The 72,089-nt window shown below is 56.3% G+C and overlaps 1 protein-coding gene across 1 annotated transcript; it reads left to right on the plus strand.

Moving 5' to 3' along the window:
* The first annotated feature begins 2,810 nt into the window (after window positions 1-2,810).
* Window positions 2,811-27,854, plus strand: COA7 (cytochrome c oxidase assembly factor 7). Its single transcript, XM_072132307.1, has 3 exons — window positions 2,811-3,019; window positions 26,426-26,566; window positions 27,372-27,854. Exons 1-3 carry the CDS (start codon window positions 2,914-2,916, stop codon window positions 27,818-27,820), a joined length of 696 nt encoding a protein of 231 aa, XP_071988408.1. The 5' UTR covers window positions 2,811-2,913; the 3' UTR covers window positions 27,821-27,854.
* The last annotated feature ends 44,235 nt before the right edge of the window (window positions 27,855-72,089 follow it).

Raw genomic sequence — 72,089 nt, forward strand, 5'->3', positions numbered from 1 at the left:
CAGCATTAGTCCCAGGGGTTATTGTGCTCAGAGCCGGCTGGTACAGTATATGTAGTGTATATACAGTATATACTCTCAGCATTACACCCAGGGGTTATTGTGCTCAGAGCCGGCTGGTACAGTATATGTAGTGTATATACAGTATATACTCTCAGCATTAGACCCAGGGGTTATTGTGCTCAGAGCCGGCTGGTGCAGTATATGTAGTGTATATACAGTATATACTCTCAGCATTACACCCAGGGGTTATTGTGCTCAGAGCCGGCTGGTGCAGTATATGTAGTGTATATACAGTATATACTCTCAGCATTAGACCCAGGGGTTATTGTGCTCAGAGCCGGCTGGTACAGTATATGTAGTGTATATACAGTATATACTCTCTCAGCATTACACCCAGGGGTTATTGTGCTCAGAGCCGGCTGGTACAGTATATGTAGTGTATATACAGTATATACTCTCAGCATTACACCCAGGGGTTATTGTACTCAGAGCCGGCTGGTACAGTATATGTAGTGTATATACAGTATATACTCTCAGCATTAGACCCAGGAGTTATTGTGCTCAGAGCCGGCTGGTGCAGTATATGTAGTGTATATACAGTATATACTCTCAGCATTACACCCAGGGGTTATTGTGCTCAGAGCCGGCTGGTACAGTATATGTAGTGTATATACAGTATATACTCTCAGCATTACACCCAGGGGTTATTGTGCTCAGAGCCGGCTGGTACAGTATATGTAGTGTATATACAGTATATACTCTCAGCATTACACCCAGGGGTTATTGTGCTCAGAGCCGGCTGGTACAGTATATGTAGTGTATATACAGTATATACTCTCAGCATTACACCCAGGGGTTATTGTACTCAGAGCCGGCTGGTACAGTATATGTAGTGTATATACAGTATATACTCTCAGCATTAGACCCAGGAGTTATTGTGCTCAGAGCCGGCTGGTACAGTATATGTAGTGTATATACAGTATATACTCTCAGCATTACACCCAGGGGTTATTGTACTCAGAGCCGGCTGTACAGTATATGTAGTGTATATACAGTATATACTCTCAGCATTACACCCAGGGGTTATTGTGCTCAGAGCCGGCTGGTACAGTATATGTAGTGTATATACAGTATATACTCTCAGCATTAGTCCCAGGGGTTATTGTGCTCAGAGCCGGCTGGTACAGTATATGTAGTGTATATACAGTATATACTCTCAGCATTACACCCAGGGGTTATTGTGCTCAGAGCCGGCTGGTATAGTATATGTAGTGTATATACAGTATATACTCTCAGCATTAGACCCAGGGGTTATTGTGCTCAGAGCCGGCTGGTACAGTATATGTAGTGTATATACAGTATATACTCTCAGCATTAGACCCAGGGGTTATTGTGCTCAGAGCCGGCTGGTACAGTATATGTAGTGTATATACAGTATATACTCTCAGCATTACACCCAGGGGTTATTGTACTCAGAGCCGGCTGGTACAGTATATGTAGTGTATATACAGTATATACTCTCAGCATTACACCCAGGGGTTATTGTGCTCAGAGCCGGCTGGTACAGTATATGTAGTGTATATACAGTATATACTCTCAGCATTAGACCCAGGGGTTATTGTGCTCAGAGCCGGCTGGTACAGTATATGTAGTGTATATACAGTATATACTCTCAGCATTACACCCAGGGGTTATTGTGCTCAGAGTCGGCTGGTACAGTATATGTAGTGTATATACAGTATATACTCTCAGCATTAGACCCAGGAGTTATTGTGCTCAGAGCCGGCTGGTACAGTATATGTAGTGTATATACAGTATATACTCTCAGCATTAGACCCAGGAGTTATTGTGCTCAGAGCCGGCTGGTACAGTATATGTAGTGTATATACAGTATATACTCTCAGCATTAGACCCAGGGGTTATTGTACTCAGAGCCGGCTGGTACAGTATATGTAGTGTATATACAGTATATACTCTCAGCATTACACCCAGGGGTTATTGTGCTCAGAGCCGGCTGGTACAGTATATGTAGTGTATATACAGTATATACTCTCAGCATTAGTCCCAGGGGTTATTGTGCTCAGAGCCGGCTGGTACAGTATATGTAGTGTATATACAGTATATACTCTCAGCATTAGTCCCAGGGGTTATTGTGCTCAGAGCCGGCTGGTGCAGTATATGTAGTGTATATACAGTATATACTCTCAGCATTAGTCCCAGGGGTTATTGTGCTCAGAGCCGGCTGGTACAGTATATGTAGTGTATATACAGTATATACTCTCAGCATTAGACCCAGGGGTTATTGTGCTCAGAGCCGGCTGGTACAGTATATGTAGTGTATATACAGTATATACTCTCAGCATTAGACCCAGGGGTTATTGTGCTCGGAGCCGGCTGGTACAGTATATGTAGTGTATATACAGTATATACTCTCAGCATTAGACCCAGGGGTTATTGTGCTCAGAGCCGGCTGGTACAGTATATGTAGTGTATATACAGTATATACTCTCAGCATTAGTCCCAGGGGTTATTGTGCTCAGAGCCGGCTGGTACAGTATATGTAGTGTATATACAGTATATACTCTCAGCATTAGACCCAGGGGTTATTGTGCTCGGAGCCGGCTGGTACAGTATATGTAGTGTATATACAGTATATACTCTCAGCATTACACCCAGGGGTTATTGTGCTCAGAGCCGGCTGGTACAGTATATGTAGTGTATATACAGTATATACTGCCGGCAGATACAGGGCAATGGGTGACGGTCATTCCATAGACGCACAGCAGGGGGCGCACTGCGCTGTAGTTGTGACAGTTCCGTCTGACGTCATCACTCGGCGCCATGTCGGTGGCTCCTCCATCTGCGTACTTCCGGGTGTAGTGGGCGGGGCCGTGTGACCGCTACACGTGAGCTATGGCCGGGCTGGTGGATTTTAAGAATGAGGATGAAGTGAGGGAATTCCTGGATAATCTGGGCACCGAGTACTCGTATCAGTGTCACCGGGAGAAGGACCCGGATGGTGAGTCCCAGCATGCACCGGGAGCCTCACCGCAAGCGGCAGCAGATCTCAGTGTACGAACCTTTACATGCATCAAATATATATATGACCCCTACACACATACATACATACATACATGACCCCTACATACATACATACATGACCCCTACACACATACATACATGACCCCTACATACCTACATACATACATGACCCCTACACACATACATACATGACCCCTACATACCTACATACATACATGACCCCTACATACCTACATACATACATGACCCCTACATACCTACACACATACATACATACATGACCCCTACATACATACATGACCCCTACATACATACATACATGACCCCTACACACATACATACATACATGACCCCTACATACATACATGACCCCTACATACATACATACATGACCCCTACATACATGACCCCTTCATACCTACATACATGATGGATTGATGGGCAGATGAGGGACGTATATACAGATATAGAAGTTATAGGTAAATGTGTGTGAATCTCATGTGATGCGGCTCGGTGGCGCCTCCTGCTGTCCGTACATTTCCTGCTTGTACCTCGGATTCCTGGAGATTTTAGTTTTCGGTGGATTCTCCTCTTCCCATGAGAGAGAAGAGATTTGTCTCCTGATCCGCAGGAAGAAAGACCTGGTGACCCCCCAGAGCCCCTCTGTGCTGTGCTGCCCAGTACCTGGTGACCCCCCAGAGCCCCTCTGTGCTGTGCTGTCCAGTACCTGGTGACCCCCCAGAGCCCCTCTGTGCTGTGCTGTCCAGTACCTGGTGACCCCCCCAGAGCCCCTCTGTGCTGTGCTGTCCAGTACCTGGTGACCCCCCCCCAGAGCCCCTCTGTGCTGTGCTGTCCAGTACCTGGTGACCCCCCAGAGCCCCTCTGTGCTGTGCTGCCCAGTACCTGGTGACCCCCCCAGAGCCCCTCTGTGCTGTGCTGTCCAGTACCTGGTGACCCCCCCCCAGAGCCCCTCTGTGCTGTGCTGTCCAGTACCTGGTGACCCCCCAGAGCCCCTCTGTGCTGTGCTGTCCAGTACCTGGTGACCCCCCCCCCCCCCCCAGAGCCCCTCTGTGCTGTCCAGTACCTGGTGACCCCCCAGAGCCCCTCTGTGCTGTGCTGTCCAGTACCTGGTGACCCCCCCAGAGCCCCTCTGTGCTGTGCTGTCCAGTACCTGGTGACCCCCCCCCCAGAGCCCCTCTGTGCTGTGCTGTCCAGTACCTGGTGACCCCCCAGAGCCCCTCTGTGCTGTGCTGTCCAGTACCTGGTGACCCCCCCCAGAGCCCCTCTGTGCTGTGCTGTCCAGTACCTGGTGACCCCCCAGAGCCCCTCTGTGCTGTGCTGTCCAGTACCTGGTGACCCTCCCCAGAGCCCCTCTGTGCTGTGCTGTCCAGTACCTGGTGACCCCCCAGAGCCCCTCTGTGCTGTGCTGTCCAGTACCTGGTGACCCTCCCCAGAGCCCCTCTGTGCTGTGCTGTCCAGTACCTGGTGACCCCCCCCCCAGAGCCCCTCTGTGCTGTGCTGTCCAGTACCTGGTGACCCCCAGAGCCCCTCTGTGCTGTGCTGTCCAGTACCTGGTGACCCTCCCCAGAGCCCCTCTGTGCTGTGCTGTCCAGTACCTGGTGACCCCCCAGAGCCCCTCTGTGCTGTCCAGTACCTGGTGACCCCCCAGAGCCCCTCTGTGCTGTGCTGTCCAGTACCTGGTGACCCCCCCCCCCCCCAGAGCCCCTCTGTGCTGTGCTGTCCAGTACCTGGTGACCCCCCCCAGAGCCCCTCTGTGCTGTGCTGTCCAGTACCTGGTGACCCCCCAGAGCCCCTCTGTGCTGTGCTGTCCAGTACCTGGTGACCCCCCCAGAGCCCCTCTGTGCTGTGCTGTCCAGTACCTGGTGACCCCCCAGAGCCCCTCTGTGCTGTGCTGTCCAGTACCTGGTGACCCCCCCAGAGCCCCTCTGTGCTGTGCTGTCCAGTACCTGGTGACCCCCCCAGAGCCCCTCTGTGCTGTGCTGTCCAGTACCTGGTGACCCCCCAGAGCCTCTCTGTGCTGTGCTGTCCAGTACCTGGTGACCCCCCAGAGCCCCTCTGTGCTGTCCAGTACCTGGTGACCCCCCAGAGCCCCTCTGTGCTGTGCTGTCCAGTACCTGGTGACCCCCCCCCCCCAGAGCCCCTCTGTGCTGTGCTGTCCAGTACCTGGTGACCCCCCCCAGAGCCCCTCTGTGCTGTGCTGTCCAGTACCTGGTGACCCCCCCAGAGCCCCTCTGTGCTGCGCTGTCCAGTACCTGGTGACCCCCCCCCAGAGCCCCTCTGTGCTGTGCTGTACCTGGTGACCCCCCCCAGAGCCCTCTGTGCTGTGCTGTCCAGTACCTGGTGACCCCCCCAGAGCCCCTCTGTGCTGTGCTGTCCAGTACCTGGTGACCCCCCCCCAGAGCCCCTCTGTGCTGTGCTGTCCAGTACCTGGTGACCCCCCAGAGCCCCTCTGTGCTGTGCTGTCCAGTACCTGGTGACCCCCCCAGAGCCCCTCTGTGCTGTGCTGTCCAGTACCTGGTGACCCCCCCAGAGCCCCTCTGTGCTGTCCAGTACCTGGTGACCCCCCAGAGCCCCTCTGTGCTGTGCTGTCCAGTACCTGGTGACCCCCCAGAGCCCCTCTGTGCTGTGCTGTCCAGTACCTGGTGACCCCCCAGAGCCCCTCTGTGCTGTGCTGTCCAGTACCTGGTGACCCCCCAGAGCCCCTCTGTGCTGTGCTGCCCAGTACCTGGTGACCCCCCCCAGAGCCCCTCTGTGCTGTGCTGTCCAGTACCTGGTGACCCCCCAGAGCCCCTCTGTGCTGCGCTGTCCAGTACCTGGTGACCCTCCAGAGCCCCTCTGTGCTGTGCTGTCCAGTACCTGGTGACCCCCCAGAGCCCCTCTGTGCTGTGCTGTCCAGTACCTGGTGACCCCCCCCAGAGCCCCTCTGTGCTGTGCTGTCCAGTACCTGGTGACCCCCCCCCCAGAGCCCCTCTGTGCTGCGCTGTCCAGTACCTGGTGACCCCCCCCAGAGCCCCTCTGTGCTGTGCTGTCCAGTACCTGGTGACCCCCCAGAGCCCCTCTGTGCTGTGCTGTCCAGTACCTGGTGACCCCCCCAGAGCCCCTCTGTGCTGTGCTGTCCAGTACCTGGTGACCCCCCCCAGAGCCCCTCTGTGCTGTGCTGTCCAGTGCCTGGTGACCCCCCCAGAGCCCCTCTGTGCTGTGCTGTCCAGTACCTGGTGACCCCCCCCCCCAGAGCCCCTCTGTGCTGTCCAGTACCTGGTGACCCCCCCAGAGCCCCTCTGTGCTGCGCTGTCCAGTACCTGGTGACCCTCCAGAGCCCCTCTGTGCTGCGCTGTCCAGTACCTGGTGACCCCCCAGAGCCCCTCTGTGCTGTGCTGTCCAGTACCTGGTGACCCCCCAGAGCCCCTCTGTGCTGTGCTGTCCAGTACCTGGTGACCCCCCCCCAGAGCCCCTCTGTGCTGTGCTGTCCAGTACCTGGTGACCCCCCAGAGCCCCTCTGTGCTGTGCTGTCCAGTACCTGGTGACCCCCCCCAGAGCCCCTCTGTGCTGTGCTGTCCAGTACCTGGTGACCCCCCAGAGCCCCTCTGTGCTGTGCTGTCCAGTACCTGGTGACCCCCCCCCCCCCCCAGAGCCCCTCTGTGCTGTCCAGTACCTGGTGACCCCCCAGAGCCCCTCTGTGCTGTGCTGTCCAGTTCCTGGTGACCCCCCAGAGCCCCTCTGTGCTGTCCAGTACCTGGTGACCCCCCAGAGCCCCTCTGTGCTGCGCTGTCCATTACCTGGTGACCCCCCAGAGCCCCTCTGTGCTGTCCAGTACCTGGTGACCCCCCAGAGCCCCTCTGTGCTGTGCTGTCCAGTACCTGGTGACCCCCCCCCCCCCCAGAGCCCCTCTGTGCTGTGCTGTCCAGTACCTGGTGACCCCCCAGAGCCCCTCTGTGCTGTGCTGTCCAGTACCTGGTGACCCCCCCAGAGCCCCTCTGTGCTGTGCTGTCCAGTACCTGGTGACCCCCCAGAGCCCCTCTGTGCTGTGCTGTCCAGTACCTGGTGACCCTCCCCAGAGCCCCTCTGTGCTGTGCTGTCCAGTACCTGGTGAAACCCCCCCCCAGAGCCCTTCTGTGCTGTCCAGTACCTGGTGACCCCCCAGAGCCCCTCTGTGCTGCCCAGTACCTGGTGACCCCCCAGAGCCCCTCTGTGCTGTGCTGTCCAGTACCTGGTGACCCCCCCCAGAGCCCCTCTGTGCTGTGCTGTCCAGTACCTGGTGACCCCCCAGAGCCCCTCTGTGCTGTGCTGTCCAGTACCTGGTGACCCCCCCCCCAGAGCCCCTCTGTGCTGTGCTGTCCAGTACCTGGTGACCCCCCCCCAGAGCCCCTCTGTGCTGTGCTGTCCAGTACCTGGTGACCCCCCCCCAGAGCCCCTCTGTGCTGTGCTGTCCAGTACCTGGTGACCCCCCCCCAGAGCCCCTCTGTGCTGTGCTGTCCAGTACCTGGTGACCCCCCAGAGCCCCGCTGTGCTGTCCAGTACCTGGTGACCCCCCAGAGCCCCTCTGTGCTGTCCAGTACCTGGTGACCCCCCAGAGCCCCTCTGTGCTGTGCTGTCCAGTACCTGGTGACCCCCCAGAGCCCCTCTGTGCTGTGCTGTCCAGTACCTGGTGACCCCCCCAGAGCCCCTCTGTGCTGTGCTGTCCAGTACCTGGTGACCCCCCCCCCAGAGCCCCTCTGTGCTGTACCTGGTGACCCCCCCAGAGCCCCTCTGTGCTGTGCTGTCCAGTACCTGGTGACCCCCCCAGAGCCCCTCTGTGCTGTGCTGTCCAGTACCTGGTGACCCCCCCAGAGCCCCTCTGTGCTGTGCTGTCCCAGTACCTGGTGACCCCCAGAGCCCCTCTGTGCTGTGCTGTCCAGTACCTGGTGACCCCCCCCAGAGCCCCTCTGTGCTGTGCTGTCCAGTACCTGGTGACCCCCCGCAGAGCCCCTCTGTGCTGTGCTGTCCAGTACCTGGTGACCCCCCAGAGCCCCTCTGTGCTGTGCTGTCCAGTACCTGGTGACCCCCCCCCCCAGAGCCCCTCTGTGCTGTGCTGTCCAGTACCTGGTGACCCCCCAGAGCCCCTCTGTGCTGTGCTGTCCAGTACCTGGTGACCCCCAAGAGCCCCTCTGTGCTGTTCTGTCCAGTACCTGGTGACCCCCCAGAGCCCATCTGTGCTGTGCTGTCCAGTACCTGGTGACCCCCCCAGAGCCCCTCTGTGCTGTGCTGTCCAGTACCTGGTGACCCCCCAGAGCCCCTCTGTGCTGTGCTGTCCAGTACCTGGTCACCCCCCAGAGCCCCTCTGTGCTGTGCTGTCCAGTACCTGGTGACCCCCCCAGAGCCCCTCTGTGCTGTGCTGTCCAGTACCTGGTGACCCCCCGGAGCCCCTCTGTGCTGTGCTGTGCTGTGCTGTCCAGTACCTGGTGACCCCCCGGAGCCCCTCTGTGCTGTGCTGTCCAGTACCTGGTGACCCCCAGAGCCCCTCTGTGCTGTGCTGTCCAGTACCTGGTGACCCCCCCAGAGCCCCTCGTGTATGTGCTGCTGTCCAGTACCTGGTGACCCCCCAGAGCCCTCTGTGCTGTGCTGTCCAGTACCTGGTGACCCCCCAGAGCCCCTCTGTGCTGTGCTGTCCAGTACCTGGTGACCCCCCAGAGCCCCTCTGTGCTGTGCTGTCCAGTACCTGGTGACCCCCCAGAGCCCCCTCAGGTGATATGTGCTGTGCTGTCCAGTACCTGGTGACCCCCCAGAGCCCTCTGTGCTGTGCTGTCCAGTACCTGGTGACCCCCCAGAGCCCCTCTGTGCTGTGCTGTCCAGTACCTGGTGACCCCCCAGAGCCCCTCTGTGCTGTGCTGTCCAGTACCTGGTGACCCCCCAGAGCCCCTCTGTGCTGTGCTGTCCAGTACCTGGTGACCCCCCAGAGCCCCTCTGTGCTGTGCTGTCCAGTACCTGGTGACCCCCCAGAGCCCCTCTGTGCTGTGCTGTCCAGTACCTGGTGACCCCCCAGAGCCCCTCTGTGCTGTCCAGTACCTGGTGACCCCCCAGAGCCCCTCTGTGCTGTGCTGTCCAGTACCTGGTGACCCCCCAGAGCCCCTCTGTGCTGTGCTGTCCAGTACCTGGTGACCCCCCCCAGAGCCCCTCTGTGCTGTGCTGTCCAGTACCTGGTGACCCCCCAGAGCCCCTCTGTGCTGTGCTGTCCAGTACCTGGTGACCCCCCAGAGCCCCTCTGTGCTGTGCTGTCCAGTACCTGGTGACCCCCCCCAGAGCCCCTCTGTGCTGTGCTGTCCAGTACCTGGTGACCCCCCAGAGCCCCTCTGTGCTGTGCTGTCCAGTACCTGGTGACCCCCCCAGAGCCCCTCTGTGCTGTGCTGTCCAGTACCTGGTGACCCCCCAGAGCCCCTCTGTGCTGTGCTGTCCAGTACCTGGTGACCCCCCCCCAGAGCCCCTGCTGTGCTGTCCAGTACCTGGTGACCCCCCAGAGCCCCTCTGTGCTGTGCTGTCCAGTACCTGGTGACCCCCCAGAGCCCCTCTGTGCTGCGCTGTCCAGTACCTGGTGACCCCCCCCCCCAGAGCCCCTCTGTGCTGCCCAGTACCTGGTGACCCCCCAGAGCCCCGCTGTGCTGTCCAGTACCTGGTGACCCCCCAGAGCCCCTCTGTGCTGTCCAGTACCTGGTGACCCCCCAGAGCCCCTCTGTGCTGTGCTGTCCAGTACCTGGTGACCCCCCCCCCCCCAGAGCCCCTCTGTGCTGTACCTGGTGACCCCCCAGAGCCCCTCTGTGCTGTACCTGGTGACCCCCCCAGAGCCCCTCTGTGCTGTGCTGTCCAGTACCTGGTGACCCCCCCCCCCCCAGAGCCCCTCTGTGCTGTACCTGGTGAGCCCCTCTGTGCTGTGCTGTCCAGTACCTGGTGACCCCCCAGAGCCCCTCTGTGCTGTGCTGTCCAGTACCTGGTGACCCCCCCAGACCCCTCTGTGCTGTGCTGTCCAGTACCTGGTGACCCCCCCAGAGCCCCTCTGTGCTGTGCTGTCCAGTACCTGGTGACCCCCCCCCCAGAGCCCCTCTGTGCTGTGCTGTCCAGTACCTGGTGACCCCCCAGAGCCCCTCTGTGCTGTGCTGTCCAGTACCTGGTGACCCCCCCAGAGCCCCTCTGTGCTGTGCTGTCCAGTACCTGGTGACCCCCCAGAGCCCCTCTGTGCTGTGCTGTCCAGTACCTGGTGACCCCCCCCCCCCAGAGCCCCTCTGTGCTGTGCTGTCCAGTACCTGGTGACCCCCCAGAGCCCCTCTGTGCTGTGCTGTACAGTACCTGGTGACCCCCCAGAGCCCCTCTGTGCTGTGCTGTCCAGTACCTGGTGACCCCCCAGAGCCCATCTGTGCTGTGCTGTCCAGTACCTGGTGACCCCCCAGAGCCCCTCTGTGCTGTGCTGTCCAGTACCTGGTCACCCCCCAGAGCCCCTCTGTGCTGTGCTGTCCAGTACCTGGTGACCCCCCCAGAGCCCCTCTGTGCTGTGCTGTCCAGTACCTGGTGACCCCCCAGAGCCCCTCTGTGCTGTGCTGTCCAGTACCTGGTGACCCCCCCAGAGCCCCTCTGTGCTGTGCTGTCCAGTACCTGGTGACCCCCCAGAGCCCCTCTGTGCTGTGCTGTCCAGTACCTGGTGACCCCCCCCCCCCCCAGAGCCCCTCTGTGCTGTGCTGTCCAGTACCTGGTCACCCCCCAGAGCCCCTCTGTGCTGTGCTGTCCAGTACCTGGTGACCCCCCCCCCCAGAGCCTCTCTGTGCTGTGCTGTCCAGTACCTGGTGACCCCCCAGAGCCCCTCTGTGCTGCGCTGTCCAGTACCTGGTGACCCCCCAGAGCCCCTCTGTGCTGTGCTGTCCAGTACCTGGTGACCCCCCCAGAGCCCCTCTGTGCTGTGCTGTCCAGTACCTGGTGACCCCCCCAGAGCCCCTCTGTGCTGTGCTGTCCAGTACCTGGTGACCCCCAGAGCCCCTCTGTGCTGTGCTGTCCAGTACCTGGTGACCCCCCAGAGCCCCTCTGTGCTGTGCTGTCCAGTACCTGGTGACCCCCCAGAGCCCCTCTGTGCTGTGCTGTCCAGTACCTGGTGACCCCCCAGAGCCCCTCTGTGCTGTGCTGTCCAGTACCTGGTGACCCCCCAGAGCCCCTCTGTGCTGTCCAGTACCTGGTGACCCCCCAGAGCCCCTCTGTGCTGTGCTGTCCAGTACCTGGTGACCCCCCCCCAGACCCCCTCTGTGCTGTGCTGTCCAGTACCTGGTCACCCCCCAGAGCCCCTCTGTGCTGTGCTGTACAGTACCTGGTGACCCCCCAGAGCCCCTCTGTGCTGTGCTGTCCAGTACCTGGTGACCCCCCAGAGCCCCTCTGTGCTGTGCTGTCCAGTACCTGGTGACCCCCCAGAGCCCCTCTGTGCTGTGCTGTCCAGTACCTGGTGACCCCCCCAGAGCCCTCTGTGCTGTGCTGTCCAGTACCTGGTGACCCCCCCCCCAGAGCCCCTCTGTGCTGTGCTGTCCAGTACCTGGTGACCCCCCAGAGCCCCTCTGTGCTGTGCTGTCCAGTACCTGGTCACCCCCCAGAGCCCCTCTGTGCTGTCCAGTACCTGGTGACCCCCCAGAGCCCCTCTGTGCTGCGCTGTCCATTACCTGGTGACCCCCCAGAGCCCCTCTGTGCTGTCCAGTACCTGTGACCCCCCAGAGCCCCTCTGTGCTGTGCTGTCCAGTACCTGGTGACCCCCCCCCCCCCCCAGAGCCCCTCTGTGCTGTGCTGTCCAGTACCTGGTGACCCCCCAGAGCCCCTCTGTGCTGTGCTGTCCAGTACCTGGTGACCCCCCAGAGCCCCTCTGTGCTGTGCTGTCCAGTACCTGGTGACCCCCCCAGAGCCCCTCTGTGCTGTGCTGTCCAGTACCTGGTGACCCCTCCCCAGAGCCCCTCTGTGCTGTGCTGTCCAGTACCTGGTGACCCCCCCCCCAGAGCCCCTCTGTGCTGTCCAGTACCTGGTGACCCCCCAGAGCCCCTCTGTGCTGTGCTGTCCAGTACCTGGTGACCCCCCCAGAGCCCCTCTGTGCTGCGCTGTCCAGTACCTGGTGACCCCCCCCCCCCCAGAGCCCCTCTGTGCTGTCCAGTACCTGGTGACCCCCCAGAGCCCCTCTGTGCTGTGCTGTCCAGTACCTGGTGACCCCCCAGAGCCCCTCTGTGCTGTGCTGTCCAGTACCTGGTGACCCCCCCCCCCCCAGAGCCCCTCTGTGCTGTGCTGTCCAGTACCTGGTCACCCCCCAGAGCCCCTCTGTGCTGTGCTGTCCAGTACCTGGTGACCCCCCCCCCCCAGAGCCTCTCTGTGCTGTGCTGTCCAGTACCTGGTGACCCCCCAGAGCCCCTCTGTGCTGCGCTGTCCAGTACCTGGTGACCCCCCAGAGCCCCTCTGTGCTGTGCTGTCCAGTACCTGGTGACCCCCCCAGAGCCCCTCTGTGCTGTGCTGTCCAGTACCTGGTGACCCCCCAGAGCCCCTCTGTGCTGTGCTGTCCAGTACCTGGTGACCCCCCAGAGCCCCTCTGTGCTGTGCTGTCCAGTACCTGGTGACCCCCCAGAGCCCCTCTGTGCTGTGCTGTCCAGTACCTGGTGACCCCCCAGAGCCCCTCTGTGCTGTGCTGTCCAGTACCTGGTGACCCCCCAGAGCCCCTCTGTGCTGTGCTGTCCAGTACCTGGTGACCCCCCAGAGCCCCTCTGTGCTGTCCAGTACCTGGTGACCCCCCAGAGCCCCTCTGTGCTGTGCTGTCCAGTACCTGGTGACCCCCCCCCCCCCCCCCCCCAGAGCCCCTCTGTGCTGTCCAGTACCTGGTGACCCCCCCAGAGCCCCTCTGTGCTGTGCTGTCCAGTACCTGGTGACCCCCCCCAGAGCCCCTCTGTGCTGTGCTGTCCAGTACCTGGTGACCCCCCAGAGCCCCTCTGTGCTGTCCAGTACCTGGTGACCCCCAGAGCCCTCTGTGCTGTGCTGTCCAGTACCTGGTGACCCCCCAGAGCCCCTCTGTGCTGTGCTGTCCAGTACCTGGTGACCCCCCAGAGCCCCTCTGTGCTGTGCTGTCCAGTACCTGGTGACCCTCCCCAGAGCCCCTCTGTGCTGTGCTGTCCAGTACCTGGTGACCCCCCCCCCAGAGCCCCTCTGTGCTGTCCAGTACCTGGTGACCCCCCAGAGCCCCTCTGTGCTGTGCTGTCCAGTACCTGGTGACCCCCCCCCAGAGCCCCTCTGTGCTGCCCAGTACCTGGTGACCCCCCAGAGCCCCTCTGTGCTGTGCTGTCCAGTACCTGGTGACCCCCCCCAGAGCCCCTCTGTGCTGTGCTGTCCAGTACCTGGTGACCCCCCCCCAGAGCCCCTCTGTGCTGTGCTGTCCAGTACCTGGTGACCCCCCCCCAGAGCCCCTCTGTGCTGTGCTGTCCAGTACCTGGTGACCCCCCAGAGCCCCTCTGTGCTGTGCTGTCCAGTACCTGGTGACCCCCCCAGAGCCCTCTGTGCTGTGCTGTCCAGTACCTGGTGACCCCCCAGAGCCCCTCTGTGCTGTGCTGTCCAGTACCTGGTGACCCCCCAGAGCCCCTCTGTGCTGTGCTGTCCAGTACCTGGTGACCCCCCAGAGCCCCTCTGTGCTGTGCTGTCCAGTACCTGGTGACCCCCCAGAGCCCCTCTGTGCTGTGCTGTCCAGTACCTGGTGACCCCCAGAGCCCCTCTGTGCTGTGCTGTCCAGTACCTGGTGACCCCCAGAGCCCCTCTGTGCTGTCCAGTACCTGGTGACCCCCCAGAGCCCCTCTGTGCTGTGCTGTCCAGTACCTGGTGACCCCCCCCCCCAGAGCCCCTCTGTGCTGTCCAGTACCTGGTGACCCCCCAGAGCCCCTCTGTGCTGTGCTGTCCAGTACCTGGTGACCCCCCCCCCCAGAGCCCCTCTGTGCTGTGCTGTCCAGTACCTGGTGACCCCCCAGAGCCCCTCTGTGCTGTCCAGTACCTGGTGACCCCCCAGAGCCCCTCTGTGCTGTGCTGTCCAGTACCTGGTGACCCCCCCAGAGCCCCTCTGTGCTGTGCTGTCCAGTACCTGGTGACCCCCCAGAGCCCCTCTGTGCTGTGCTGTCCAGTACCTGGTGACCCTCCCCAGAGCCCCTCTGTGCTGTGCTGTCCAGTACCTGGTGACCCCCCCCCCCAGAGCCCCTCTGTGCTGTCCAGTACCTGGTGACCCCCAGAGCCCCTCTGTGCTGTGCTGTCCAGTACCTGGTGACCCCCCCCAGAGCCCCTCTGTGCTGCCCAGTACCTGGTGACCCCCCAGAGCCCCTCTGTGCTGTGCTGTCCAGTACCTGGTGACCCCCCCCAGAGCCCCTCTGTGCTGTGCTGTCCAGTACCTGGTGACCCCCCCCAGAGCCCCTCTGTGCTGTGCTGTCCAGTACCTGGTGACCCCCCCCCAGAGCCCCTCTGTGCTGTGCTGTCCAGTACCTGGTGACCCCCCAGAGCCCCTCTGTGCTGTGCTGTCCAGTACCTGGTGACCCCCCCCCAGAGCCCCTCTGTGCTGTGCTGTCCAGTACCTGGTGACCCCCCCAGAGCCCCTCTGTGCTGTGCTGTCCAGTACCTGGTGACCCCCCCCCCCAGAGCCCCTCTGTGCTGTACCTGGTGACCCCCCAGAGCCCCTCTGTGCTGTACCTGGTGACCCCCCCAGAGCCCCTCTGTGCTGTGCTGTCCAGTACCTGGTGACCCCCCCCCCAGAGCCCCTCTGTGCTGTACCTGGTGACCCCCCAGAGCCCCTCTGTGCTGTGCTGTCCAGTACCTGGTGACCCCCCCAGAGCCCTCTGTGCTGTGCTGTCCAGTACCTGGTGACCCCCCAGAGCCCCTCTGTGCTGTGCTGTCCAGTACCTGGTGACCCCCCAGAGCCCCTCTGTGCTGTGCTGTCCAGTACCTGGTGACCCCCCCAGAGCCCCTCTGTGCTGTGCTGTCCAGTACCTGGTGACCCCCCAGAGCCCCTCTGTGCTGTGCTGTCCAGTACCTGGTGACCCCCCCCCCCAGAGCCCCTCTGTGCTGTGCTGTCCAGTACCTGGTGACCCCCCCCCCCCCAGAGCCCCTCTGTGCTGTGCTGTCCAGTACCTGGTGACCCCCCAGAGCCCCTCTGTGCTGTGCTGTACAGTACCTGGTGACCCCCCAGAGCCCCTCTGTGCTGTGCTGTCCAGTACCTGGTGACCCCCCAGAGCCCATCTGTGCTGTGCTGTCCAGTACCTGGTGACCCCCCAGAGCCCCTCTGTGCTGTGCTGTCCAGTACCTGGTCACCCCCCAGAGCCCCTCTGTGCTGTGCTGTCCAGTACCTGGTGACCCCCCCAGAGCCCCTCTGTGCTGTGCTGTCCAGTACCTGGTGACCCCCCAGAGCCCCTCTGTGCTGTGCTGTCCAGTACCTGGTGACCCCCCCAGAGCCCCTCTGTGCTGTGCTGTCCAGTACCTGGTGACCCCCCAGAGCCCCTCTGTGCTGTGCTGTCCAGTACCTGGTGACCCCCCCCCCAGAGCCCCTCTGTGCTGTGCTGTCCAGTACCTGGTCACCCCCCAGAGCCCCTCTGTGCTGTGCTGTCCAGTACCTGGTGACCCCCCCCCCAGAGCCTCTCTGTGCTGTGCTGTCCAGTACCTGGTGACCCCCCAGAGCCCCTCTGTGCTGCGCTGTCCAGTACCTGGTGACCCCCAGAGCCCCTCTGTGCTGTGCTGTCCAGTACCTGGTGACCCCCCCAGAGCCCCTCTGTGCTGTGCTGTCCAGTACCTGGTGACCCTCCAGAGCCCCTCTGTGCTGTGCTGTCCAGTACCTGGTGACCCCCCAGAGCCCCTCTGTGCTGTTGCTGTCCAGTACCTGGTGACCCCCCAGAGCCCCTCTGTGCTGTGCTGTCCAGTACCTGGTGACCCCCCAGAGCCCCTCTGTGCTGTCCAGTACCTGGTGACCCCCCAGAGCCCCTCTGTGCTGTCCAGTACCTGGTGACCCCCCCCCCCCAGAGCCCCTCTGTGCTGTCCAGTACCTGGTGACCCCCCAGAGCCCCTCTGTGCTGTGCTGTCCAGTACCTGGTGACCCCCCCCCCAGAGCCCCTCTGTGCTGTGCTGTCCAGTACCTGGTGACCCCCCAGAGCCCCTCTGTGCTGTCCAGTACCTGGTGACCCCCCAGAGCCCCTCTGTGCTGTGCTGTCCAGTACCTGGTGACCCCCCCAGAGCCCCTCTGTGCTGTGCTGTCCAGTACCTGGTGACCCCCCAGAGCCCCTCTGTGCTGTGCTGTCCAGTACCTGGTGACCCTCCCCAGAGCCCCTCTGTGCTGTGCTGTCCAGTACCTGGTGACCCCCCCCCCCCCAGAGCCCCTCTGTGCTGTCCAGTACCTGGTGACCCCCCAGAGCCCCTCTGTGCTGTGCTGTCCAGTACCTGGTGACCCCCCCCCAGAGCCCCTCTGTGCTGCCCAGTACCTGGTGACCCCCCAGAGCCCCTCTGTGCTGTGCTGTCCAGTACCTGGTGACCCCCCCCCCAGAGCCCCTCTGTGCTGTGCTGTCCAGTACCTGGTGACCCCCCAGAGCCCCTCTGTGCTGTGCTGTCCAGTACCTGGTGACCCCCCCCAGAGCCCCTCTGTGCTGTGCTGTCCAGTACCTGGTGACCCCCCAGAGCCCCTCTGTGCTGTGCTGTCCAGTACCTGGTGACCCCCCCCCAGAGCCCCTCTGTGCTGTGCTGTCCAGTACCTGGTGACCCCCCCAGAGCCCCTCTGTGCTGTGCTGTCCAGTACCTGGTGACCCCCCCCCCCAGAGCCCCTCTGTGCTGTACCTGGTGACCCCCCAGAGCCCCTCTGTGCTGTGCTGTCCAGTACCTGGTGACCCCCCAGAGCCCCTCTGTGCTGTGCTGTCCAGTACCTGGTGACCCCCCAGAGCCCCTCTGTGCTGTGCTGTCCAGTACCTGGTGACCCCCCAGAGCCCCTCTGTGCTGTGCTGTCCAGTACCTGGTGACCCCCCCAGAGCCCCTCTGTGCTGTGCTGTCCAGTACCTGGTGACCCCCCCAGAGCCCCTCTGTGCTGTACCTGGTGACCCCCCAGAGCCCCTCTGTGCTGTGCTGTCCAGTACCTGGTGACCCCCCCAGAGCCCCTCTGTGCTGTGCTGTCCAGTACCTGGTGACCCCCCCAGAGCCCCTCTGTGCTGTGCTGTCCAGTACCTGGTGACCCCCCCAGAGCCCCTCTGTGCTGTGCTGTCCAGTACCTGGTGACCCCCCAGAGCCCCTCTGTGCTGTGCTGTCCAGTACCTGGTGACCCCCCCCCAGAGCCCCTCTGTGCTGTGCTGTCCAGTACCTGGTGACCCCCCCCCCCCAGAGCCCCTCTGTGCTGTGCTGTCCAGTACCTGGTGACCCCCCCCCCAGAGCCCCTCTGTGCTGTGCTGTCCAGTACCTGGTGACCCCCCAGAGCCCCTCTGTGCTGTGCTGTACAGTACCTGGTGACCCCCCAGAGCCCCTCTGTGCTGTGCTGTCCAGTACCTGGTGACCCCCCAGAGCCCATCTGTGCTGTGCTGTCCAGTACCTGGTGACCCCCCAGAGCCCCTCTGTGCTGTGCTGTCCAGTACCTGGTCACCCCCCAGAGCCCCTCTGTGCTGTGCTGTCCAGTACTTGGTGACCCCCCCAGAGCCCCTCTGTGCTGTGCTGTCCAGTACCTGGTGACCCCCCGGAGCCCCTCTGTGCTGTGCTGTCCAGTACCTGGTGACCCCCCCAGAGCCCCTCTGTGCTGTGCTGTCCAGTACCTGGTGACCCCCCAGAGCCCCTCTGTGCTGTGCTGTCCAGTACCTGGTGACCCCCCAGAGCCCCTCTGTGCTGTGCTGTCCAGTACCTGGTGACCCCCCAGAGCCCCTCTGTGCTGTCCAGTACCTGGTGACCCCCCAGAGCCCCTCTGTGCTGTGCTGTCCAGTACCTGGTGACCTTCCCCCCCCCCAGAGCCCCTCTGTGCTGTGCTGTCCAGTACCTGGTGACCCTCCCCAGAGCCCCTCTGTGCTGTGCTGTCCAGTACCTGGTGACCCCCCCCCCCCCAGAGCCCCTCTGTGCTGTCCAGTACCTGGTGACCCCCCAGAGCCCCTCTGTGCTGTGCTGTCCAGTACCTGGTGACCCCCCCCCCCCAGAGCCCCTCTGTGCTGTCCAGTACCTGGTGACCCCCCAGAGCCCCTCTGTGCTGTGCTGTCCAGTACCTGGTGACCTTCCCCCCCCCAGAGCCCCTCTGTGCTGTGCTGTCCAGTACCTGGTGACCCTCCCCAGAGCCCCTCTGTGCTGTGCTGTCCAGTACCTGGTGACCCCCCCCCCCAGAGCCCCTCTGTGCTGTCCAGTACCTGGTGACCCCCCAGAGCCCCTCTGTGCTGTGCTGTCCAGTACCTGGTGACCCCCCAGAGCCCCTCTGTGCTGTGCTGTCCAGTACCTGGTGACCCCCCCCCAGAGCCCCTCTGTGCTGTGCTGTACCTGGTGACCCCCCAGAGCCCCTCTGTGCTGTGCTGTCCAGTACCTGGTGACCCCCCCAGAGCCCCTCTGTGCTGTGCTGCCCAGTACCTGGTGACCCCCCCCCCCAGAGCCCCTCTGTGCTGTGCTGCCCAGTACCTGGTGACCCCCCCCCCCAGAGCCCCTCTGTGCTGTGCTGTCCTGTACCTGGTGACCCCCCAGAGCCCCTCTGTGCTGTGCTGTACCTGGTGACCCCCCAGAGCCCCTCTGTGCTGTGCTGTCCAGTACCTGGTGACCCCCCCCCAGAGCCCCTCTGTGCTGTGCTGTCCAGTACCTGGTGACCCCCCAGAGCCCCTCTGTGCTGTGCTGTCCAGTACCTGGTGACCCCCCAGAGCCCTTCTGTGCTGTGCTGTCCAGTACCTGGTGACCCCCCCAGAGCCCCTCTGTGCTGTGCTGTCCAGTACCTGGTGACCCCCCAGAGCCCCTCTGTGCTGTGCTGTCCAGTACCTGGTGACCCCCCCAGAGCCCCTCTGTGCTGTGCTGTCCAGTACCTGGTGACCCCCCAGAGCCCCTCTGTGCTGTCCAGTACCTGGTGACCCCCCCAGAGCCCCTCTGTGCTGTGCTGCCCAGTACCTGGTGACCCTCCAGAGCCCCTCTGTGCTGTGCTGTCCAGTACCTGGTGACCCCCCCAGAGCCCCTCTGTGCTGTGCTGTCCAGTACCTGGTGACCCCCCCCCCCAGAGCCCCTCTGTGCTGTGCTGTCCAGTACCTGGTGACCCCCCCAGAGCCCCTCTGTGCTGTGCTGTCCAGTACCTGGTGACCCCCCCCCAGAGCCCCTCTGTGCTGTGCTGTCCAGTACCTGGTGACCCCCCCCCCAGAGCCCCTCTGTGCTGTGCTGTCCAGTACCTGGTGACCCCCCCCCAGAGCCCCTCTGTGCTGTGCTGTCCAGTACCTGGTGACCCCCCCCCAGAGCCCCTCTGTGCTGCCCAGTACCTGGTGACCCCCCAGAGCCCCTCTGTGCTGTGCTGTCCAGTACCTGGTGACCCCCCCCCAGAGCCCCTCTGTGCTGTGCTGTCCAGTACCTGGTGACCCCCCCCCAGAGCCCCTCTGTGCTGTGCTGTCCAGTACCTGGTGACCCCCCCCCCAGAGCCCCTCTGTGCTGTGCTGTCCAGTACCTGGTGACCCCCCCAGAGCCCCTCTGTGCTGTGCTGTCCAGTACCTGGTGACCCCCCAGAGCCCCTCTGTGCTGTCCAGTACCTGGTGACCCCCCAGAGCCCCTCTGTGCTGTGCTGTCCAGTACCTGGTGACCCCCCCCCCCAGAGCCCCTCTGTGCTGTCCAGTACCTGGTGACCCCCCAGAGCCCCTCTGTGCTGTGCTGTCCAGTACCTGGTGACCCCCCAGAGCCCCTCTGTGCTGTGCTGTCCAGTACCTGGTGACCCCCCCCCACAGCCCCTCTGTGCTGTGCTGTACCTGGTGACCCCCCAGAGCCCCTCTGTGCTGTGCTGTCCAGTACCTGGTGACCCCCCCCCAGAGCCCCTCTGTGCTGTGCTGTCCAGTACCTGGTGACCCCCCAGAGCCCTTCTGTGCTGTGCTGTCCAGTACCTGGTGACCCCCCCAGAGCCCCTCTGTGCTGTGCTGTCCAGTACCTGGTGACCCCCCCCAGAGCCCCTCTGTGCTGTGCTGTCCAGTACCTGGTGACCCCCCCAGAGCCCCTCTGTGCTGTGCTGTCCAGTACCTGGTGACCCCCCCCCAGAGCCCCTCTGTGCTGTCCAGTACCTGGTGACCCCCCAGAGCCCCTCTGTGCTGTCCAGTACCTGGTGACCCCCCCAGAGCCCCTCTGTGCTGTGCTGTCCAGTACCTGGTGACCCCCCCCCAGAGCCCCTCTGTGCTGTGCTGTCCAGTACCTGGTGACCCCCCCCCCAGAGCCCCTCTGTGCTGTGCTGTCCAGTACCTGGTGACCCCCCCCCAGAGCCCCTCTGTGCTGTGCTGTCCAGTACCTGGTGACCCCCCCCCAGAGCCCCTCTGTGCTGCCCAGTACCTGGTGACCCCCCAGAGCCCCTCTGTGCTGTGCTGTCCAGTACCTGGTGACCCCCCCCCAGAGCCCCTCTGTGCTGTGCTGTCCAGTACCTGGTGACCCCCCAGAGCCCCTCTGTGCTGTGCTGTCCAGTACCTGGTGACCCCCCCCCAGAGCCCCTCTGTGCTGTGCTGTCCAGTACCTGGTGACCCCCCAGAGCCCCTCTGTGCTGTGCTGTCCAGTACCTGGTGACCCCCCCCCCAGAGCCCCTCTGTGCTGTACCTGGTGACCCCCCAGAGCCCCGCTGTGCTGTCCAGTACCTGGTGACCCCCCAGAGCCCCTCTGTGCTGTGCTGTCCAGTACCTGGTGACCCCCCAGAGCCCCTCTGTGCTGTGCTGTCCAGTACCTGGTGACCCCCCCAGAGCCCCTCTGTGCTGTGCTGTCCAGTACATGGTGACCCCCCCCCCAGAGCCCCTCTGTGCTGTACCTGGTGACCCCCCAGAGCCCCTCTGTGCTGTGCTGTCCAGTACCTGGTGACCCCCCAGAGCCCCTCTGTGCTGTGCTGTCCAGTACCTGGTGACCCCCCCAGAGCCCCTCTGTGCTGTGCTGTCCAGTACCTGGTGACCCCCCAGAGCCCCTCTGTGCTGTGCTGTCCAGTACCTGGTGACCCCCCAGAGCCCCTCTGTGCTGTGCTGTCCAGTACCTGGTGACCCCCCACAGCCCCTCTGTGTTGTGCTGTCCAGTACCTGGTGACCCCCCCCCAGAGCCTCTCTGTGCTGTGCTGTCCAGTACCTGGTGACCCCCCCAGAGCCCCTCTGTGCTGTGCTGCCCAGTACCTGGTGACCCCCCCAGAGCCCCTCTGTGCTGTGCTGTCCAGTACCTGGTGACCCCCCAGAGCCCCTCTGTGCTGTGCTGTCCAGTACCTGGTGACCCTCCCCAGAGCCCCTCTGTGCTGTGCTGTCCAGTACCTGGTGACCCCCCAGAGCCCCTCTGTGCTGTGCTGTCCAGTACCTGGTGACCCCCCCAGAGCCCCTCTGTGCTGTGCTGTCCAGTACCTGGTGACCCCCCCCCCCCCCAGAGCCCCTCTGTGCTGTGCTGTCCAGTACCTGCTGACCCCCCCCCCCCAGAGCCCCTCTGTGCTGTGCTGTCCAGTACCTGCTGACCCCCCCCCCCCCAGAGCCCCTCTGTGCTGTGCTGTCCAGTACCTGGTGACCCCCCAGAGCCCCTCTGTGCTGTGCTGTCCAGTACCTGGTGACCCCCCCAGAGCCCCTCTGTGCTGTGCTGTCCAGTACCTGGTGACCCCCCCCCCCCCCAGAGCCCCTCTGTGCTGTGCTGTCCAGTACCTGCTGACCCCCCCCCCCCCAGAGCCCCTCTGTGCTGTGCTGTCCAGTACCTGGTGACCCCCCAGAGCCCCTCTGTGCTGTGCTGTCCAGTACCTGGTGACCCCCCAGAGCCCCTCTGTGCTGTGCTGTCCAGTACCTGGTGACCCCCCAGAGCCCCTCTGTGCTGTGCTGTCCAGTACCTGGTGACCCCCCCAGAGCCCCTCTGTGCTGTGCTGTCCAGTACCTGGTGACCCCCCAGAGCCCCTCTGTGCTGTGCTGTCCAGTACCTGGTGACCCCCCCAGAGCCCCTCTGTGCTGTGCTGTCCAGTACCTGGTGACCCCCCAGAGCCCCTCTGTGCTGTGCTGTCCAGTACCTGGTGACCCCCCCAGAGCCCCTCTGTGCTGTGCTGTCCAGTACCTGGTGACCCCCCAGAGCCCCTCTGTGCTGTGCTGTCCAGTACCTGGTGACCCCCCAGAGCCCCTCTGTGCTGTGCTGTCCAGTACCTGGTGACCCCCCACAGCCCCTCTGTGCTGTGCTGTCCAGTACCTGGTGACCCCCCAGAGCCCCTCTGTGCTGCTCTGTCCAGTACCTGGTGACCCCCCAGAGCCCCTCTGTGCTGTGCTGTCCAGTACCTGGTGACCCCCCAGAGCCCCTCTGTGCTGTGCTGTCCAGTACCTGGTGACCCCCCCAGAGCCCCTCTGTGCTGTGCTGTCCAGTACCTGGTGACCCCCCAGAGCCCCTCTGTGCTGTGCTGTCCAGTACCTGGTGACCCCCCAGAGCCCCTCTGTGCTGTGCTGCCCAGTACCTGGTGACCCCCCAGAGCCCCTCTGTGCTGCCCAGTACCTGGTGACCCCCCAGAGCCCCTCTGTGCTGTGCTGTCCAGTACCTGGTGACCCCCCAGAGCCCCTCTGTGCTGTCCAGTACCTGGTGACCCCCCACAGCCCCTCTGTGCTGTGCTGTCCAGTTCCTGGTGACCCCCCAGAGCCCCTCTGTGCTGTGCTGCCCAGTACCTGGTGACCCTCCAGAGCCCCTCTGTGCTGTGCTGTCCAGTACCTGGTGACCCCCCCAGAGCCCCTCTGTGCTGTGCTGTCCAGTACCTGGTGACCCCCCAGAGCCCCTCTGTGCTGTGCTGTCCAGTACCTGGTGACCCCCCAGAGCCCCTCTGTGCTGCGCTGTCCAGTACCTGGTGACCCCCCCCCCAGAGCCCCTCTGTGCTGCGCTGTCCAGTACCTGGTGACCCTCCAGAGCCCCTCTGTGCTGTGCTGTCCAGTACCTGGTGACCCCCCAGAGCCCCTCTGTGCTGCTCTGTCCAGTACCTGGTGACCCCCCAGAGCCCCTCTGTGCTGTGCTGTCCTGTACCTGGTGACCCCCCAGAGCCCCTCTGTGCTGTGCTGTCCAGTACCTGGTGACCCCCCCAGAGCCCCTCTGTGCTGTGCTGTGCAGTACCTGGTGACCCCCCCAGAGCCCCTCTGTGCTGTGCTGTCCAGTACCTGGTGACCCCCCAGAGCCCCTCTGTGCTGCGCTGTCCAGTACCTGGTGACCCCCCCAGAGCCCCTCTGTGCTGCGCTGTCCAGTACCTGGTGACCCTCCAGAGCCCCTCTGTGCTGTGCTGTCCAGTACCTGGTGACCCCCCCAGAGCCCCTCTGTGCTGTGCTGTCCAGTACCTGGTGACCCCCCCAGAGCCCCTCTGTGCTGTGCTGTCCAGTACCTGGTGACCCCCCAGAGCCCCTCTGTGCTGCGCTGTCCAGTACCTGGTGACCCCCCAGAGCCCCTCTGTGCTGCGCTGTCCAGTACCTGGTGACCCCCCCAGAGCCCCTCTGTGCTGTGCTGTCCAGTACCTGGTGACCCCCCAGAGCCCCTCTGTGCTGTGCTGCCCAGTACCTGGTGACCCCCCCCCAGAGCCCCTCTGTGCTGCGCTGTCCAGTACCTGGTGACCCCCCAGAGCCTCTCTGTGCTGTGCTGTCCAGTACCTGGTGACCCCCCAGAGCCCCTCTGTGCTGTGCTGCCCAGTACCTGGTGACCCCCCAGAGCCCCTCTGTGCTGTGCTGCCCAGTACCTGGTGACCCCCCAGAGCCCCTCTGTGCTGTGCTGCCCAGTACCTGGTGACCCCCCAGAGCCCCTCTGTGCTGTGCTGTCCAGTACCTGGTGACCCCCCAGAGCCCCTCTGTGCTGTGCTGTCCAGTACCTGGTGACCCCCCAGAGCCCCTCTGTGCTGTGCTGTCCAGTACCTGGTGACCCCCCAGAGCCCCTCTGTGCTGTGCTGTCCAGTACCTGGTGACCCCCCAGAGCCCCTCTGTGCTGTGCTGTCCAGTACCTGGTGACCCCCCAGAGCCCCTCTGTGCTGTGCTGTCCAGTACCTGGTGACCCCCCCAGAGCCCCTCTGTGCTGTGCTGTCCAGTACCTGGTGACCCCCCAGAGCCCCTCTGTGCTGTGCTGTCCAGTACCTGGTGACCCCCCCCCAGAGCCCCTCTGTGCTGTGCTGTCCAGTACCTGGTGACCCCCCAGAGCCCCTCTGTGCTGTGCTGTCCAGTACCTGGTGACCCTCCCCAGAGCCCCTCTGTGCTGTGCTGTCCAGTACCTGGTGACCCCCCAGAGCCCCTCTGTGCTGTGCTGTCCAGTACCTGGTGACCCCCCAGAGCCCCTCTGTGCTGTGCTGTCCAGTACCTGGTGACCCCCCCCAGAGCCCATCTGTGCTGTGCTGTCCAGTACCTGGTGACCCTCCCCAGAGCCCCTCTGTGCTGTGCTGTCCAGTACCTGGTGACCCCCCAGAGCCCCTCTGTGCTGTGCTGTCCAGTACCTGGTGACCCCCCAGAGCCCCTCTGTGCTGTGCTGTCCAGTACCTGGTGACCCCCCCCCCAGAGCCCCTCTGTGCTGCCCAGTACCTGGTGACCCCCCCCCAGAGCCCCTCTGTGCTGTGCTGTCCAGTACCTGGTGACCCCCCAGAGCCCCTCTGTGCTGTGCTGTCCAGTACCTGGTGACCCCCCAGAGCCCCTCTGTGCTGTGCTGTCCAGTACCTGGTGACCCCCCCCAGAGCCCCTCTGTGCTGTGCTGTCCTGTACCTGGTGACCCCCCAGAGCCCCTCTGTGCTGTGCTGTCCAGTACCTGGTGACCCCCCAGAGCCCCTCTGTGCTGTGCTGTCCAGTACCTGGTGACCTCCCCAGAGCCCCTCTGTGCTGTGCTGTCCAGTACCTGGTGACCCCCCCAGAGCCCCTCTGTGCTGTGCTGTCCAGTACCTGGTGACCCCCCAGAGCCCCTCTGTGCTGTGCTGTACCTGGTGACCCCCCAGAGCCCCTCTGTGCTGTGCTGTCCAGTACCTGGTGACCCCCCCCCAGAGCCCCTCTGTGCTGTGCTGTCCAGTACCTGGTGACCCCCCAGAGCCCCTCTGTGCTGTGCTGTCCAGTACCTGGTGACCCCCCCCAGAGCCCCTCTGTGCTGTGCTGTCCAGTACCTGGTGACCCCCCAGAGCCCCTCTGTGCTGTGCTGTCCAGTACCTGGTGACCCCCCAGAGCCCCTCTGTGCTGTGCTGTCCAGTACCTGGTGACCCCCCAGAGCCCCTCTGTGCTGCGCTGTCCAGTACCTGGTGACCCCCCCCAGAGCCCCTCTGTGCTGTGCTGTCCAGTACCTGGTGACCCCCCAGAGCCCCTCTGTGCTGTGCTGTCCAGTACCTGGTGACCCCCCCCAGAGCCCCTCTGTGCTGTGCTGTCCAGTACCTGGTGACCCCCCAGAGCCCCTCTGTGCTGTGCTGTCCAGTACCTGGTGACCCCCCCCCAGAGCCCCTCTGTGCTGTGCTGTCCAGTACCTGGTGACCCCCCAGAGCCCCTCTGTGCTGTGCTGTCCAGTACCTGGTGACCCCCCCCAGAGCCCCTCTGTGCTGTGCTGTCCAGTACCTGGTGACCCCCCAGAGCCCCTCTGTGCTGTGCTGTCCAGTACCTGGTGACCCCCCAGAGCCCCTCTGTGCTGTGCTGTCCAGTACCTGGTGACCCCCCAGAGCCCCTCTGTGCTGCGCTGTCCAGTACCTGGTGACCCCCCCCAGAGCCCCTCTGTGCTGTGCTGTCCAGTACCTGGTGACCCCCCAGAGCCCCTCTGTGCTGTGCTGTCCAGTACCTGGTGACCCCCCCCAGAGCCCCTCTGTGCTGTGCTGTCCAGTACCTGGTGACCCCCCAGAGCCCCTCTGTGCTGTGCTGTCCAGTACCTGGTGACCCCCCCCCAGAGCCCCTCTGTGCTGTGCTGTCCAGTACCTGGTGACCCCCCAGAGCCCCTCTGTGCTGTGCTGTCCAGTACCTGGTGACCCCCCCCAGAGCCCCTCTGTGCTGTGCTGTCCAGTACCTGGTGACCCCCCAGAGCCCCTCTGTGCTGTGCTGTCCAGTACCTGGTGACCCCCCCAGAGCCCCTCTGTGCTGTCCAGTACCTGGTGACCCCCCAGAGCCCCTCTGTGCTGTGCTGTCCAGTACCTGGTGACCCCCCAGAGCCCCTCTGTGCTGTGCTGTCCAGTACCTGGTGACCTCCCCAGAGCCCCTCTACCTGCCCTGTACCTACCTGCGGGGTGGTGCCCCCTGACCCTGTGTCTTGTTCCCCCCAGGATGTCATCGTTTAGCCGAGTATCTGGAGAATATAAAGAGAAACTTTGAAGCGGCAGCGAAGGTCCTGAGATATAACTGCGAGCAGAACGAGCACAGCGAGAGCTGCTACAAGCTGGGGGCCTACTACGTCACCGGGAAAGGTAGGTGCTACAGGTTACTATGGGTGACTATAAATTACTATAGGTGAGTTTAGGTTACTATAGACTACTGTAGGTCACTATGGGTGAGTATGGATCACGATGGGTGACTATAAGTTAGTATCAATTACTATGGATCCCTATAGGTGACTATAGGTTAGTATAGATTACTATGGATCACTATAGGTGACTATAGGTTAGTATAGATTAGTATAGCTTACTATGGATCACTATAGGTGACTATAGGTTACTATGGATCACTATAGGTGACTATAGGTTAGTATAGATTACCATGGATCACCATAGGTGACTATAGGTTAGTATAGATTACTATGGATCACTATAGGTGACTATAGGTTAGTATAGATTACTATGGATCACTATAGGTGACTATAGATTAGTATAGATTACTATGGATCACTATAGGTGACTATAGATTACTATGGATCCCTTTAGGTGACTATAGATTACTATGGATCACTATAGGTGACTATAGATTACTATGGATCACTATAGGTTAGTATAGATTACCATGGATCACCATAGGTGACTATAGGTTAGTATAGATTACTATGGATCACTATAGGTGACTATAGGTTAGTATAGATTACTATGGATCACTATAGGTTAGTATAGATTACTATGGATCACTATAGGTTAGTATAGATTACTATGGATCACTATAGGTTAGTATAGATTACTATGGATCACTATAGGTTAGTATAGAGTACTATGGACTTAATAGGGGGGGGGGGCTGACATCATTTTTGGGGTTCCTCTATTTATAAGTTGCTTCTGTCTCCTGCAGGGAATCTCCCGCTGGATCTCGGAGCGGCCAATGATTGTTTTGTGAGGTCCTGCCGGAGGGGGGGGAGGAGGTCCCTGGATTCCTGCCATAACGCGGGGCTCCTGGCGCAGGACGGACGTCTGAATGAGGAGGAAAAACCCGATTTCCCTGCGGCCCGAGACTATTACACCCGGGCCTGCGGGGGAGGGTTTGCCCCAAGCTGCTTCAACCTGAGTGCCCTGTACCTGGAGGGGCCCCCCGGCTTCCCCCGCGACATGGCGCAGGCGCTGAGATATTCGGAGAGGGGCTGTGAGCTGGGACACGTCTGGGCATGTGCCAACGCCAGCCGCATGTACAAACTGGGGGACGGGGTCCGGAAGGACGAGGCCAAGGCCCAAACACTGAAGAACCGGGCGAAAGATCTTCACCGCAAGCAGCAGGAGGCGCCAGAGGTCACATTCGGGACATAGAAGGGAAATACAATAAAATGTAACAAAAACCTCGGCCCCTCCCTGCGTCTCCTCCGTGGATCTGCCAGGGGGCGGGGTCTGTGCCGGGTGGGGGGCGGGGTCTGTGCCGGGTGAAGGGCGGGGTCTGTGCCGGGTGGGGGGCGGGGTCTGTGCCGGGTGGGGGGCGGGGTCTGTGCTGGGCGGGCTGCTGGTTACTGGGATAAACCTTAAAGGGGTCGTCTACTTTGAGGAAATAATTAATATTGTTTGTGATGAAAAGTTCCACAATTTTTCAGTATAATTTCTGTATCTTGGAGCTTTTCTGCTTCCTGTCATTCTATAGGAAACTTCATTGTTATAATACAACGAGCCGTGCACCTGTGTGACATCACATGACCAGGGATATAATGAGCCGTGCACCTGTGTGACATCACATGACCGGGGATATAATGAGCCGTGCACCTGTGTGACATCACATGACCCGGGATATTACGAGCCGTGCACCTGTGTGACATCACATGACCGGGGATATAACGAGCCGTGCACCTGTGTGACATCACATGACCGGGGATATAACGAGCCGTGCACCTGTGTGACATCACATGACCGGGGATATAATGAGCCGTGCACCTGTGTGACATCACATGACCAGGGATATAACGAGCCGTGCACCTGTGTGACATCACATGACCAGGGATATAACGAGCCGTGCACCTGTGTGACATCACATGACCGGGGATATAACGAGCCGTGAACCTGTGTGACATCACATGACCGGGGATATTACGAGCCGTGCACCTGTGTGACATCACATGACCGGGGATATAACGAGCCGTGCACCTGTGTGACATCACATGACCGGGGATATAACGAGCCGTGCACCTGTGTGACATCACATGACCGGGGATATAACGAGCCGTGCACCTGTGTGACATCACATGACCGGGGATATAATGAGCCGTGCACCTGTGTGACATCACATGACCAGGGATATAACAAGCCGTGCACCTGTGTGACATCACATGACCAGGGATATAACGAGCCGTGCACCTGTGTGACATCACATGACCAGGGATATAACGAGCCGTGCACCTGTGTGACATCACATGACCAGGGATATAACGAGCCGTGCACCTGTGTGACATCACATGACCGGGGATATATAACGAGCCGTGCACCTGTGTGACCTCACATGACCGGGGATATAACGAGCCGTGCACCTGTGTGACATCACATGACCGGGGATATAACGAGCCGTGCACCTGTGTGACATCACATGACCGGGGATATAACGAGCCGTGAACCTGTGTGACATCACATGACCGGGGATATAACGAGCCGTGCACCTGTGTGACATCACATGACCGGGGATATAACGAGCCGTGCACCTGTGTGACATCACATGACCGGGGATATAACGAGCCGTGCACCTGTGTGACATCACATGACCAGGGATATAACGAGCCGTGCACCTGTGTGACATCACATGACCAGGGATATAACGAGCCGTGCACCTGTGTGACATCACATGACCAGGGATATAACGAGCCGTGCACCTGTGTGACATCACGTGACCAGGGATATAACGAGCCGTGCACCTGTGTGACATCACGTGACCAGGGATATAATGAGTCGTGCACCTGTGTGACATCACGTGACCAGGGATATACAACAAACCGTGCACCTGTGTGACATCACATGACCAGGGATATAACGAGCCGTGAACCTGTGTGACATCACATGACCAGGGATATAACGAGCCGTGCACCTGTGTGACATCACATGACCAGGGACATAACGAGCCGTGCACCTGTGTGACATCACATGACCAGGGATATAATGAGCCGTGCACCTGTGTGACATCACATGACCAGGGATATAACGAGCCGTGCACCTGTGTGACATCACATGACCAGGGATATAACGAGCCGTGCACCTGTGTGACATCACATGACCAGGGATATAATGAGCCGTGAACCTGTGTGACATCACATGACCAGGGATATAATGAGCCGTGCACCTGTGTGACATCACATGACCAGGGATATAACAAGCCGTGCACCTGTGTGACATCACATGACCAGGGATATAACGAGCCGTGCACCTGTGTGACATCACGTGACCAGGGATATACAACAAACCGTGCACCTGTGTGACATCACATGACCAGGGATATAACGAGCCGTGAACCTGTGTGACATCACATGACCAGGGATATAACGAGCCGTGCACCTGTGTGACATCACGTGACCAGGGATATACAACAAACCGTGCACCTGTGTGACATCACATGACCAGGGATATAACGAGCCGTGCACCTGTGTGACATCACATGACCGGGATATAACGAACCGTGCACCTGTGTGATATCACATGACCAGGGATAAAACGAGCCGTGCACCTGTGTGACATCACATGACCGGGGATATAACGAGCCGTGCACCTGTGTGACATCACATGACCGGGGATATAATGAGCCGTGCACCTGTGTGACATCACATGACCGGGGATATAACGAGCAGTGCACCTGTGTGACATCACATGACCAGGGATATAACGAGCCGTGCACCTGTGTGACATCACATGACCAGGGATATAACGAGCCGTGCACCTGTGTGACATCACGTGACCAGGGATATACAACAAACCGTGCACCTGTGTGACATCACATGACCAGGGATATAACGAGCCGTGAACCTGTGTGACATCACATGACCAGGGATATAACGAGCCGTGCACCTGTGTGACATCACGTGACCAGGGATATACAACAAACCGTGCACCTGTGTGACATCACATGACCAGGGATATAACGAGCCGTGCACCTGTGTGACATCACATGACCGGGATATAACGAACCGTGCACCTGTGTGATATCACATGACCAGGGATAAAACGAGCCGTGCACCTGTGTGACATCACATGACCGGGGAAATAACGAGCCGTGCACCTGTGTGACATCACATGACCAGGGATATAATGAGCCGTGCACCTGTGTGACATCACATGACCAGGGATATAATGAGCCGTGCACCTGTGTGACATCACATGACCAGGGATATAACGAGCTCTGCACCTGTGTGACATCACATGACCAGGGATATATAACGAGCCGTGCACCTGTGTGACATCACATCACCAGGGATATAACGAGCCGTGCACCTGTGTGACATCACATGACCAGGGATATAACGAGCCGGGCACCTGTGTGACATCACATGACCAGGGATATAACCGGCCTTGCACCTGTGTGACATCACATGACCAGGGATATAACGAGCTGTGCACCTGTGTGACATCACATGACCAGGGATATAACGAGCCGTGCACCTGTGTGACATCACATGACCAGGGATATAACGAGCCGTGCACCTGTGTGACATCACATGCCCAGGGATATAACGGGCCGTGCACCTGTGTGACATCACATGACCAGGGATATAACGGGCCGTGCACCTGTGTGACATCACATGACCAGGTATATAACGAGCCTCTCACCTGTGTGACATCACATGACCAGGGAAATAACGAGCCGCGCACCTGTGTGACATCACATGACCAGGGATATAACAAGCCGTGCACCTGTGTGACATCACATGACCAGGGATATAATGAGCCGTGCACCTATGTGACATCACATGACCAGGGATATAACGAGCCGTGCACCTATGTGACATCACATGACCAGGTATATAACAAGCAGTGCACCTGTGTGACATCACATGACCAGGGATATAACGAGCCGTGCACCTGTGTGACATCACATGACCGGGGATATAACGAGCCGTGCACCTGTGTGACATCACATGACCGGGGATATAACGAGCCGTGCACCTGTGTGACATCACATGACCAGGGATATAACGAGCCGTGCACCTGTGTGACATCACATGACCAGGGATATAACGAGCCGTGCACCTGTGTGACATCACATGACCAGGGATATAACGAGCCGTGCACCTGTGTGACATCACATGACCAGGGATATAACGAGCCGTGCACCTGTGTGACATCACATGACCAGGGATATAACGAGCCGTGCACCTGTGTGACATCACATGACCAGGGATATAACGAGCCGTGCACCTGTGTGACATCACATGACCAGGGATATAACGAGCCGTGCACCTGTGTGACATCACATGACCAGGGATATAACGAGCCGTGCACCTGTGTGACATCACATGACCGGGGATATAACGAGCCGTGCACCTGTGTGACATCACATGACCGGGGATATAACGAGCCGTGCACCTGTGTGACCTCACATGACCGGGGATATAACGAGCCGTGCACCTGTGTGACATCACATGACCGGGGATATAACGAGCCGTGCACCTGTGTGACATCACATGACCGGGGATATAACGAGCCGTGCACCTGTGTGACATCACATGACCACAGATATAACGAGCCGTGAACCTGTGTGACATCACATGACCGGGGATATAACGAGCCGTGCACCTGTGTGACATCACATGACCAGGGATATAACGAGCCGTGCACCTGTGTGACATCACATGACCAGGGATATAACGAGCCGTGCACCTGTGTGACATCACATGACCAGGGATATAATGAGCCGTGCACCTGTGTGACATCACATGACCAGGGATATAATGAGCCGTGCACCTGTGTGACATCACATGACCAGGGATATAATGAGCCGTGCACCTGTGTGACATCACATGACCAGGGATATAACGAGCCGTGCACCTGTGTGACATCACATGACCAGGGATATAATGAGCCGTGAACCTGTGTGACATCACATGACCAGGGATATAATGAGCCGTGCACCTGTGTGACATCACGTGACCAGGGATATACAACAAACCGTGCACCTGTGTGACATCACATGACCAGGGATATAACGAGCCGTGAACCTGTGTGACATCACATGACCAGGGATATAACGAGCCGTGCACCTGTGTGACATCACATGACCAGGGATATAACGAGCCGTGCACCTGTGTGACATCACATGACCAGGGATATAATGAGCCGTGCACCTGTGTGACATCACATGACCAGGGATATAACGAGCCGTGCACCTGTGTGACATCACATGACCAGGGATATAACGAGCCGTGCACCTGTGTGACATCACATGACCAGGGATATAATGAGCCGTGAACCTGTGTGACATCACATGACCAGGGATATAATGAGCCGTGCACCTGTGTGACATCACATGACCAGGGATATAACGAGCCGTGCACCTGTGTGACATCACATGACCAGGGATATAACGAGCCGTGCACCTGTGTGACATCACGTGACCAGGGATATACAACAAACCGTGCACCTGTGTGACATCACATGACCAGGGATATAACGAGCCGTGAACCTGTGTGACATCACATGACCAGGGATATAACGAGCCGTGCACCTGTGTGACATCACATGACCAGGGATATAACGAGCCGTGCACCTGTGTGACATCACGTGACCAGGGATATACAACAAACCGTGCACCTGTGTGACATCACATGACCAGGGATATAACGAGCCGTGCACCTGTGTGACATCACATGACCGGGGATATAACGAACCGTGCACCTGTGTGATATCACATGACCAGGGATATAACGAGCCGTGCACCTGTGTGACATCACATGACCGGGGATATAACGAGCCGTGCACCTGTGTGACATCACATGACCGGGGATATAAGGAGCCGTGCACCTGTGTGACATCACATGACCGGGGATATAACGAGCAGTGCACCTGTGTGACATCACATGACCAGGAATATAACGAGCCGTGCACCTGTGTGACATCACATGACCAGGGATATAACAAGCCGTGCACCTGTGTGACATCACATGACCAGGGATATAATGAGCCGTGCACCTGTGTGACATCACATGACCAGGGATATAATGAGCCGTGCACCTGTGTGACATCACATGACCAGGGATATAATGAGCCGTGCACCTGTGTGACATCACATGACCAGGGATATAACGAGCTCTGCACCTGTGTGACATCACATGACCAGGGATATATAACGAGCCGTGCACCTGTGTGACATCACATCACCAGGGATATAACGAGCCGTGCACCTGTGTGACATCACATGACCAGGGATATAACGAGCCGGGCACCTGTGTGACATCACATGACCAGGGATATAACCGGCCTTGCACTTGTGTGACATCACATGACCAGGGATATAACGAGCTGTGCACCTGTGTGACATCACATGACCAGGGATATAATGAGCCGTGCACCTGTGTGACATCACATGACCAGGGATATAACGAGCCTTGCACCTGTGTGACATCACATGCCCAGGGATATAACGGGCCGTGCACCTGTGTGACATCACATGACCAGGTATATAACGAGCCTCTCACCTGTGTGACATCACATGACCAGGGAAATAACGAGCCGCGCACCTGTGTGACATCACATGACCAGGGATATAACAAGCCGTGCACCTGTGTGACATCACATGACCAGGGATATAATGAGCCGTGCACCTATGTGACATCACATGACCAGGGATATAACGAGCCGTGCACCTGTGTGACATCACATGACCAGGTATATAACAAGCCGTGCACCTGTGTGACATCACATGACCAGGGATATAACGAGCCGTGCACCTGTGTGACATCATATGACCAGGCATATAACGAGCCGTGCACCTGTGTGACATCACATGACCAGGGATATAACGAGCTGTGCACCTGTGTGACATCACATGACCAGGGATATAACGAGCCCTGAACCTGTGTGACATCCCATGACCTGGGATATAACGAGCCGTGCACCTGTGTGACATCACATGAACAGGGATATAACGAGCCCTGCACCTGTGTGACATCACATGACCAGGGATATAACGAGCCCTGCACCTGTGTGACATCACATGACCAGGGATATAACGAGCCGTGCACCTGTGTGACATCACATGACCAGAGATATAACGAGCCGTGCACCTGTGTGACATCACATGACCAGGGATATAACGAGCCCTGCACCTGTGTGACATCACATGACCAGGGATATAACAAGCCGTGCACCTGTGTGACATCACATGACCAGGGATATAACGAGCCGTGCACCTGTGTGACATCACATGACCTGGGATATAACGAGCCGTGCACCTGTGTGACATCACATGACCAGGGATATAACGAGCCGTGCACCTGTGTGACATCACATGACCAGGGATATAACGAGCCGTGCACCTGTGTGACATCACATGACCAGGGATATAACAAGCCGTGCACCTGTGTGACATCACATGAACAGGGATATAACGAGCCGTGCACCTGTGTGACATCACATGACCAGGGATATAACGAGCCCTGCACCTGTGTGACATCACATGACCAGGGATATAACGAGCCGTGCACCTGTGTGACATCACATGACCAGGGATATAACGAGCCGTGCACCTGTGTGACATCACATGACCAGGGATATAACGAGCCGTGCACCTGTGTGACATCACATGACCAGGGATATAATGAGCCGTGCACCTGTGTGACATCACATGACCGGGGATATAACGAGCCGTGCACCTGTGTGACATCACATGACCAGGGATATAATGAGCCGTGCACCTGTGTGACATCACATGACCAGGGATATAACAAGCCGTGCACCTGTGTGACATCACATGACCAGGGATATAACGAGCCGTGCACCTGTGTGACATCACATGACCTGGGATATAACGAGCCGTGCACCTGTGTGACATCACATGACCAGGGATATAACGAGCCGTGCACCTGTGTGACATCACATGACCAGGGATATAATGAGCCGTGCACCTGTGTGACATCACATGACTAGGGATATAATGAGCCGTGCACCTGTGTGACATCACATGACCAGGGATGTAACGAGCCGTGCACCTGTGTGACATCACATGACCGGGGATGTAACGAGCCGTGCACCTGTGTGACATCACATGACCGGGGATGTAACGAGCCGTGCACCTGTGTGACATCACATGACCCGGGATATAATGAGCCGTGCACCTGTGTGACATCACATGACCAGGGATATAATGAGCCGTGCACCTGTGTGACATCACATGACCAGGGATATAACGAGCTGTGCACCTGTGTGACATCGCATGACCAGGGATATAACGAGCCGTGCACCTGTGTGACATCGCATGACCAGGGATATAACGAGCCCTGCACCTGTGTGACATCACATGACCAGGGATATATCGAGCCCTGCACCTGTGTGACATCACATGACCAGGGATATAACAAGCCGTGCACCTGTGTGACATCACATGACCAGGGATATAACGAGCCGTGCACCTGTGTGACATCACTTGACCAGGGATATACAACGAGTCGTGCACCTGTGTGACATCACATGACCAGGGATATAAGGAGCCGTGCACCTGTGTGACATCACATGACCAGGGATATAACGAGCCGTGCACCTGTGTGACATCACATGACCGGGGATGTAACGAGCCGTGCACCTGTGTGACATCACATGACCAGGGATATAATGAGCCGTGCACCTGTGTGACATCACATGACCAGGGATATAATGAGCCGTGCACCTGTGTGACATCACATGACCAGGGATATAACGAGCCGTGCACCTGTGTGACATCACATGACCAGGGATATAACGAGCCGTGCACCTGTGTGACATCACATGACCAGGGATATAATGAGCCGTGCACCTGTGTGACATCACATGACCAGGGATATAACGAGCCGTGCACCTGTGTGACATCACATGACCAGGGATATATAATGAGCCGTGCACCTGTGTGACATCACATGACCAGGGATATAACGAGGCGTGCACCTGTGTGACATCACATGACCAGGGATATAATGAGCCGTGCACCTGTGTGACATCACATGACCAGGGATATAACGAGCCGTGCACCTGTGTGACATCACATGACCGGGGATATAACGAGCCGTGCACCTGTGTGACCTCACATGACCAGGGATATAACGAGCTGTGCACCTGTGTGACATCACATGACCAGGGATATAACGAGCCCTGCACCTGTGTGACATCACATGACCAGGGATATAACGAGGCGTGCACCTGTGTGACATCACATGACCAGGGATATAACGAGCCATGCACCTGTGTGACGTCACATGGCCAGGGATATAACGAGCCGTGCACCTGTGTGACATTACATGACCAGGGATATAACGAGCCATGCACCTGTGTGACATCACATGACCGGGGATATAACGAGCCGTGCACCTGTGTGACATCACATGACCAGGGCTATAACGAGCCGTGCACCTGTGTGACATCACATGACCAGGGATATATGGAGACGTGCACCTGTGTGACATCACATGACCAGGGATATAACGAGCCGTGCACCTGTGTGACATTACATGACCAGGGATATAACGAGCCATGCACCTGTATTTATCACCAGAAAGTAAACAATGCAGTTTCCTACAGACTGACAGCAAGCAGAGATCTAGAGAACACCGGGGATTTTTACAGAAAGTATACGGGAAAATTGTATAGATTTTCATTACACAAATAATATCAATTATTTTATTAAAGTGGACGACCCCTTTAATAACCCCGGCTTTTATGTAACCATGTGACCGCTGCAGCAAATCACTGGCCTCGTGCCAGTCACACTTATGAGACCAGTGACCGGATGCATCGGTCTCATAGATGGACGGAAGAAAACACGAATGACGGAGCTCCTGCAGATTCTCGGATTACGTTGCAGTTTATGAATTTTTAAGGCAATCCCTTTAACCATGTAGAGCCCCTTCCCCTCTGCTGCAGAACCTCTTCCGTCTATACACAAAGCTCCAGGAGATTGCACATCGGCCTCATCAGCGCGGTGGCTTTTCCCGCTCTGACCACTGGGGGGCGCTCACGCACCGGCTACAAGGAAAGTCTCTCCTGTTACTGCGATGATGTGAAGAACGTGAGATAAATGTCTCCGGAAAACGTCAGACATTGAGGGGTCCCCCAGGGGGTGTATACCACGCTGCTCCTTATGGCCAGCAGGGGGCCCCACGTGTTATTAAAGGGGCTGCCCAGAGATACAATGTTATCTCCTGCCAACTCATTTCTCACCCGACTCTAAGGGTTAAATCCGCCATATTATATTCTGTGTATAATTGTCCTGCTGCGCAGGGTCTGGCGCCCACCACCGGACCACCAGCAATGGCTGCGCCCCCTACACATCGCCCTCCGTGCTCCGCCGTATCTCATCCCGTATCCAAGCCACAGACATCAATAGGATCCTATCTAATGTCTCTCACACGTTATATACATTATTATACACTTTAACCCTTCCCATCCCTCACGCACAGGTCGGATCTGTTATACGTGTGATACACATTTTGCATTGGGCGTCTCTTCTCCGTTTTTTGCGGTCCATGTTGTTGGAGTGCGATCCATAAGTGATCCATGTGTCTGCAGAAATGGTTCCGTGTCTTTGGTATTTGTGGATCTGCACAGGTCACATGTACGTGGTACCTCAGAGGTGGCCGGATTTTCTGTGGTCCTATAGACTTCCATGGGAAGGCCTGAGCCACGGACATGGACAGGACCTTCTCCGAGCCGCCACGTGGATCCATGAAAGACGTATCCACATCCACGGAGCCAACGATCACAATAAATCTTCATGTATTTAGCGACTTCATATGACGCACAACGGCCCAGACATTCACCGAGGGACAAAATAATGAAATATATAAATACATAAGTATCTGGCGCTATCGATGTGCACGGAAACCGGGAGGGGAAACTAGTGCAGAATCGTGAGACTTCCATGCACTTAGGGAATGTGACAAGATGGGGGGAAAGTGCGATACTTAGGTATTAGTCGGATAGTCCGAGGTATTGCATTCCAGAGAATAGGCGCAGCTCGGGAGACGTCCTGTACACGAGAGTAAAGATCACTGGAGGATTGAAGAGCAAGGGCTGGACCATAGACTGAGATGAGAGGTAGGAAGGCGCAGCGCTGTGCAGAGCTTTGAGGATGAGGGTGATTAGTTTGAATTCAATATGGAAGGAGACGGGCAGCCATTGCAGGGACCGGCACAGACTGGAGGGTGTAGAGATTGGGGAGACGAGCCGGCCGCTGCATTAAGAATAGATTGTAGAGGAGAGAGTTTAGTGATTGGAAGAAGATTAGTAGGGAGTTACAGAAGTCAAGACGAGAGGGAATCAAGAAGCGAGCAAGTGATTGTATGAAAGGCACAAATAAGAGGTGGGAGTCGCGCCCCAAGACAGCGGTTATGGTGACCCCATAGACCGAGAGGGAGAGGTCAGGGTCGGGTCGGTCAGTAGATGGGGGAAAGACGAAAAGTTCATTCTTAGAAAGATTACGTTTCAAGAAGAGAGAGGACATGATGTAAGAGACAGCAGAGAGACAGTCAGCAGAGAGACAGTCATCAACAGAGAGACAGTCATCAGCAGAGAGACAGTCATCAACAGAGAGACAGTCATCAGCAGAGACCGTCATCAGCAGAGAGACAGTCATCAGCAGAGACAGTCATCAACAGAGAGACAGTCATCAGCAGAGAGACAGTCATCAACAGAGAGACAGTCATCAGCAGAGACAGTCATCAACAGAGAGACAGTCATCAGCAGAGAGACAGTCAGCAGAGAGACAGTCATCAACAGAGAGACAGTCATCAGCAGAGAGACAGTCAGCAGAGAGACAGTCATCAACAGAGAGACAGTCATCAGCAGAGAGACAGTCATCAACAGAGAGACAGTCATCAGCAGAGACCGTCATCAGCAGAGAGACAGTCATCAGCAGAGACAGTCATCAACAGAGAGACAGTCATCAGCAGAGAGACAGTCATCAGCAGAGAGACAGTTATCAACAGAGAGACAGTCATCAGCAGAGAGGCAGTCATCAACAGAGAGACAGTCATCAGCAGAGAGACAGTCATCAACAGAGAGACAGTCATCAGCAGAGACCGTCATCAGCAGAGAGACAGTCATCAGCAGAGAGACAGTCATCAGCAGAGAGACAGTTATCAACAGAGAGACAGTCATCAGCAGAGAGACAGTCATCAACAGAGAGACAGTCATCAGCAGAGACCGTCATCGGCAGAGAGACAGTCATCAGCAGAGACAGTCATCAGCAGAGAGACAGTCATCAGCAGAGAGACAGTCATCAGCAGAGACCGTCATCAGCAGAGAGACAGTCATCAGCAGAGACAGTCATCAACAGAGAGACAGTCATCAGCAGAGAGACAGTCATCAACAGAGAGACAGTCATCAGCAGAGAGACAGTCATCAGCAGAGAGACAGTCATCAACAGAGAGACAGTCATCAGCAGAGAGACAGTCATCAGCAGAGACCGTCATCGGCAGAGAGACAGTCATCAGCAGAGACAGTCATCAGCAGAGAGACAGTCATCAGCAGAGAGACAGTCATCAGCAGAGACCGTCATCAGCAGAGAGACAGTCATCAGCAGAGACAGTCATCAACAGAGAGACAGTCATCAGCAGAGAGACAGTCATCAGCAGAGAGACAGTCATCAACAGAGAGACAGTCATCAGCAGAGAGACAGTCATCAGCAGAGAGACAGTCATCAACAGAGAGACAGTCATCAGCAGAGAGACAGTCACTGGTGTTCTGGGGTAAGACCGGGGTGTTTTGTAGCCGGGTGTCATCAGCAGAGAGACAGTCACTGGTGTCCAATGGGGCAGAATTTCCATGTTCAGGTCAGGGTGACGGACAGGCGATGTTCATGTGCGAGCGTCTTACACACATCACAGGGTTAGCTATGGTTGGCCACTGCGCACATTGGAACTTCAAACGTTTCCTCCGGGGCCCAACTACTTCTATTTGTATGTGATCCAGGGAACGCGCAGAAGTAATTGCACCCTCTGGGCTTTCTATAGGTTCTCATGGCTGCGGACAGATTCCCTATGAGAGGAGCTTCCTCCCAGCGGCTCGGCTGCACAATCAGGGGAGATGTCAGGATTCCAGCGCCGCGTCCTGTGAAATCCTCTGCTGCACCGACCAATTATACTTCATGCATTTTTCATAGATTTTGCTGAATTTATTGCTTGTCAATTACATTCAGACCCGACAGGTGAGTGAGAAGGTAAGTGGCTCCGCTAGGTCCGTGCCGCTGTACACAATGTGATCCGGCTGCAGAGCGGAAAATTACCAAATTAATTGCTTTTAAATGGGAATTTTCCCCCTGAATGTTGAGGTTAAGCCGGTAAAAAAAACACAAAAATGTGACGAAGACGTGGAGCATAATACAATGAGAAGATACTTAGGGGTCATCGCTGGGGGAAGGGTGGAAGGTCAAGGTCACTGCATGAATGGACTCCTCGGACCTGGGGACAACAAGGGAGAACATCTCGGGGTCCGGGGAGAAAGCGCGTCATGTGACCCCTAGGAACTCCTGGCCGTGTGCAGGTCTGAAGACGGGAGCCGGTAGTTTGGGTCTTTGACCTGCGCCCCGGTAAACAGGAATCAGTTACCAGAGCTGGAGACCCAAAGTGTCTTTTTTATGTTTTTCTACCCCAAGGCCCCACAGGTTTTCCCAGATAAAACATTTATATCCTTGTTATGGCGCCCCCTGGTGTCCACAACGTCCACCTAGTATGTCCAGTAGCGGTGGTCGCATATGATCAGTAGCTCAGTCCTCGGATCCTCTTGTAGACTGGCAATGGAGTGACCCCCCACTAATGTCCTGCGCAGCCATTGACAATCGGTGCCTAGATGTTTCGTGTTCTGGCACCTCGAGGCGTCCCGGGTCGTAGCGTCGCCTCCTGATGAACATTTCTCTTCTGTCTGCACCATATTTCTATGGGGATGTCAATCAATGAGTAAAGGGCCGGTGCCGGGCAATAGTGCAATAGCTCCGCCCCTAGTGCACCAAAAAGGTTATTTGCATTAAGATCAAACAGATTTTTCTTTGACAGATTTCTTATAAAGAAACAAAGAAAAAGTATGCAGTCGGTAACAAGTACCTCCAGCCCCGGCTCACACCACAAATGTGCACGGACCGGTCAGGAGCATGACCGTTATCATGACCATTTCTTATAGAGAAGTTACGTGGGGAAAGCTTCGTGTCCTCTGATCTGTTCTGGGAAACTTCCAGGGTTTCGGGGTTTTTAGTCTTTTCTTATTGGTCGTGTTACTAGGGGACGGTCTAAGGTTCTGTGACTTTCTGTTCTGCTGTTAAGCAGCGAATTTGGGTTTAGTTTCTTATGTTCTTTATGTCTCAGATTAGTAAAAGGGATAAACCTGATCCATCACAAGTGACGGAGGTGATGAGGAGGGAACCATCGCCACATCCATCCTCCAGCGCACGAGTTCTATAAATAGGAGACGATCGACTGCGGCTGATTGATTTATCTCCGATGATCTCTCACACTAGATGTCGCACCGCTTCCGGAAAACCCGAGGACCACACAGGGGCGCGTTCACATTACCCGCATCGTTACGTTTCGCAGTTTCTTGCTGTTTACTCTGTTTCTGACCTGATAGATACTAACGTTACACTCCCCATAACAAGACTCCGGAGCGCCCCCCACGCCACAAAGCAGGAAGGTCGTGCTGCAGCCGGTAACCACCAGGTCGTTCCACAGGTGCCACTGGTCCCGCGGGCGCAGCCGAGGTAACGATACAGGACACAGTCTGGAAGGAACACCGGAGCCGGCACACGGAACAGGAACACAGGAAGACTGGAACACGCAGCAGGAACACCGGAGCCGGCACACGGAACAGGAACACAGGAAGACTGGAACACACAGCAGGAACACCGGAGCCGGCACACGGAACAGGAACACAGGAAGACTGGAACACACAGCAGGAACACCGGAGCCGGCACACGGAACAGGAACACAGGAAGACTGGAACACGCAGCAGGAACACCGGAGCCGGCACACGGAACAGGAACACAGGAAGACTGGAACACGCAGCAGGAACACCGGAGCCGGCACACGGAACAGGAACACAGGAAGACTGGAACACGCAGCAGGAACACCGGAGCCGGCACACAGAACAGGAACACAGGAAGACTGGAACACGCAGCAGGAACACCGGAGCCGGCACACGGAACAGGAACACAGGAAGACTGGAACACGCAGCAGGAACACCGGAGCCGGCACACGGAACAGGAACACAGGAAGACTGGAACACGCAGCAGGAACACCGGAGCCGGCACACGGAACAGGAACACAGGAAGACTGGAACACGCAGCAGGAACACCGGAGCCGGCACACGGAACAGGAACACAGGAAGACTGGAACACGCAGCAGGAACACCGGAGCCGGCACACAGAACAGGAACACAGGAAGACTGGAACACGCAGCAGGAACACCGGAGCCGGCACACGGAACAGGAACACAGGAAGACTGGAACACGCAGCAGGAACACCGGAGCCGGCACACAGAACAGGAACACAGGAAGACTGGAACACGCAGCAGGAACACCGGAGCCGGCACACAGAACAGGAACAGAACACTAAGGAGCACAGGAACACAGGAGGGCTTTCACTTCACAGCGCGCTGGCCCTTTAAATCTCCGAGGGGGGGGGGGGCACCACAGACATATACACAACACATTAGTCATATACCATATATATGTTGTCCAGCAGCAGCCCCCCTTATTAATGTACCATCCAGCAGCAGACCCTCATTAATAAAATGTCCACAGCAGCAGGATAAAAATATCAGTACCACCTGCGCTCTGGCACTTCTACAGCTTCCTCTTCTCCCTCGGCTTCTGGCAGCAGCGCAGGAAGAGACCCGTCCATTCACTCTGCCTGTGCACACTGTTTGGCTCATTTACTAAAAGTCGCGGGCTGCACTTTTGTCGATCTATGCACTCTTTTCGGGGATTACAGGGCACAGTGCATTATACATGCACCAGGAAGAAGAAGGTGAACTCCAGGGACCTGAGCGGGGAAGCGACACATGCAGGATATCGGGCGCAGGATCTTGGTAACTCCCTGCACAGTGCATTATACACGGACAATGCACTTACATACACCAGGAAGAAGAAGGTGAACTCCGGGGACCTGAGCGGGGAAGCGACACATGCAGGATATCAGGTGCAGGATCTTAGTGACTCCCCGCACAGCACATTATACACGGACAATGCACTTACATACACCAGGAAGAAGAAGGTGAACTCCAGGGACCTGAGCAGGGAAGCGACACATGCAGGATATTGGGTGCAGGATCTTAGTGACTCCCTGCACAGCACATTATACACGGACAATGCACTTACATGCACCAGGAAGAAGAAGGTGAACTCCAGGGACCTGAGCGGGGAAGTGACACATGCAGGATATCGGGTGCAGGATCTTAGTGACTCCCCGCACAGCACATTATACACAGACAATGCACTTACATGCACCAGGAAGAAGAAGGTGAACTCCAGGGACCTGAGCGGGGAAGTGACACATGCAGGATATCGGGTGCAGGATCTTAGTGACTCCCCGCACAGCACATTATACACGGACAATGCACTTACATGCACCAGGAAGAAGAGGGTGAACTCCGGGGACCTGAGCGGGGAAGCGACACATGCAGGATATCGGGTTCAGGATCTTAGTGACTCCCCGCACAGCGCATTATACACGGACAATGCACTTACATGCACCAGGAAGAAGAAGGTGAACTCCAGGGACCTGAGCGGGGAAGCGACACATGCAGGATATCAGGCGCAGGATCTTAGTGACTCCCCGCACAGCGCATTATACACGGACAATGCACTTACATGCACCAGGAAGAAGAAGGTGAACTCCGGGGACCTGAGTGGGGAAGCGACACATGCGGGATATCGGGCGCAGGATCTTAGTGACTCCCCACACAGCGCATTATACACGGACAATGCACTTACATGCACCAGGAAGAAGAAGGTGAACTCCTGGGACCTGAGCGGGGAAGCGACACATGCAGGATCTTAGTGACTCCCCACACAGCGCATTATACACGGACAATGCACTTACATGCACCAGGAAGAAGAAGGTGAACTCCAGGGACCTGAGCGGGGGAAGCGACACATGCAGGATATCGGGCGCAGGATCTTAGTGACTCCCCGCACAGCGCATTATACACGGACAATGCACTTACATGCACCAGGAAGAAGAAGGTGAACTCCAGGGACCTGAGCGGGGGAAGCGACACATGCAGGATATCGGGCGCAGGATCTTAGTGACTCCCGCACAGCGCATTATACACGGACAATGCACTTACATGCACCAGGAAGAAGAAGGTGAACTCCGGGGACCTGAGCGGGGGAAGCGACACATGCAGTATATCGGGCGCAGGATCTTAGTGACTCCCCGCACAGCGCATTATACACGGACAATGCACTTACATGCACCAGGAAGAAGAAGGTGAACTCCGGGGACCTAAGCGGGGAAGTGACACATGCAGGATATCGGGAGCAGGATCTTAGTGACTCTCCGCACATTATACACGGACAATGCACTTACATGCACCAGGAAGAAGAAGGTGAACTCCGGGGACCTGAGCGGGGAAGTGACACATGCAGGATATCGGGGGCAGGATCTTAGTGACTCTCCGCACATTATACACGGACAATGCACTTACATGCACCAGGAAGAAGAAGGTGAACTCCGGGGACCTGAGCGGGGAAGTGACACATGCAGGATATCGGGCGCAGGATCTTAGTGACTCCCCGCACAGCACATTATACACGGACAATGCACTTACATGCACCCGGAAGAAGAAGGTGAACTCCGGGGACCTGAGCGGGGAAGTGACACATGCAGGATATCGGGCGCAGGATCTTAGTGACTCCCCGCACAGCACATTATACACGGACAATGCACTTACATGCACCAGGAAGAAGAAGGTGAACTCCGGGGACCTGAGCGGGGAAGCGACACATGCAGGATATCGGGGGGAGGATCTTAGTGACTTCCCGCACAGCGCATTATACACGGACAATGCACTTACATGCACCAGGAAGAAGAAGGTGAACTCCTGGGACCTGAGCGGGGAAACGAAACACGCAGGATATGGGGCGCAGGATCTTAGTGACTCCCCGCACAGCACATTATACACGGACAATGCACTTATATACACCAGGAAGAAGGTGAACTCCTGGGACCTGAGCGGGGAAACAAAACATGCAGGATATCGGGCGCAGGATCTTAGTGACTCCCCGCACAGCGCATTATACACGGACAATGCACTTACATGCACCAGGTAGAAGGTGAACTCCAGGGACCTGAGCGGGGAAGCGACACATGCAGGATATCGGGCGCAGGATCTTAGTGACTCCCCGCACAGCACATTATACACAGACAATGCACTTACATGCACCAGGAAGAAGAAGGTGAACTCCGGGGACCTGAGCGGGGAAGTGACACATGCAGGATATCGGGGGCAGGATCATAGTGACTCCCCGCACAGCGCATTATACACGGACAATGCACTTATATGCACCAGGAAGAAGAAGGTGAACTCCGGGGACCTGAGCGGGGAAGCCACACATGGAGGATATCGGGCGCAGGATCTTAGTGACTCCCCGCACAGCACATTATACATGGACAATGCACTTATATGCACCAGGAAGAAGAAGGTGAACTCCGGGGACCTGAGCGGGGAAGCGACACATGCAGGATATCGGGTGCAGGATCTTAGTGACTCCCCGCACAGCGCATTATACACAGACAATGCACTTACATGCACAAGGAGGAAGAAGGTGAACTCCTGGGAACTGAGCGGGGAAGCGACACATGCAGGATATCGGGTGCAGAATCTTAGTGACTCCCCGCACAGCACATTATAAACGGACAATGCACTTACATGCACCAGGAAGAAGGTGAACTCCTGGGACCTGAGCGGGGAAGCGGCACATGTAGGATATCGGGTGCAGGATCTTAGTGACTCCCCGCACAGCGTATTATACATGGACAATGCACTTACATGCACCAGGAAGAAGAAGGTGAACTCCTGGGACCTGAGCGGGGAAACGAAACATGCAGGATATGGGGCGCAGGATCTTAGTGACTCCCCGCACAGCGCATTATACACGGACAATGCACTTACATGCACCAGGAAGAAGAAGGTGAACTCCGGGGACCTGAGCGGGGAAACGAAGCATGCAGGATATCGGGAGCAGGATCTTAGTGACTCCCCGCACAGCGCATTATACACGGACAATGCACTTACATGCACCAGGAAGAAGAAGGTGAACTCCTGGGACCTGAGCGGGGAAGTGACACATGCCGGATATCGGGTGCAGGATCTTAGTGACTCCCTGCACAGCGCATTATACACGGACAATGCACTTACATGCACCAGGAAGAAGAAGGTGAACTCCTGGGACCTGAGCGGGGAAGTGACACATGCAGGATATCGGGCACAGGATCTTAGTGACTCCCCGCACAGCGCATTATACACGGACAATGCACTTACATACACCAGGAAGAAGGTGAACTCCTGGGACCTGAGCGGGGAAACAAAACATGCCGGATATCGGGAGCAGGATCTTAGTGACTCCCCGCACAGCGCATTATACACGGACAATGCACTTACATGCACCAGGGAGAAGAAGGAGAACTCCAGGGACCTGAGCGGGGAAGAGACACATGCAGTATATCGGGTGCAGGATCTTAGTGACTCCCCGCACAGCGCATTATACATGGACAATGCACTTACATGCACCAGGAAGAAGGTGAACTCCTGGGACCTGAGCGGGGAAACAAAACATGCAGGATATGGGGCGCAGGATCTTAGTGACTCCTCGCACAGCGCATTATACACGGACAATGCACTTACATGCACCAGGAAGAAGAAGGTGAACTCCAGGGACCTGAGCGGGGAAGCGACACATGCAGGATATCGGGAGCAGGATCTTAGTAACTCCCCGCACAGCGCATTATACACGGACAATGCACTTACATGCACCAGGAAGAAGAAGGTGAACTCCGGGGACCTGAGCGGTGTAGCAACACATGCAGGATATCGGGTGCAGGATCTTAGTGACTCCCCGCACAGCGCATTATACACGGACAATGCACTTACATGCACCAGGAAGAAGAAGGTGAACTCCGGGGACCTGAGCGGGGAAGTGACACATGCAGGATATCGGGTGCAGGATCTTAGTGACTCCCGCACAGCGTATTATACACGGACAATGCACTTACATGCACCAGGAAGAAGAAGGTGAACTCCTGGGACCTGAGCGGGGAAGTGACACATGCAGGATATCGGGCGCAGAATCTTAGTGACTCCCCGCACAGCGCATTATACACGGACAATGCACTTACATGCACCAGGAAGAAGAAGGTGAACTCCGGGGACCTGAGCGGGGAAGCGACACATGCAGGATATCGGGTGCAGGATCTTTGTGACTCCCCGCACAGCACATTATATACGGACAATGCACTTACATGCACCAGGAAGAAGAAGGTGAACTCCAGGGACCTGAGCGGGGAAGCGACACATGCAGGATATCGGGGGCAGGATCTTAGTGACTCCCCGCACAGCACATTATACCCGTACCATGCACTTACATGCACCAGGAAGAAGGTGAACTCCAGGGACCTGAGCGGGGAAGCGACACATGCAGGATATCGGGCGCAGGATCTTAGTGACTCCCGCACAGCACATTATATACGGACAATGCACTTACATGCACCAGGAAGAAGAAGGTGAACTCCAGGGACCTGAGCGGGGAAGCGACACATGCAGGATATCAGGCGCAGGATCTTAGTGACTCCCCGCACAGCACATTATACACGGACAATGCACTTACATGCACCAGGAAGAAGAAGGTGAACTCCGGGGACCTGAGCGGGGAAGTGACACATGCAGGATATCAGGTGCAGGATCTTAGTGACTCCCCACACAGCGCATTATACACGGACAATGCACTTACATACACCAGGAAGAAGGTGAACTCCGGGGACCTGAGCGGGGAAAAAAAACATGCAGGATATCGGGAGCAGGATCTTAGTGACTCCCCGCACAGCGCATTATACACGGACAATGCACTTACATGCACCAGGAAGAAGAAGGTGAACTCCAGGGACCTGAGCGGGGAAACGAAACATGCAGGATATGGGGCGCAGGATCTTAGTGACTCCCCGCACAGCGCATTATACACGGACAATGCAAGTACATGCACCAGGAAGAAGAAGGTGAACTCCGGGGACCTGAGCGGGGAAACGAAGCATGCAGGATATGGGGCGCAGGATCTTAGTGACTCCCCGCACAGCGCATTATACATGGACAATGCCCTTACATGCACCAGGAAGAAGAAGGTGAACTCCAGGGACCTGAGCGGGGAAGCGACACATGCAGGATATCGGGTGCAGGATCTTAGTGACTCCCCACACAGCGCATTATACACGGACAATGCACTTACATGCACCAGGAAGAAGAAGGTGAACTCCGGGGACCTGAGCGGGGAAGCGGCACATGTAGGATATCGGGTGCAGGATCTTAGTGACTCCCCGCACAGCGCATTATACATGGACAATGCACTTACATGCACCAGGAAGAAGGTGAACTCCTGGGACCTGAGCGGGGAAACGAAACATGCAGGATATGGGGCGCAGGATCTTAGTGACTCCCCGCACAGCGCATTATACACGGACAATGCACTTACATGCACCAGGAAGAAGAAGGTGAACTCCGGGGACCTGAGCGGGGAAACGAAGCATGCAGGATATTGGGAGCAGGATCTTAGTGACTCCCCGCACAGCGCATTATACATGGACAATGCCCTTACATGCACCAGGAAGAAGAAGGTGAACTCCAGGGACCTGAGCGGGGAAGCGACACATGCAGGATATCGGACGCAGGATCTTAGTGACTCCCCGCACAGCGCATTATACACGGACAATGCACTTACATGCACCAGGAAGAAGAAGGTGAACTCCGGGGACCTGAGCGGGGAAGCGACACATGCAGGATATCGGGCGCAGGATCTTAGTGACTCCCCGCACAGCGCATTATACACGGACAATGCACTTACATGCACCAGGAAGAAGAAGGTGAACTCCAGGGACCTGAGCGGGGAAGGGACACATGCAGGATATCGGGAGCAGGATCTTAGTGACTCCCCGCACAGCACATTATACACAGACAATGCACTTACATGCACCAGGAAGAAGAAGGTGAACTCCGGGGACCTGAGCAGGGAAGCGACACATGCAGGATATCGGGTGCAGGATCTTAGTGACTCCCCGCACAGCGCATTATACATGGACAATGCCCTTACATGCACCAGGAAGAAGAAGGTGAACTCCAGGGACCTGAGCGGGGAAGCGACACATGCAGGATATCGGACGCAGGATCTTAGTGACTCCCCGCACAGCGCATTATACACGGACAATGCACTTACATGCACCAGGAAGAAGAAGGTGAACTCCGGGGACCTGAGCGGGGAAGCGACACATGCAGGATATCGGGCGCAGGATCTTAGTGACTCCCCGCACAGCGCATTATACACGGACAATGCACTTACATGCACCAGGAAGAAGAAGGTGAACTCCAGGGACCTGAGCGGGGAAGGGACACATGCAGGATATCGGGAGCAGGATCTTAGTGACTCCCCGCACAGCACATTATACACAGACAATGCACTTACATGCACCAGGACGAAGAAGGTGAACTCCAGGGACCTGAGCGGGGAAGTGACACATGCAGGATATCGGGGGCAGGATCTTAGTGACTCCCCGCACAGCGCATTATACACCGACAATGCACTTACATGCACCAGGAAGAAGAAGGTGAACTCCGGGGACCTGAGCTGGGAAGCGACACATGCAGGATATCGGGGGCAGGATCTTAGTGACTCCCCGCACAGCGCATTATACATGGACAATGCCCTTACATGCACCAGGAAGAAGAAGGTGAACTCCAGGGACCTGAGCGGGGAAGCGACACATGCAGGATATCGGACGCAGGATCTTAGTGACTCCCCGCACAGCGCATTATACACGGACAATGCACTTACATGCACCAGGAAGAAGAAGGTGAACTCCTGGGACCTGAGCGGGGAAGCGACACATGCAGGATATCGGGCGTAGGATCTTAGTGACTCCCCGCACAGCGCATTATACACGGACAATGCACTTACATGCACCAGGAAGAAGAAGGTGAACTCCAGGGACCTGAGCGGGGAAGGGACACATGCAGGATATCGGGAGCAGGATCTTAGTGACTCCCCGCACAGCACATTATACACAGACAATGCACTTACATGCACCAGGACGAAGAAGGTGAACTCCAGGGACCTGAGCGGGGAAGTGACACATGCAGGATATCGGGGGCAGGATCTTAGTGACTCCCCGCACAGCGCATTATACACCGACAATGCACTTACATGCACCAGGAAGAAGAAGGTGAACTCCGGGGACCTGAGCTGGGAAGCGACACATGCAGGATATCGGGGGCAGGATCTTAGTGACTCCCCGCACAGCGCATTATACATGGACAATGCACTTACATGCACCAGGAAGAAGAAGGTGAACTCCGGGGACCTGAGCAGGGAAGCGACACATGCAGGATATCGGGTGCAGGATCTTAGTGACTCCCCGCACAGCGCATTATACACGGACAATGCACTTACATGTACCAGGAAGAAGAAGGTGAACTCCAGGGACCTGAGCGGGGAAGCGACACATGCAGGATATCGGGCGCAGGATCTTAGTGACTCCCGCACAGCGCATTATACACGGACAATGCACTTACATGTACCAGGAAGAAGAAGGTGAACTCCTGGGACCTGAGTGGGGAAGTGACACATGCAGGATATCGGGCGCAGGATCTTAATGACTCCCCGCACAGCGCATTATACATGGACAATGCACTTACATGCACCAGGAAGAAGAAGGTGAACTCCAGGGACCTGAGCAGGGAAGCGACACATGCAGGATATCGGGTGCAGGATCTTAGTGACTCCCCACACAGCGCATTATACACGGACAATGCACTTACATGCACCAGGAAGAAGAAGGTGAACTCCAGGGACCTGAGCGGGGAAGCGGCACATGTAGGATATCGGGTGCAGGATCTTAGTGACTCCCCGCACAGCGCATTATACATGGACAATGCACTTACATGCACCAGGAAGAAGGTGAACTCCTGGGACCTGAGCGGGGAAACGAAACATGCAGGATATCGGACGCAGGATCTTAGTGACTCCCCGCACAGCGCATTATACACGGACAATGCACTTACATGCACCAGGAAGAAGAAGGTGAACTCCGGGGACCTGAGCGGGGAAGCGACACATGCAGGATATCGGGCGCAGGATCTTAGTGACTCCCCGCACAGCGCATTATACACGGACAATGCACTTACATGCACCAGGAAGAAGAAGGTGAACTCCAGGGACCTGAGCGGGGAAGGGACACATGCAGGATATCGGGAGCAGGATCTTAGTGACTCCCCGCACAGCGCATTATACACGGACAATGCACTTACATGCACCAGGAAGAAGAAGGTGAACTCCGGGGACCTGAGCTGGGAAGCGACACATGCAGGATATCGGGAGCAGGATCTTAGTGACTCCCCGCACAGCGCATTATACACGGACAATGCACTTACATGCACCAGGAAGAAGAAGGTGAACTCCAGGGACCTGAGCGGGGAAGCGACACATGCAGGATATCGGGCGCAGGATCTTAATGACTCCCCGCACAGCGCATTATACACGGACAATGCACTTACATGCACCAGGAAGAAGAAGGTGAACTCCGGGGACCTGAGCGGGGAAGCGACACATGCAGGATATCGGGTGCAGGATCTTAGTGACTCCCGCACAGCACATTATACACGGACAATGCACTTACATGTACCAGGAAGAAGAAGGTGAACTCCAGGGACCTGAGCGGGGAAGCGACACATGCAGGATATCGGGCGCAGGATCTTAATGACTCCCCGCACAGCGCATTATACATGGACAATGCACTTACATGCACCAGGAAGAAGAAGGTGAACTCCAGGGACCTGAGCGGGGAAGCGACACATGCAGGATATCGGGCGCAGGATCTTAGTGACTCCCCGCACAGCGCATTATACACGGACAATGCACTTACATGCACCAGGAAGAAGAAGGTGAACTCCAGGGACCTGAGCGGGGAAGCGACACATGCAGGATATCGGGCGCAGGATCTTAGTGACTCCCCGCACAGCGCATTATACACGGACAATGCACTTACATGCCCCAGGAAGAAGAAGGTGAACTCCAGGGACCTGAGCGGGGAAGCGACACATGCAGGATATCGGGCGCAGGATCTTAGTGACTCCCCGCACAGCACATTATACACGGACAATGCACTTACATGCACCAGGAAGAAGAAGGTGAACTCCGGGGACCTGAGCGGGGAAGCGACACATGCAGGATATCGGGCGCAGGATCTTAGTGACTCCCCGCACAGCGCATTATACACGGACAATGCACTTACATGCACCAGGAAGAAGAAGGTGAACTCCAGGGACCTGAGCGGGGAAGCGACACATGCAGGATATCGGGCGCAGGATCTTAGTGACTCCCCGCACAGCGCATTATACACGGACAATGCACTTACATGCACCAGGAAGAAGAAGGTGAACTCCAGGGACCTGAGCGGGGAAGCGACACATGCAGGATATCGGGCGCAGGATCTTAGTGACTCCCCGCACAGCGCATTATACACGGACAATGCACTTACATGCACCAGGAAGAAGGTGAACTCCGGGGACCTGAGCGGGGAAGCGACACATGCAGGATATCGGGTGCAGGATCTTAGTGACTCCCCGCACAGCACATTATATACGGACAATGCACTTACATGCACCAGGAAGAAGAAGGTGAACTCCAGGGACCTGAGCGGGGAAGCGACACATGCAGGATATCAGGCGCAGGATCTTAGTGACTCCCCGCACAGCACATTATACACGGACAATGCACTTACATGCACCAGGAAGAAGAAGGTGAACTCCGGGGACCTGAGCGGGGAAGTGACACATGCAGGATATCAGGTGCAGGATCTTAGTGACTCCCCACACAGCGCATTATACACGGACAATGCACTTACATACACCAGGAAGAAGGTGAACTCCGGGGACCTGAGCGGGGAAACAAAACATGCAGGATATCGGGAGCAGGATCTTAGTGACTCCCCGCACAGCGCATTATACACGGACAATGCACTTACATGCACCAGGAAGAAGAAGGTGAACTCCGGGGACCTGAGCGGGGAAGCGGCACATGTAGGATATCGGGTGCAGGATCTTAGTGACTCCCCGCACAGCGCATTATACATGGACAATGCACTTACATGCACCAGGAAGAAGGTGAACTCCTGGGACCTGAGCGGGGAAACGAAACATGCAGGATATGGGGCGCAGGATCTTAGTGACTCCCCGCACAGCGCATTATACACGGACAATGCACTTACATGCACCAGGAAGAAGAAGGTGAACTCCGGGGACCTGAGCGGGGAAACGAAGCATGCAGGATATTGGGAGCAGGATCTTAGTGACTCCCCGCACAGCGCATTATACATGGACAATGCCCTTACATGCACCAGGAAGAAGAAGGTGAACTCCAGGGACCTGAGCGGGGAAGTGACACATGCAGGATATCGGACGCAGGATCTTAGTGACTCCCTGCACAGCGCATTATACACGGACAATGCACTTACATGCACCAGGAAGAAGAAGGTGAACTCCGGGGACCTGAGCGGGGAAGCGACACATGCAGGATATCGGGCGCAGGATCTTAGTGACTCCCCGCACAGCGCATTATACACGGACAATGCACTTACATGCACCAGGAAGAAGAAGGTGAACTCCAGGGACCTGAGCGGGGAAGGGACACATGCAGGATATCGGGAGCAGGATCTTAGTGACTCCCCGCACAGCGCATTATACACGGACAATGGACTTACATGCACCAGGAAGAAGAAGGTGAACTCCGGGGACCTGAGCTGGGAAGCGACACATGCAGGATATCGGGGGCAGGATCTTAGTGACTCCCCGCACAGCGCATTATACACGGACAATGCACTTACATGCACCAGGAAGAAGAAGGTGAACTCCGGGGACCTGAGCGGGGAAGCGACACATGCAGGATATCGGGCGCAGGATCTTAATGACTCCCCGCACAGCGCATTATACACGGACAATGCACTTACATGCACCAGGAAGAAGAAGGTGAACTCCGGGGACCTGAGCGGGGAAGCGACACATGCAGGATATCGGGCGCAGGATCTTAGTGACTCCCCGCACAGCGCATTATACACGGACAATGCACTTATATGCACCAGGAAGAAGAAGGTGAACTCCGGGGACCTGAGCGGGGAAGCGACACATGCAGGATATCGGGTGCAGGATCTTAGTGACTCCCGCACAGCACATTATACACGGACAATGCACTTACATGTACCAGGAAGAAGAAGGTGAACTCCAGGGACCTGAGCGGGGAAGCGACACATGCAGGATATCGGGCGCAGGATCTTAGTGACTCCCGCACAGCGCATTATACACGGACAATGCACTTACATGCACCAGGAAGAAGAAGGTGAACTCCAGGGACCTGAGCGGGGAAGCGACACATGCAGGATATCGGGTGCAGGATCTTAGTGACTCCCGCACAGCACATTATACACGGACAATGCACTTACATGCACCAGGAAGAAGAAGGTGAACTCCAGGGACCTGAGCGGGGAAGCGACACATGCAGGATATCGGGTGCAGGATCTTAGTGACTCCCGCACAGCACATTATACACGGACAATGCACTTACATGCACCAGGAAGAAGAAGGTGAACTCCAGGGACCTGAGCGGGGAAGAGACACATGCAGGATATCGGGCGCAGGATCTTAATGACTCCCCGCACAGCGCATTATACATGGACAATGCACTTACATGCACCAGGAAGAAGAAGGTGAACTCCAGGGACCTGAGCGGGGAAGCGACACATGCAGGATATCGGGCGCAGGATCTTAGTGACTCCCCGCACAGCGCATTATACACGGACAATGCACTTACATGCACCAGGAAGAAGAAGGTGAACTCCAGGGACCTGAGCGGGGAAGCGACACATGCAGGATATCGGGTGCAGGATCTTAGTGACTCCCCGCACAGCGCATTATACACGGACAATGCACTTACATGCACCAGGAAGAAGAAGGTGAACTCCGGGGACCTAAGCGGGGAAGTGACACATGCAGGATATCGGGAGCAGGATCTTAGTGACTCCCCGCACAGCACATTATACATGGACAATGCACTTACATGCACCAGGAAGAAGAAGGTGAACTCCTGGGACCTGAGCGGGGAAGTGACACATGCAGGATATCGGGTGCAGGATCTTAGTGACTCCCCGCACAGCACATTATACATGGACAATGCACTTACATGCACCAGGAAGAAGAAGGTGAACTCCTGGGACCTGAGCGGGGAAGTGACACATGCAGGATATCGGGAGCAGGATCTTAGTGACTCCCCGCACAGCACATTATACACAGACAATGCACTTACATGCACCAGGAAGAAGAAGGTGAACCCCGGGGACCTGAGCGGGGAAGCGACACATGCAGGATATCGGGCGCAGGATCTTAGTGACTCCCCGCACAGCGCATTATACACGGACAATGCACTTACATGCACCAGGAAGAAGAAGGTGAACTCCAGGGACCTGAGCGGGGAAGTGACACATGCAGGATATCGGGCGCAGGATCTTAGTGACTCCCCGCACAGCGCATTATACACGGACAATGCACTTACATGCACCAGGAAGAAGAAGGTGAACTCCGGGGACCTGAGCGGGGAAGTGACACATGCAGGATATCGGGCGCAGGATCTTAGTGACTCCCCGCACAGCGCATTATACACGGACAATGCACTTACATGCACCAGGAAGAAGAAGGTGAACTCCGGGGACCTGAGCGGGGAAGTGACACATGCAGGATATCGGGCGCAGGATCTTAGTGACTCCCCGCACAGCGCATTATACACGGACAATGCACTTACATGCACCAGGAAGAAGAAGGTGAACTCCGGGGACCTGAGCGGGGAAGCAACACATGCAGGATATCGGGCGCAGGATCTTGTTGAATCGCGGCAGACTTCATCCTCAGCAGACGATGTACCTCGGGGATCGTGCAGGGAGCAGGTAGGTAAATGAGCCCCATTGTGGTTGGGGATCTGATGCAGGGTTTGCTCCGCACCCTTAGGTTACTTTTCTGTTGTGATGTTTGAGTGTTATGGCGCCCACCTCTCCGGCAGCGCTGAATGACCCCCAGACGTAGAATCTCTCAGTAATTGCCTCCCGCTGGTATCATCTCCCGGGCAGTCGCCATGGCGCCCCCATTGTCCTATTTCCAGTACAACCAGTATAAACAGGTGATTGGGATATAAAATCTCCTGTAATTGGAGCAATTTATCCCTAATTTCCGTAAACACGCGCCCCGCACCTCCCCAGCGCGAGGGTCTCAGAGAATCGACTGCGAAATTCAAAGAAATTGTGTGGAGAAAATGATATGTTCCTGTAATTATGTGCTGACGAGAGGCGGGAGGAGACGTAATTACACCCTTCATAGTGTTTATATACAGCAGCACAAGGGTCCCAGCATGGAGCCCCCACCCCCATCATTATCCCGGAGAAGTAATGACTCCCATTATCTCCTGATTCTCTGTCCATTTCCTGTCTATATATCCCGGGCCCAAAGTGTTATACAGAAGGCTGTCAATCATCCTGTGTGGGCGGAGTAATCAGGACTCTCACTGTCAATCACTGTGTGTGGGCGGGGTAATCAGGCCTCTCCCTGTCAGTCACTGTGTGTGGGCGGAGTAATCAGGACTCTCACTGTCAGTCACTGTGTGTGGGCGGAGTAATCAGGACTCTCACTGTCAATCACTGTGTGTGGGCGGAGTAATCAGGACTCTCACTGTCAGTCACTGTGCGTGGGCGGAGTAATCAGGACTCTCACTATCAATCACTATGTGTGGGCGGAGTAACCAGGACTCTCACTGTCAGTCACTGTGTGTGGGCTCTCACTGTCAGTCCTTGGTGCCGGAGGGGAGTCTGTGGTGCCGGAGGGGAGTCCGTGGTGCCGGAGGGGAGTCTGTGGTGCCGGAGGGGAGTCCGTGGTGCCGGAGGGGAGTCCTTGGTGCCGGAGGGGAGTCTGTGGTGCCGGAGGGGAGTCCGTGGTGCCGGAGGGGAGTCTGTGGTGCCGGAGGGGAGTCCGTGGTGCCGGAGGGGAGTCCGTGGTGCCGGAGGGGAGTCCTTGGTGCCGGAGGGGAGTCTGTGGTGCCGGAGGGGAGTCTGTGGTGCCGGAGGGGAGTCTGTGGTGCCGGAGGGGAGTCCGTGGTGCCGGAGGGGAGTCTGTGGTGCCGGAGGGGAGTCCGTGGTTCCGGAGGGGAGTCCGTGGTGCCGGATAAAAATAATGTTCCTTATGTTACAGTTTTCAGATCATCTGGTATATTAGGGGTCACGGTTATCACGTTCCTCTAAGTGATTATGGGCAGATGAAAGAGCCCCAGGAGGTATTGGGGGCTTTGCTGCTCCCGACCACCTGACTATGGACCCCCAGGGGTTACTTATTGAAGCGCAGGAATTACAAAGCCACTGGGTGGTAGGGATTAAAGGGGTTTTCCACCGCATTGTAGTAAATTATTGATATTGTTTGTGTAATGAAAAATTATAAAAGTTTCCAGTATCAATTCTTCATGTTTTTCTAGATCTCTGCTTCCTGTTATTCTATAGGACGCTTCATTGTTAACTTCCTGTAAATAAACCCTGGTCCATAGTCATGTGATGTCACACAGGTGCACGGCTCATTATATCCCTGGTCATGTGATGTCACACAGGTGCACGGCTCATTATATCCCTGGTCATGTGATGTCACACAGGTGCACGGCTCATTATATCCCTGGTCATGTGATGTCACACAGGTGCAGGGCTCGTTATATCCCTAGTCATGTGATGTCACACAGGTGCACGGCTCGTAATATCCCTGGTCATGTGATGTCACACAGGTGCACAGCTCATTATATCCCTGGTCATGTGATGTCACACAGGTGCACGGCTCATTATATCCCTGGTCATGTGATGTCACACAGGTGCACGGCTCATTATATCCCTGGTCATGTGATGTCACACAGGTGCACGGCTCATTATATCCCTGGTCATGTGATGTCACACAGGTGCACGGCTCATTATATCCCTGGTCATGTGATGTCACACAGGTGCACGGCTCATTATATCCCTGGTCATGTGATGTCACACAGGTGCACGGCTCATTATATCCCTGGTCATGTGATGTCACACAGGTGCACGGCTCATTATATCCCTGGTCATGTGATGTCACACAGGTGCACGGCTCGTTACATCCCTGGTCATGTGATGTCACACAGGTGCACTGCTCGTTATATCCCTGGTCATGTGATGTCACACAGGTGCACGGCTCGTTATATGCCTGGTCATTGGATGTCACACAGGTGCACGGCTTGTTATATGCCTGGTCATGTGATGTCACCCAGGTGCACGGCTCATTATATCCCTGGTCATGTGATGTCACACAGGTGCACAGCTCGTTATATCCCCTGGTCATGTGATGTCACACAGGTGCACGGCTCGTTATATGCCTGGTCATTGGATGTCACACAGGTGCACGGCTTGTTATATGCCTGGTCATGTGATGTCACACAGGTGCACGGCTCATTATATCCCTGGTCATGTGATGTCACACAGGTGCAGGGCTCGTTATATATCTGTGTCATGTGATGTCACACAGGTGCAGGGCTCGTTATATCCATGGTCATGTGATGTCACACAGGTGCACGGCTCATTATATCCCTGGTCATGTGATGTCACACAGGTGCAGTGCTCATTATATCCATGGTCATGTGATGTCACACAGGTCCACGGCTCGTTATATCCCTGGTCATGTGATGTCACACAGGTGCACGGCTCGTTTTATCCCTGGTCATGTGATGTCACACAGGTGCAGTGCTCATTATATCCATGGTCATGTGATGTCACACAGGTGCATGGCTCGTTATATCCCTGGTCATGTGATGTCACACAGGTGCACGGCTCCTTATATCCCTGGTCATGTGATGTCACACGGGTGCACAGCTCATTATATCCCTGGTCATGTGATGTCACACAGGTGCATGGCTCGTTATATCCCTGGTCATGTGATGTCACACAGGTGCACGGCTCCTTATATCCCTGGTCATGTGATGTCACACGGGTGCACAGCTCATTATATCCCTGGTCATGTGATGTCACACAGGTGCATGGCTCGTTATATCCCTGGTCATGTGATGTCACACAGGTGCATGGCTCGTTATATCCCTGGTCATGTGATGTCACACAGGTGCACGGCTCGTTATATCCCTGGTCATGTGATGTCACACAGGTGCACAGCTCGTTGTATCCCTGGTCATGTGATGTCACACAGGTGCAGGGCTCGTTATATCCATGGTCATGTGATGTCACACAGGTGCACGGCTCGTTATATCCCTGGTCATGTGATGTCACACAGGTGCACGGCTCGTTATATCCCTGGTCATGTGATGTCACACAGGTGCACGGCTCGTTATATCCCTGGTCATGTGATGTCACACAGGTGCACGGCTTGTTATATCCCTGGTCATGTGATGTCACACAGGTGCACGGCTCGTTATATCCCTGGTCATGTGATGTCACACAGGTGCACGGCTCGTTACATCCCTGGTCATGTGATGTCACACAGGTGCACGGCTCATTATATCCCTGGTCATGTGATGTCACACAGGTGCACGGCTCGTTTTATCCCTGGTCATGTGATGTCACACAGGTGCAGTGCTCATTATATCCATGGTCATGTGATGTCACACAGGTGCATGGCTCGTTATATCCCTGGTCATGTGATGTCACACAGGTGCACGGCTCCTTATATCCCTGGTCATGTGATGTCACACGGGTGCACAGCTCATTATATCCCTGGTCATGTGATGTCACACAGGGGCATGGCTCGTTATATCCCTGGTCATGTGATGTCACACAGGTGCACGGCTCCTTATATCCCTGGTCATGTGATGTCACACGGGTGCACAGCTCATTATATCCCTGGTCATGTGATGTCACACAGGTGCATGGCTCGTTATATCCCTGGTCATGTGATGTCACACAGGTGCACGGCTTGTTATATCCCTGGTCATGTGATGTCACACAGGTGCACGGCTCGTTATATCCCTGGTCATGTGATGTCACACAGGTGCACGGCTCGTTACATCCCTGGTCATGTGATGTCACACAGGTGCACGGCTCATTATATCCCTGGTCATGTGATGTCACACAGGTGCACGGCTCGTTGTATCCGTACTGAGCAGGGAACATACATTTGATTATCTTTAGTTTTATCCGCTGATTGTAGATGAAATATTTCTATACACAATGGAGAATCTTTTATCTTCCAGAAATCTCCGGATGTAACGCGCCGGCGGCGGCCGAGTTTGTTTTCCGCGTTTATTGTTGTGTAAAGGAGGAAAATCTTTGTTATTATTTTGTACCGAAAGTCATTTTGGTTCATTATTTCCAGCAGAATCATCGACACTGAAGCTTCAATTATCTTATTGATGTCGTTTTCACGTGAAGCCGCGGATCGCAGACGCAGAATATCGCAGCCGCTGCCACGGACAGACAAGTCTGGAGACGAAATCTAATTCTGTAAAACTTGATGAAAGTTTGAGATAAGTGATAATAACTCCTAGAGCAATCGCCCTGCCCTGATCTCCTGGGGGACTGTCTTATATCTTCTGGGGGACTGACTCATCTCTCCGGGTACAAAATGGAAAATGGATGGGGGCAATATATGAGGGTGAACTGCTGGGGGGCACAGTAAGAGGGGGAACTACATGGTGGGCAGTATATAAGATGGAGCTGCTGGGGGGCACAAGAGGGGGGACTACATGGTGGGCAGTATATAAGATGGAGCTGCTGGGGGGCACAAGAGGGGGGACTACATGGTGGGCAGTATATAAGATGGAGCTGCTGGGGGGCACAAGAGGGGGGACTACATGGTGGGCAGTATATAAGGGGGAGCTGCTGGGGGGCACAGTAAGAGGGGGGACTACATGGTGGGCAGTATATAAGGGGGAGCTGCTGGAGGCAAAGTAAGAGGGGGAACTACATGGTGGTCAGTATATAAGGGGGAGCTGCTGGGGGGCACAGTAAGAGGGGGAACTACATGGTGGTCAGTATATAAGGGGGAGCTGCTGGGGGGCACAGTAAGATGGGGGACTACATGGTTGGCAGTATATAAGGGGGAGCTGCTGGGGGGCACAAGAGGGGGAACTACATTGTGGGCAGTATATAAGGGGGAGCTGCTGGAGGGCTCAATAAGAGGGGTAACTACATGGTGGGCAGTATATAAGGGGGAGCTGCTGGGGGGCTCAATAAGAGGGGTAACTACATGGTGGGCAGTATATAAGGGGGAGCTGCTGGGGGGCACAGTAAGAGGGGGAACTACATGGTGGGCAGTATATAAGTGGGATCTACTGGGGGACACAGTAAGAGGGGGAACTACATGGTGGGCAGTATATAAGTGGAAGCTGCTGGGGGCACAATAAGAGGGGGAACTACATGGTTGGCAGTATATAAGGTGGAGCTGCTGGGAGGCACAGTAAGAGGGGGGACTACATGGTGGTCAGTATATAAGGGGGAGCTGCTGGGGGGCACAGTAAGATGGGGGACTACATGGTTGGCAGTATATAAGGGGGAGCTGCTGGGGGGCACAAGAGGGGGAACTACATTGTGGGCAGTATATAAGGGGGAGCTGCTGGGGGGCACAAGAGGGGGGACTACATGGTGGGCAGTATATAAGATGGAGCTGCTGGGGGGCACAAGAGGGGGGACTACATGGTGGGCAGTATATAAGATGGAGCTGCTGGGGGGCACAGTAAGAGGGGGGACTACATGGTGGGCAGTATATAAGGGGGAGCTGCTGGGGGGCACAGTAAGAGGGGGGACTACATGGTGGGCAGTATATAAGGGGGAGCTGCTGGAGGCAAAGTAAGAGGGGGAACTACATGGTGGTCAGTATATAAGGGGGAGCTGCTGGGGGGCACAGTAAGAGGGGGAACTACATGGTGGTCAGTATATAAGGGGGAGCTGCTGGGGGGCACAGTAAGATGGGGGACTACATGGTTGGCAGTATATAAGGGGGAGCTGCTGGGGGGCACAAGAGGGGGAACTACATTGTGGGCAGTATATAAGGGGGAGCTGCTGGGGGGCTCAATAAGAGGGGTAACTACATGGTGGGCAGTATATAAGGGGGAGCTGCTGGGGGGCACAGTAAGAGGGGGAACTACATGGTGGGCAGTATATAAGTGGGATCTACTGGGGGACACAGTAAGAGGGGGAACTACATGGTGGGCAGTATATAAGTGGAAGCTGCTGGGGGCACAATAAGAGGGGGAACTACATGGTGGGCAGTATATAAGGTGGAGCTGCTGGGAGGCACAGTAAGAGGGGGGACTACATGGTGGGCAGTATATAAGGGGGAGCTGCTGGAGGCAAAGTAAGAGGGGGAACTACATGGTGGTCAGTATATAAGGGGGAGCTGCTGGGGGGCACAGTAAGAGGGGGAACTACATGGTGGTCAGTATATAAGGGGGAGCTGCTGGGGGGCACAGTAAGATGGGGGACTACATGGTTGGCAGTATATAAGGGGGAGCTGCTGGGGGGCACAAGAGGGGGAACTACATTGTGGGCAGTATATAAGGGGGAGCTGCTGGGGGCTCAATAAGAGGGGTAACTACATGGTGGGCAGTATATAAGGGGGAGCTGCTGGGGGGCACAGTAAGAGGGGGAACTACATGGTGGGCAGTATATAAGTGGGATCTACTGGGGGACACAGTAAGAGGGGGAACTACATGGTGGGCAGTATATAAGTGGAAGCTGCTGGGGGCACAATAAGAGGGGGAAGTACATGGTTGGCAGTATATAAGAGGGAGTTTCTGGGGGGGCACAAGAGGGGGGACTACATGGTGGGCAGTATATAAGGGGGAGCTGCTGGAGGGGCACAAGAGGGGGGACTACATGGTGGGCAGTATATAAGGGGGAGCTGCTTTGGGGTACAAGAGGGGGGACTACATGGTGGTTAGTATATAAGGGGGAGCTGCTGGGATTGGGATGTCAAATGGAAACCTCAAAAGAAAGAGGATAATACACAGAGGTGTAACTATCGTGACTCACTGCTCCCCCTCCCTTCTCCATCGTCCTCTATGTAACCTAGCTGCTCTGACTCACTGTTCCCCCTCCCTTCTCCTTTGACTTCTATGTAACCTAGTTGCTGTGACTCACTGCTCCTCACTACTCCATAGACTTCTATGTAACCTAGCTGCTGTGACTCACTGCTCCTCACTACTCCATAGACTTCTATGTAACCTAGTTGCTGTGACTCACTGCTCCTCACTACTCCATAGACTTCTATGTAACCTAGCTGCTCTGACTCACTGCTCCTCACTACTCCATAGACTTCTATGTAACCTAGCTGCTGTGACTCACTGCTCCTCACTACTCCATAGACTTCTATGTAACCTAGCTGCTGTGACTCACTGCTCCTCACTACTCCATAGATTTCTATGTAACCTAGCTGCTCTGACTCACTGCTCCTCACTACTCCATAGACTTCTATGTAACCTAGCTGCTGTGACTCACTGCTCCTCACTACTCCATAGACTTCTATGTAACCTAGCTGCTGTGACTCACTGCTCTCCCTCCCTTCTCCATCGACCTCTATGTAACCTAGCTGCTCTGACTCACTGCTCCTCACTACTCCATAGACTTCTATGTAACCTAGCTGCTGTGACTCACTGCTCCTCACTACTCCATAGACTTCTATGTAACCTAGCTGCTCTGACTCACTGCTCCTCACTACTCCATAGACCTCTATGTAACCATGCAATGTACGGTGTGCTGCAGGCACAGGTCAGTGGTTTTAGCTCCCGTTTTATTCTCTTGCGCTGCAGGTCGGAGAGATTTAAAAAGACTTTTATACCGGCCGCTCTCGAGCTGTCAAATAACTCAATTAGGGGTAAAATAGGAATGTTTTAAAAAGTGCGACTACTGGAAAATAGGTATCATTTTGCTATTTTTATAATCTATTTAAGTAACTATTTATTGAATAGAGGGTGAAATGTATTTATATTTATGTGTATTAGTGTTTTTATTCTCTTTTATGGTATATGTGTTCCTATGTGACTATGTTTTTATGTGAGTATATATGTGATGTCTTGTCAATTTGATGTACTGCGGAGGTGACACTTTAAGTTCCCGTTTGGGATAATAAAGTAAAGTATTAAGTATTAACCTAGCTGCTGTGACTCACTGCTCCTCCTCACTTCTCCATCGACCTCTATGTAACCTAGCTGCTGTGACTCACTGCTCCTCCTCACTTCTCCATCGACCTCTATGTAACCTAGCTGCTGTGACTCACTGCTCCTCCTCACTTCTCCATCGACCTCTATGTAACCTAGCTGCTGTGACTCACTGCTCCTCCTCACTTCTCCATCGACCTCTATGTAACCTAGCTGCTGTGACTCACTGCTCCTCCTCACTTCTCCATCGACCTCTATGTAACCTAGCTGCTGTGACTCACTGCTCCTCCTCACTTCTCCATAGACTTCTATGTAACCTAGCTGCTGTGACTCACTGCTCATCCTCACTTCTCCATAGACTTCTATGTAACCTAGCTGCTGTGACTCACTGCTCATCCTCACTTCTCCATAGACTTCTGTGTAACCTAGCTGCTCTGACTCACTGCTCCCCCTCCCTTCTCCATCGACCTCTATGTAACCTAGCTGCTCTGACTCACTGCTCCCCCTCCCTTCTCTATAGACTTCTATGTAACCTAGCTGCTGTGACTCACTGCTCCCCCTCCCCTCTCCATAGATCTCTATGTAACCTAGCTGCTGTGACTCACTGCTCCCCCTCCCTTCTCCATAGACTTCTATGTAACCTACCTGCTGTGACTCACTGCTCCCCCTCCCTTCTCTATAGACTTCTATGTAACCTACCTGCTGTGACTCACTGCTCCCCCTTTCTTCTCCATAGACTTCTATGTAACCTAGCTGCTCTGACTCAGGGAGGAGGGGGAGGAGGAGGAGGGAGGAGGGAGGAGGAGGAGGGAGGAGGGAGGGGGAAGAGGAGGAGGAGGAGGAGGAGGGGGGAGGAGGAGGAGGAGGAGGGGGAGGAGGAGGGGGAGGAGGAGGGGGACGCCGCCTGAATATTAAACACCTTCTACAACCCCTTTAAGATCAGTTTGTCATATAAGATATTAATGAAACTTTTGATATCTGTGACGATTCCTCTGCTAATACGGAGATGATTTATCGTCTATAAAAACAGCGTTTAAATTGGACTTCAGCGACGCATCAGTAAATACACGAGATACAATCTATCACTTCCCACCGGGAGATACAGAGACGGATAACGACAGGTTCACAGGGACGAGTCGTCAGCTCAGGTCTAAACCCGGAAACACTTAAACACAACATAAATCCCGCGCTCCGGCTGCATCCTGGTCTGGAATATAATAACTGATGGGAGGGTAGGAGCTCGGCCGCTGCGCTGGGGATGATACAGGAGATTATATTACCCCATGGAGAAATAGGACGACTGTCTACAAACAATCAGCTGTAAGATACGGGAAGACCCCCAGTGCGAGGTGCAGGGGGCACAAAGTACATAGGACATCACATCCTAAATGTAACCCACAAGTGTCCTGGGCCCCCAGAGCAGAGCATAGCACCCCCCCCCCCCCTTCAGCCTCCACCAGGGGGAGCTCAGTGCAGAGGAATGAATACAACTCCCCCTGGAGGGATCCCATAGCACTGAGCGCCTCCTAGTGGCAGTTATCTGAAAGTGGAGAAACAGAAGATTGGGGCCCCACAGCAGCTTCATGGTCACTGCACCTTAACTACGTCTCCCGATGGGCGCAATCATTTTCTGATCTGCAGAAGACGCACTGACCCCCATTGTTCTGAGCCCCATTGTTCTGACCCCTGACCCCCATTGTTCTGAGCCCCATTGTTCTGACCCCTGACCCCCATTGTTCTGACCCCTGACCCCCATTGTTCTGACCCCTGACCCCTCGTGAGTAGAACATTCCTCTGTATAATCACAGCATTTCTCCTGTTCCCGATCTTCTACGATGTTTCCGTTTCTCGTTCTGGATTTTATACGTACAGTGGGGGGAAGTTGCCGCCATGGAGACGGATTATAGATCTCACTCTGATTTTACGTCTTCTGGTTGTGGCAGCGATTCGCTTGTGTAGAGACGGCGAGGCTCAGGCCACATGATCACAGGACCGGAGAGGCGGCTCACAGCATCTTAAAGGGAGTGACTGGGAAGTGTAGAAATCATAGTCCACAATTGTAGCTGGACTTGGTGCATTGTGGGAGGGTCCTCACACTGCTGTGCTCTTATCTCTGTGCAATAAACTGCTCCACAACTTCTTCCCTCGGGCACATGACAAATATTTGGGTCCCCAAACCTGAATCTCCACCTGCAGTTTTGGTTTGGTGTTTGGGCTGACCCCCGCAGATAACTCCTGTGATTGGCACTGATTGTGGGTTCATTGTCAGAGCTGCACCCGCGGCACCCACCCGTTTGGGCAGCAGTAAAGTACGTCAGGGCACTTGCTGCTGATTATGAGTTTGTACTTGCATTCTGTCTTGTACTAGTCTGAGTGCCGCCATATTTCACTCTTTCACCCGTCTGTCTCCTGCTGACCTGGTTCTGGGCAGTTGACGGTTACACTAGCTGTGATGGACAGATGTATTCACACTCTTCCCCTCCTGGTCTGTATTCTGATCTGGATGTCAGGAGGAAGGTCCAAGGACGCCCCTTAATAGGATTGTTCATCCCCTTTATCCCAGCGCTGGACCTCGGCTCCTATTCTGACCTTTCTCTGGCCTCTTACTCTGTACTTTGTAGTTCTCTTTGTTTCCTCCCACATTTGTACAGGAACCGTCTTTATGTCCGGGGATTCTTCTCACTTTACATTAATTGCCTCATTCCTGGAATTTACCTTTTATACATCCAGGAGGAATTAATGTGGGAATAAATCCACGTACAACAGATGTGGCCATTAATCCGAGATACATGGAAGTCCAGGAGCCGCAGCACATCGCTCCCTGCAGCACATCTCTCCCTGCAGCACATGGCTCCCTGCAGCACATGGCTCCCTGCAGCACATGGCTCCCTGCAGCACATCGCTCCCTGCAGCACATGCCTCCCTGCAGCACATGCCTCCCTGCAGCACATGCCTCCCTGCAGCACATCGCTCCCTGCAGCACATGCCTCCCTGCAGCACATCGCTCCCTGCAGCACATGGCTCCCTGCAGCACATGGCTCCCTGCAGCACATCGCTCCCTGCAGCACATCGCTCCCTGCAGCACATCGCTCCCTGCAGCACATGCCTCCCTGCAGCACATCGCTCCCTGCAGCACATGCCTCCCTGCAGCACATCGCTCCCTGCAGCACATGCCTCCCTGCAGCACATGCCTCCCTGCAGCACATCGCTCCCTGCAGCACATGCCTCCCTGCAGCACATCGCTCCCTGCAGCACATGGCTCCCTGCAGCACATGGCTCCCTGCAGCACATCGCTCCCTGCAGCACATCGCTCCCTGCAGCACATCGCTCCCTGCAGCACATGCCTCCCTGCAGCACATCGCTCCCTGCAGCACATGCCTCCCTGCAGCACATCGCTCCCTGCAGCACATGGCTCCCTGCAGCACATGCCTCCCTGCAGCACATCCCTCCCTGCAGCACATCGCTCCCTGCAGCACATGCCTCCCTGCAGCACATGCCTCCCTGCAGCACATGGCTCCCTGCAGCACATGGCTCCCTGCAGCACATGGCTCCCTGCAGCACATGCCTCCCTGCAGCACATGGCTCCCTGCAGCACATGGCTCCCTGCAGCACATCGCTCCCTGCAGCACATGGCTCCCTGCAGCACATGGCTCCCTGCAGCACATGGCTCCCTGCAGCACATCGCTCCCTGCAGCACATGCCTCCCTGCAGCACATGGCTCCCTGCAGCACATGGCTCCCTGCAGCACATGCCTCCCTGCAGCACATGGCTCCCTGCAGCACATCGCTCCCTGCAGCACATGGCTCCCTGCAGCACATGCCTCCCTGCAGCACATGGCTCCCTGCAGCACATGGCTCCCTGCAGCACATGGCTCCCTGCAGCACATGGCTCCCTGCAGCACATGCCTCCCTGCAGCACATGGCTCCCTGCAGCACATGGCTCCCTGCAGCACATGGCTCCCTGCAGCACATCGCTCCCTGCAGCACATGCCTCCCTGCAGCACATGGCTCCCTGCAGCACATGGCTCCCTGCAGCACATGCCTCCCTGCAGCACATGGCTCCCTGCAGCACATGGCTCCCTGCAGCACATCGCTCCCTGCAGCACATCGCTCCCTGCAGCACATGCCTCCCTGCAGCACATGGCTCCCTGCAGCACATGGCTCCCTGCAGCACATCGCTCCCTGCAGCACATCGCTCCCTGCAGCACATGGCTCCCTGCAGCGTCTAATCTAAATAGGTTCCTCTGGAATTCTCCATCAATTGTAGGACTTTTGGACTCTCTGCTGTGGTGCTGGAGTAATCCTCATAGGACGCCTCTAAAGGCCAACTATTACTATAGTGGGGCTTATTTACTAAGGGTCGAGGATCGCACTTTTGTCGGACTGTTCACGGTTTTTGGGATTTGCGCAGCTTTGACATGTACTTAGCAGGGGTTTGCGCTAGGATTGTGTCTCACGTGATCGGATTGTGTGCGCCACTTCCATGCGACAGAAATCAGGGGGCGGCCGGCAGATGATCCGACTGATTCAAACTGAGCGCCGGATTTAACTTTCAAATCGTGCAAGCCAGCGCCAAAATCCAATCGCCAGCTTTTTTGGTGATGTAACCAGATCTTCAGCTGACGGAGCCTCTTCCTGCCTCAGGAGTCTCCACAATCTTCTGACGCTCGTGGAAGTTCTGGTAACTGTGGATCCACATTAGTCGGTACTGATGAGATCGGATCGGTCAGTACCAGGCGCCGTGTCCCTTATTTCATAGTAAAAGCACAAAAGTGCAGAAAGTCAATGGGGCAGATTTACTTACCTGGTCCATTCGCGATCCAGCGGCGCCTTCTGAGCGCTGGATTCGGGTCCGTCCGGGACTTATTAAGGCAGTTCCTCTGACGCTGCTGCGCTGAAGTTCCCGGAACGCACTGGAATACACCGAGCCGGGCTGAGTGAAGGTAAGTGCAAGCTCCGCAACAGATTTTTTAAAAAAATCCGTCGGATTCGTTCGGCCACGCCCCCCCAATTTCCGTCGCGCGCATGCCGGCGCCGATACGCCACAATCCGATCGCGTGCGCCAAAATCCCAGAGCAATTCAGGGGAAATCAGCGCAAATCGGAAATATTTGGGTAACACGCCGGGAAAACGCGAACCGGGCCCTTAGTAAATGACCCCCAATGTTTTGCTGTTAACTGAAATGGGTTTTGCCAAGTTTGCAGTTATTCCCGGGGACCCCCATCGCTCAGCAATCCAGGGGGGTCCTGTTCTCAGTGATGAGCAGAGCGGCAGGTTGCTCTTGTGTCTCACTGATCCACATGTATTGGAGAATCAGAAATTGCTTCGCTCAGCGCTGGTTGTCTCCGGCGCTCACTTAGACAATGAATGGGAGAAGCATAGAATCCCGGGGGGGCCACTGAGGCTCTGCAATCTAGGAGCCACCGAGGCTCTGCCACTACTGATACCTGGAGCCGACCCCGGGTTTCCATATCCCATCAATGTAAATTGTTGTGTCCTCTGAATTTCTCCTGTAACAAAGAAGACACAAAAGCGTTAATGCTCCGGCGCCTCGCGCCTCATCCGTCTCTGGTTATTGATGGCTGCGCAGGGGAGCCGCTCTTATGGTGCAGTTAATGTGGAATCGATGCCGGAGATTGAGTGAATAGAAACAGTGCGAAGCGGCTGCAGGACAAGACCCCCGGGACAGGCGCAGGATCTGCCGAATCCCGGATCAGCGCCACTCACTGTTCATCATTCCTCTTCTTACAGACTCACGGACATAAAAGCATCAGAACGGCTCAAGGACACAAGTCAGAGACTAAGATCCTGCAAAGAGTTAACCCTTAGGATTGGGAAACGTGGCCGCACCGGTCTACAGGTGGTTTGTGGTATTGCAGCTCAGCTCCAATGAAATGAATTGGGATAAACATAATGGGGGTCATTTACTAAGGGCCCGAATCGCGTTTTCCCGGCGTGTTACCCGAATATTTCCAAATCTGCCCCAAAGCGTTTCTATTCTCTCCAAGATTTATCATACGCTGGTGCTCGTGTGATCGCCCCGCCGCTGCAGGGCCTGGCGTAGAAAAAGACTCAGCCGGCGACTTATTACGTATGAAAAGTCGCCAGCAGCAGCGAGTGCGCAGGCGTGGGGACAGTAACGCACCAGCCCACTCCCGTCCGGCCGCGCCCCCCACTGGCGTGAAGGTGGCGGATTGGGGAAAATAATCGCAAAAGCTGTAAGCATTTGCGATTATTTCAGGCGGTGCGCCACTGGCGGTGCGCAGAGGTCCTGATAAATATCCCCCATTGGCTCCTTGTGAAACCATTAAATAGAATCTAAAACATTTTTTTTTATAAAATTTTGCAAAAATGTTAAGTGAATTTGAAACCATTTCCAACATCATTATATTAATTATTATTATTTATTAGAAGCCAATAAGAAAAATGGATCAAAATATAATGGGGGTCATTTACTAAGGGCCCGAATCGCTACTTTTCGTCGGGTTTCCCAAATATTACCGATTAGCTCAGTTTTTCCCTGAATTTCCCCGGGGTTTTGGCGCTCGCGATGGGCGCCGGCATGCATGCGACGGAAATCAGGGGGCGTGGCCATCGGAAAACCCAACGGATTCGGAAAAAACACGGAATTTTTTTTTAAAGAAAAGTGTCGCTTGACACGCACTTACCTGCACCCGGGGTAGGACGGTGAATTTCAGCGGACTTTAGCGCAGCAGCGACACCTGGTGGATATCAGGCGCACGACCTTAGTGAATCCCGGCTGGACCTGAATCAGCGTCGGAGAACGCACCGCGGGATCGTTACAGGACCAGGTAAGTAAATGTGCCCCAATATATCCCATAAAACTGTGCCAATACAAACCTATAGCTCGTCCTGCAAAAAACAAGCCCATTGTTACGTCAGTGTTTACATCTGACTGATCCTGATCCACAGTGTGAACAATGCTCTAGGGGAGTGATCGCATCTCTAGGCAGACAGGATCTTGTCCCGCTGGAGTTAAAGGAAATCTA

The sequence above is a fragment of the Engystomops pustulosus genome, unplaced genomic scaffold, assembly GCF_040894005.1.
Source record: "Engystomops pustulosus unplaced genomic scaffold, aEngPut4.maternal MAT_SCAFFOLD_360, whole genome shotgun sequence".
In the NCBI taxonomy this organism is placed as follows: Eukaryota; Metazoa; Chordata; class Amphibia; order Anura; family Leptodactylidae; genus Engystomops; species Engystomops pustulosus.

Coding starts and splice junctions, on each gene's coding strand:
- COA7 (XM_072132307.1), top strand. CDS start 2,914: ATGGCCGGGCTGGTGGATTTTAAGAATGAGGATGAAGTGAGGGAATTC. Junction 3,020..26,425: donor CCGGGAGAAGGACCCGGATG/GTGAGTCCCAGC, acceptor TGTTCCCCCCAG/GATGTCATCGTTTAGCCGAG. Junction 26,567..27,371: donor CTACTACGTCACCGGGAAAG/GTAGGTGCTACA, acceptor TGTCTCCTGCAG/GGAATCTCCCGCTGGATCTC.